At 54.8% G+C, this 69,079-nt stretch overlaps 3 protein-coding genes and 1 non-coding gene across 5 annotated transcripts; 1 reads left to right on the top strand and 3 right to left on the bottom strand.

Annotated features, from left to right (window-relative positions):
- Positions 1-495: 495 nt before the first annotated feature.
- Positions 496-8,371, bottom strand: CEACAM16 (CEA cell adhesion molecule 16, tectorial membrane component). 2 transcript variants are annotated; one of them, XM_008158411.3, is made up of 6 exons: positions 8,320-8,356; positions 6,903-7,247; positions 6,299-6,574; positions 5,069-5,347; positions 2,636-2,962; positions 496-530 (listed from the first exon to the last, which is right to left on the bottom strand). In XM_008158411.3, exons 1-6 carry the CDS (start codon positions 8,354-8,356, stop codon positions 520-522), a joined length of 1,275 nt encoding a protein of 424 aa, XP_008156633.1. In that variant the 3' UTR covers positions 496-519. The 2 variants fall into 2 exon arrangements, with proteins under 2 accessions (XP_008156633.1, XP_054566918.1); XM_054710943.1 differs by lacking the exon at positions 496-530 and adding an exon at positions 659-723 and having other exon boundaries at positions 8,320-8,371.
- A 9,404-nt stretch (positions 8,372-17,775) lies between these two features.
- On the top strand, positions 17,776-17,881 carry LOC114228644 (U6 spliceosomal RNA). The gene has a single exon (XR_003614773.2). It is a non-coding gene; the product is annotated as a U6 spliceosomal RNA (small nuclear RNA).
- Positions 17,882-22,192: 4,311 nt separating this feature from the next.
- CEACAM19 (CEA cell adhesion molecule 19) lies at positions 22,193-41,477 on the bottom strand. Its single transcript, XM_054711134.1, has 7 exons — positions 41,343-41,477; positions 38,493-38,861; positions 30,552-30,702; positions 25,684-25,730; positions 24,409-24,494; positions 23,611-23,652; positions 22,193-22,895 (listed from the first exon to the last, which is right to left on the bottom strand). Exons 1-7 carry the CDS (start codon positions 41,395-41,397, stop codon positions 22,842-22,844), a joined length of 804 nt encoding a protein of 267 aa, XP_054567109.1. The 5' UTR covers positions 41,398-41,477; the 3' UTR covers positions 22,193-22,841.
- Positions 41,478-44,642: 3,165 nt separating this feature from the next.
- IGSF23 (immunoglobulin superfamily member 23) lies at positions 44,643-52,344 on the bottom strand. Its single transcript, XM_054711133.1, has 4 exons — positions 52,056-52,344; positions 49,436-49,586; positions 48,328-48,394; positions 44,643-44,768 (listed from the first exon to the last, which is right to left on the bottom strand). The coding sequence occupies exons 1-4, from the start codon at positions 52,342-52,344 to the stop codon at positions 44,643-44,645; spliced, it is 633 nt and encodes a 210-aa protein (XP_054567108.1).
- Between the last annotated feature and the right edge of the window lie 16,735 nt (positions 52,345-69,079).

The following is a 69,079-nucleotide window of genomic DNA, read 5'->3' as shown; positions in this document are numbered from 1 at the left end:
GCATGGGGGAGGGCGTGTCCTGCAGAGCCCGGCTCTGTTGGTGTCCATGGGAGGGGCAGCCTGGGGCCCACCGGGAGGCAGGACCCTCAGCTAGAACCTGGCAGATGTGGGCAGGGCCCGAGGCCCTGCCATTAAGCATCCATCAGGGACTTGCAGCCCTGTGGTTTGGGCACCCCTGTGCACGCACACACGCACGCACACACGCACGCACACACGCACGCACACACGCATGCACACAGACCGAGAAGAATCTTGGGTGGGAGAGGAAGCCTGTGGGCACCCAGGCAGTGGCAGGGCTGGCGGTGGGGGAAGGAGAGGCCGACACACTGTTCACCAGCACTTTTATGGCCTCTGTGGCTCTCCGACAGCTGGGTGAGGAGTAGGGCCCTGTGGGCTCTGACTCTATAGTGGAAGCAGGAGAACCGAGGACCGAGACCACGGAGATCTTCTGCTCAGGGTGGGAGATGGCGAGGGTGGCATGAGCTCTTCTCTCGGGAGGTCTCCGGGGCGGCGCTGCTGCTACTCCAGGGCTGTGGGGAGGATGGGGCAAAGGGGCAGAGGAGGCCGTCAGGGAGGTAGAGGACCAGGTCCCCCGTGCCCCACCCCTCCTGCTCCCCTGGCCACCCCCAGCCTCCCGGCGGCCCCACCCGCCCCACGCTCAGCCTGTGCCAGGTTCAGGTTCAGGAAGGTGGCGCTGGTCCTCGTGCAAGGGAGGGAGGTTGACTGTGAGAAGAGAGACAGGTGAAAGGGAATTCCGGGGTTCACTGGGGGGTGGCCTGCTGTCACTGGACAACATTGTGCCCCCAACACTGACCCAGAAAACCAGGGCTTGGTGAGTGAGTGGGTGAAAGAGGGGATCCGGGGTGCCTGCCAGGGATTGGGCCCCTGATCCTAGAAGCTTCAAGTCCGAGGGAGGGCGACTCTGTCCCTGACTCAGGGACATGGCTTCTGAGAGTGTCTGGTCTGATGGGGGAGGCAAGACTCCGGCCTGGGGAATGACCTGAGTGTCTGAGAACTCCTGGCCTGATGGGTAAAACACGGCCCTGTTTCTGGAACATGGCCTCTCAGACCTCTGGAGATGCTCAGTCTGTGGGGGAGACATGGTCCCTGACTCTGGGAGCCCCCAGTCTGATGGAGGAGACATGGTCCCTGACTCTGGGAGCTCCCAGTCTGATGGAGGAGACATGGTCCCTGACTCTGGGAGCTCCCAGTCTGATGGAGGAGACATGGTCCCTGACTCTGGGAGCCCCCAGTCTGATGGAGGAGACATGGTCCCTGACTCTGGGAGCCCCCAGTCTGATGGAGGAGACATGGTCCCTGACTCTGGGAGCCCCCAGTCTGATGGAGGAGACATGGTCCCTGACTCTGGGAGCCCCCAGTCTGATGGAGGAGACATGGTCCCTGACTCTGGGAGCTCCCAGTCTGATGGAGGAGACATGGTCCCTGACTCTGGGAGCTCCCAGTCTGATGGAGGAGACATGGTCCCTGACTCTGGGAGCCCCCAGTCTGATGGAGGAGACATGGTCCCTGACTCTGGGAGCCCCCAGTCTGATGGAGGAGACATGGTCTCTGACTCTGGGAGCCCCCAGTCTGATGGAGGAGACATGGTCCCTGACTCTGGGAGCTCCCAGTCTGATGGAGGAGACATGGTCCCTGACTCTGGGAGCCCCCAGTCTGATGGAGGAGACATGGTCCCTGACTCTGGGAGCTCCCAGTCTGATGGAGGAGACATGGTCCCTGACTCTGGGAGCCCCCAGTCTGATGGAGGAGACATGGTCCCTGACTCTGGGAGCCCCCAGTCTGATGGAGGAGACATGGTCCCTGACTCTGGTGAGAAAAACATGGCCCTCAACGTTTGGGAATTCCCAGTCTGGTGGAGAAGATATTGTTCCTGATTTTTGGGAACTCCCAGTGTGATGGGGAGACACGGTCCCCAACACCTGGGAGCTCCCAGTCTGATGGAGGAGACATTGTTCCCAACTTCTGGGCACTCCCAGTCTGGGAGTCGTGGGCTCTAACATCTGGAAATTCCCAGTCTGACAGAGGAGGCACAATGCCCACCACCTAGAAACCTCCATCGTAATGGAGTAGGTTATTCCTATTTCCGTTTGAGAGAGAAATTCCACCCTCCGCTGGGAGAAATTCTGTCCGAATTCCTACTGAAATGCAGAGGATGAGGCATGATCCCCATTGTCTAGGGTGACAGTCTGAAGAGGGAGGCGTGACCCATCCTATACCTCTAGGCTGACAGGGAAGGTCAACTCCCCACATTAGCCAACTTCCCCAGTACGATTGGAGAAGCAATGCCTTCTGTGTTTTAGGGTCCACGCATCTGCGGGGGGAAAGGATGCCCTGCTCTGCTTTCAGTCTGGTGTACCTCCTGTATGAGAGAGAAGGCCTGGGGGCCCCCTCCAGTAGCCCCAGTCTGATAGAGGAGGCCTGTGGACCCCTGCTCTAGGCCATGAGTTTGACAGAAGAGGCAGAAGAGCTCATTTGGGGACCCCCAAGTCAGATGGAGGAGGCCAGGTCCCTTCTTGCAGTCTGGTGGGAAGGCACATCCATGGAAGAGTTAGAGAAGTCCCCTTTCGGGAGCCCCTGTCTGCACGCGTGCCCTCCGGCCCTCCCGCACACTCACGGGCCACCTGCAGCTCCAGCTCCAGCGTCTCCGTCTTGCCCTGCAGCGTGACGGTCTTGAGGGTGTAGCGCCCGGCGTCCGTGAGGTTCACTTTCTGCACCAGCAGCGAGCAGTTGGCGAAGCCCACCTCCCGGCCGGTGTGCGCGGGGCCTGCGATCCAGTTCCCAGACGGCAGTTGGCTGAGCAGCCGGTTGGGCTCGGAGGCAGGCCCGCGGTACCAGGCGTAGACCAGCAGGTCCTTGGGGTAGCCCTGGACGGTCAGCGTCACGTCCTGGCCCTCCGTCGGCTTGGTGGGCACGGGCACGATAGACATGGCCACGACAGCCGCTGGGGAGAGAGGGAGGGCGCGGGCTCAGCTGGGCCCGCAGCGGGCATCGGGCATCGTGCCACCGCCTTCCTGCCCCCAGCTGGCTCAGCTATGCCAACCCCCCGTGGCTGGTGCCCCCCGTGCAGGGTCTGGGAAGGAGACAGAGGAAGGGGTGACCTGTGTGGTCGTGGTGGAGGGTTTCGGGTCCGACAATGCCTGCAGGGGTTCTGTCTTCCTCGGTCAGACTGGGCGGCCCCGGGGGCGGTGGCCATCTCCCCCCATTAGACTAAAAATGTCCAGCCTTTGCGGGGGGGGGTCCTTCTCCCACGAAAGTGCAAGACCCTAGAGAATAGGGTCATGTCTCCTCCATCAGATGACAGCTTCCCAAAACATAGGGGCCACGTCCCCCCTATCTGATCGGAAATTCTAGAATATGGGGGACCGTGTCTCCCCCATTCGATCGGAGATTCTAGAACGTGGGGACCGAGTCTTCCCCATCAGATAGCTGGGAGGTGGGTGCCCCGGGTGGGCTTTCCCGCCAGGCGGAGGGGCCCGACCCTGTGAGGGCTGGCGTTTCCCGTCAGGTCGAAGGATTCCTGAGGGGCAGGGGCCATGTCTCCTCCATCGGGCTGGGGGTGCGCGATTACGGGGTTAGGTCTTTCCAATCAGGCTGGGAACCCCAGGGACTGGATTGGGGCATCGTCCTGGGAATTCCTAGAAAGTGGGAGGGCCTCTACTCCCCCATCAGATTGGGAGTAGCCCCAAGGGGGGAACTGTGTCTCCCCCATCAGACTAGGAATTCTAAGTAAGTAAGTAAATAAATACATAAATGGTCCCTGTCTCCTCAAGGCCATGTCTCCTCCATCAGAATAGAAAATCTCCCCAAGCGTGGACGGGGTCTCCTCCACCTGATTGGAAGCCCATTGAGGGTGGGGCAGGTCTCCCCCGCTGCTGCTTAAAAGTCCATTGCCCTCTCCTCTCTGACTGGCAGCTTCTTGAGTGAGGAGGCCTCGCCTCCCTGTTCCAGGGCCATCTCTTTAAGGGCAGAGGCCATGTCTCCTCCATCAGATCAGCGGCTCCCCGGGGAGGGCAAGGGGGGTGGATGTCTCCTTTTCCTCTGTCTCTTTCCTGGCACCGGCCACCGGGTTGCTGACAGTTCAGAAGGCCGTTCGTGGCCCTGGACCCACCCCCTGCCCGTACCTGCACACCTGGGACACCCCCACCTGAGGTCAACTGGTCCACCCCCCTGTCTCCCGCCAAGGCCAGCTGCCGGGCCGGGCGGGGTGGGGCAGGAGGTACACTTACCTCTGGGGAGGTCATTTCTGCTCTGGGTGAAAGAGGATCCACCCTTGGGATGAGACCCAGCCTGTTCGTAGGAGGGAGGGGGGGAGGAGGAGGGGGGACGGCGGCTCCCACTGTCCCCGGGGGGATGGGGGCCACTTGGGAAGGAACCAAGACGGAATTAATCAGACCCTAAAGTCCAAAGCCGCCACCCCCCAGGGGATGAGGCAGCGTCCCCTGAGGCTCCTGATGGCTCTGAAAACACCAGCTGTGCCTGCGCCCAGCCCCCAGGGCATTTAAGGACAAGGAGAAGACAGGGCCGCCCCAGCTGTGTTTTTCCATTTGCCAACAATTGGCTGTGATTTTCAGAGAGAGAGAGAGAGAGAGAGAGAGAGAGAGAGAGAGAGAGAGAGAGAGAGAGAACCCCAGTGTGTGCCCACACCGTCGTCTGGGCCAGATAACGGGGCCACCCAGAAACGCAGCTGCCTCCCCCAGGGCGTGGGTCAAGCCCCTTAGCAGCTGCGACTGCGTTAAGAGCGGGGCACCCGCATGCAGGGCCCCCTCTCCCCGCTGCCGCCGTGCATCATGGGACCTGTGGCCCGCTCCTCCCGGTGCCACCCCTCAGGGAACACTCAGGTTTGTCGTCTGTTTTCCAGGCGACAGGACGCACTGTCTCCTTTTGCCACCTGGACGGAGAGGGGTCCACCTGGCAGGCCACGGAGCTGCTTGGCCAGCAGACGGATGGAGATGCTCTCCCTTTCCCATCCTCAGTTGGGTAGATGGTGGCCTAACTGCTGGTGGGGCAGCCAAACCTTTGGGGAGCAGGGTCCGTCCGGGCGACTCACCAGTGAGCTTGACCACCACCGAGGCCGATCCGGAGAGCAGGGTCTTGGGGTTCTTAGCAATACACGTGTACGTGCCCTCCTGGGCCGCCGTCATGCTGCTGATGTTGAGGTGGTCTTGGCCATTCTTGAGGGCCCGCCCGTTGAAGGCCCACACATACTCGGGCTCCGGGCAGGACCGGGCCACGCACCACAGGGTGAGGGAGGTGTTGAAGTCCACTTTGATGGTGCAGCCCGTGAGGGTGGTGGAATCCTGGAGGATAGCCACGCGTTCCGGGCCAACTGTGGGGGCAGGAGCGAGAGAAACGGGGCAGTAGAGGGGGAGGGGAGGAGAGGGGGGGGCTCCCCTGGCTCTCTTTCCAACCGGGCTGGCCCTCCCCCCGGGAATGGCTGGGCCCGGTGGAGGGAAAAAGAGCTCTGGCCTTTTCGAATCCCACACGGGGGCTCTAACTTGCTCTAGGAAGGGTCTCGAGTCACTTTCCTCTCTCAGGGGATCTCAGTTTCTCTTCTGGAAAAAAGAGGGTGTTGAGCCAGACTGAATTTCAAGATAATGTTTGAAATCGATGGCTCCATTAAAAAAAAAAAAAAATGTAAGTCTAAGCGATTGGTCTCTGACAAGCCGTCCTAAAAGTCTAGCATGCTAAGGCTCCGCGAGGGATGTTTCAGATGCTGGGATGGTTAAGAGGCTAGAAGTCTAGGTTTCTAAGATTCTAGGGTTGGGTGGCTCTAAGGTTGCAGCATTCGATGCTACGAGTCTAAGAATCTCTGCTTCTAGAGTTACCAGGATCCTCAGAGTCTAGAATTCAGTGCTTCTTCAATCGAGTTCCTTGGTGGTAGCGTCCTAGGTTCTACGATTTTCTACGGCCCCCGAGAACCTCAGTGGTTAATTTTCCTCCGGTTCTGCACCGCGCATCAGCGGCCCCTGGCAACGACTCCCCGCTTTGCTAGTGTTTTTATTTTATCTCCCTTCCCAGCCCGCCTCTTACTTCCCGCCTCCCTTTCAAAAACCAGTGCTGACCCTGCCCTGCGGGAATGGCTTCAAACCGGAGGGTGATTCCATCTCCAAAGGGTCCTTAGTCCTTAGCGGATGGGCCAGACACATTTTCAGAGGGGCCCCTGATGCCTGACCCCAGGACACCTACGGACACGCTGCCTGCCCTGGGGCGCCCTGTCTTGGCCTCAGTTTCCCCAGCTGTGAGGGTTGGTGTCTCTGGCGGGGCCGGGAGGACTCACAGTACACGTTCAGGTTGACGGGCTCGCTGCGGCTCACACTGACCGGGTTCCAGACCTCACACTGGTAGGCCCCGGCCTCCTCCCGGCGGATGCCGTGCCGGGTGAGCACCCGGCCGTCGGGGGACAGGCCCAGGCGGAGGGCGATGGGCAGAGCCTCGCCATTGAAGAACCATCGGACCTCGGCGGGGCTGGGGCTGCTGCACAGCAGGCTCAGGGTGTCTCGGCGCTCCACCAGCTCCGTGCTGTTGGCGATGACCACGGGCGGGGCCAGGATCTCTGTGGGGCAAGAGACAGAGGGGGAGGGCCCCGGGCACCGCCTGCTCCCGGGGCCTCCCCGTTCCCAGGCAGGGGGCATGGCTGGATCCTGGGGGTGCCCCTGGAACCCCAGCCAGAGTGGCAAAGGATGGGGATAAGAGGCAGGTGTAATCCTGGAGGCCACCCTGAAGGAGGCGGGCACGTTCCTGTTGTGTTAGGTCTTTTTATGGCTTTAACATTGTTTAGAGGTTTTTTTCTTTCTTCTTTTTTTTTTTTTTTTTTAGAAGAGGGATTGGAAGGGAGGTGGCAAGGCCTGGCTGGGGAAGAGGCGGGCTGGGGCTTATCTCACCATAGACTCGCAAGTGTCCGTAGCCCACCTCCGTCTGAAGCTGCCTGTTGAGAGTCTGAAGGATGTAGGTGCCCGAGTGCCCAGGCAGGACGCCCTGAATGTCCAGGCTGCCGTCGGGGCGCACAGCTTCCCGGCCCGTGTGGGCCGGGCCAGGGGTCTCGTCGCCTGTGCTTACGATGTAGCTGGACACCAGGTAAGCCAGGCTGAGCGTGGGCCCCGCGTACCAGCTGTAGGCGAGCAGCTCCCCGGAGAGCCCGCGGACGGCCAGCGTGACGTTGTCCCCTTCGGCCGGCTGGTCGGGCTCGGGGGTGATGGAGATCTCCGCCCCCGTGCTCAGGAACGCGGCTGGGGAAGGGGCCAGAGGCGGGGGATGAGGCCGGCGTGGCCGGTCGCCCCGTCGGAGGGAGGAGGAGACGTGGGCTCCTGGCATATGGGCGGCTGGGGTGCCGTAAGTGCTCAGTGCACGTTAGCCAGGCGCAGGGTCAGTCCTGGGGAGGGGGTGCTCTGAGGATTGAATCGGATGGGCTGTGCCGGGATCTAGGCCCACAGCCCACCTGCCGCTCAGGGGACCTTGGATTTCATGGGACGCAGAGAGCCACCAGGCGGAAGCTCACAGGCCGGAGCTGGCTCCTCCGGGCCTTGGCCCTGACTCCCAGGGCAGTGCTCCTCCTTCGCCTCCCCATAACGAAGACACCCTCTCCCTCCCCCCCCGCCTTTTCTTCTCAACCCAACAGCTAGACTCCAGGCCCCACGAGCTGGTCAGCGCTGCTTGGCTGTGCAGTGTGAGTGTTTCCCTGGAACGGGTGGCCATGGCGGGAAAAAGCGCGCACACGCCCGGCCTGCTTTCCGGGACTTTCCAGGCTAGTGGGGCCTGGCGAGGAGGGGGGGGCTCGGGGTGTCCGCCACTTTCTGACTTCACTTCCCTGAGCCCCAGGTTCCTCGTCTATGAAGTGGGGGTCAGGAGTGGGCCTCAGAGCAGCTCCAGGTGCAGGGTATGCCCTGATGTGCTGCTTAAATGACCTGCAAACGACCCTGCGAGTGAGGCCCATTTCACAGGTGAGGAAACTGAGGCCCATGTCACAGGTGAGGAAACTGAGGCCAGTCAGGCTGCTGGTGAGAACTCACCCTGCGTCAGCTTCCACACCTCAGTCAGGGTTTGTCACGTGAACAAAGGAGTAGCAGTGGCTGCCTCACCCAGGCTCATGCACCGGGGTCCACCCTGCCTACCCCACTGCTGGCTGCACGGCCTGCTGGTGCCTCTGGGAAGAGGCCCTGGGCCCGCGCCTGTGTGAGCAGAGCTGCCTCCCTGCCCAGCATGCTGGGTCCTGCTCACACCTTCCCTCTCCCGGCCGCGGCCGGAGCCCTCCCTCCCCGAGGCCATCGGGGCCGAGGTTCTGGGGGCACCATTCTCGCTCACCGCTGAGGAGGAGCCAGCTGCACCCAGCTAGCGCCATCTTTCGCTCCAGATCTGGCTCCTGGAGGCAGCGGCGTCGGCGTCCCGGTGCTCCGAGGCCCTTCCTGGTTGGGGCTTGGCTCCGTCTGGCGCAGGACCTGGGAGGGCTCGGCGATTTGGAGCCGGGGGAGATCACCTGAATTTGGAGGGATCGAGTCACCAAGGATCTGAGGCCCTGTTTGGGTACCAGAGCAGGCGTGGCAGGCACGGGCCAGGGGCCACGACCTGGCCAGGCCTCCTGGGGCACTGCCTAACCTTCTTTGTGCCGAGGGCCTGGGTTTGGTACCGGGAGAAGAACCAGGTCGCCAGGGAGGAGGGGGGTGGCGGGGGAAGATTGTAGGGCAGTTCCTACCCACGGCCCAGGCCCTGGCCTCTCTGTTGGGCTTAGGGGTCAGTGAGGAAGGAGTGAAACCAAGCAACCGAGGCTGCCGTGTCCCAGCCTCACTGCTGTGGGTGACCTTCAGCTGTCGCCTCGGGGGGTGTCCTGTGAGGTGGGCGCTGTCAGAGCCTCCAATCCTTTACAGCTGGGGAAACTGAGGCACCGGGCAGGGGCCCCGACTGGCCTAAGTTCCGGCAGGGGAGGGATTTGAACCCTGCTCGGTTTCAAAGCCACACAGAAGGGCCCGAGGCTGGGTGTCTGCACACTGTCTTTGGGGCTGTGCTTCTTGGCCTCCTGCTCAGGACGGAGAAATGGGGGTGCAGCCCCTCCTCGGGGCTGTGGCGAGCAGTCAGCAAGATGCCGCACGTTAGCCATTCAGCCGGCGCCTGGCAGAGGTGGGCCCCGCGTGTGCGGCCGGTGGCTGTGGCTGCTACTCAAAATGTGGGCCTGGACCGAACGCTACCGTCCTCTACCTCCGGGACCCTGGGCAAGTTATGGAGCCCACCGGGCCTCAGTTTCCTCATCTGTAAAATGGGAATGATGACAGCGCCCCTCTCCTAGGGCTGTGGTGAGCGTTAGATGAGTCAGCATGCGTGGGGGACTTACAACAAAGCCCGGCACAGAGCAGATGCTCAGTGAATCGCTCTTTCACGTACTCGGCGAGTACGGAGGGAGCGGCTCCTCCTGCAGGCTCTGTCCTAGGTGCTGGCAGGTCTAGTCCCTGCCCTCGTGGGCTGACGTTCGTGGGGTAAAGAAATCAAACATAAAATCTATTCCGTGTCGAATGGAGATAAGTGACGTCTAGGAAAAGAGAACCAGGAAGGGGGTTTGCAGTTTTAAACTGGGGGCAAGGGAGGGTGTCCCTGAGAAGGTGATGTTGGGCGGAGGTCACGTGGGAGGGCAGGGACGCGGGTGGGGGGTGGGGGTCCTGGGGGAAGAGCATTCCTGACAGACGTGCGATGATCATGTGTTGGTGGCTGCCGGGTCCTGGCGCGTCCGGGGCCGCAGTGGCCTGCTGTGGGGCAGGGCCCGCCGGCGGCTCACCTGTCCTGGTTTGTTCCTCCAGAGCCCTGTCCTGAGCTGCCCTTGCTGGCGGGGCTCTGATGGGGGAGTGAGAGGTGTGGGTGACCTGGCGCCTCCTGCTCTCCCCACCCCGCCGTGACCTCACCTCACCCCTCTCTGTCCTGGCCCGGCCCCTCCCCTGAGCCCGGGACCGCATCCCAGTGTCATTCAGGATGCCTCCCCGATGTCCCTGGGCACCTCTCACTCACCTCGTCCCAAACTGACCTTGGCATCTGCCCCAGATCTGCTCCTCCTCCCGTCCTCTATCAGGGACGGCGCCACCGTCCACTGTCATTGGGACAGAGACAGGCCGAGCCCCTGACGCCCCGCCCGCCCCCCCTCCCGCCACACACACCATGCCTTATGGCACCTGCCTCCTAAATGATCCTCCCATGAGCTCCTTTCTCTCCCGCCCGGGGGCCCAGGCCCTGGTCTTGTCTGGCTGCCCCTCCCAACTCCCGTGGTCATTGCCCCCCACCCACCATGGTGGGTAGAACCTGCCATGGCTCCCCAGCCTCCTGGGACACCCCTTCCTTGTGGAACTTCCTGCTCCAGTTCTTCTGTCTCACGTGCACTTCCTCCAGCAGCACGTCCCCCCGCTCCCCTCTACTGTCTCCTCACCTGCCTAACAACTCCCCCTCCTCCGGGCAGCCCTCCTGGCTCTCAGGCTGGGGGCCAAGTGTGCCCCGGGACCCCCATCCCAACCCTGACCCCCTGGGTCCTCACTGTCAGGGTGCTGGGTCGGCCTCCCCGACTGGACTGTGAGTCCTGGGAGGGCAGGACCAGGGGTGCTGTGGCCACCACTGTGTCCCCGGCACTGCCCAGCCCAGCCCAGGGTTGGGCACAGGGCGTGTTTGTGGAACGGGACACCAGGTGTGGGTGACTCACAGAGACCGGAGTCTCCAGGGAGGCCCTGGTTTCTGGCGAATTGGCCGAGGAGCACGACAAGGACCTGGCTCCCAGAGGCTTAGGGCGGAACCCGGCTCGTGTCCAGCCTCCGCCATGCTCCCTGCCGCCCACAGCATCCCTCGGACCCTCCTCTGCTGTCTGCTCCGGCCCCGCTCCCTGGCCCTCCTGGTGCTCCTGGACGCGGCAGGAGCCCAGCGCTCGCTCCAGTAACTGCAGTTGGCTGAGCACCTGTGCCAGGCCTGACAGCGGAGCAGGCAGCGCTGGGCAGGGCCCGCGGTCCCTCCGTAGAGTGGGTGGTAGGTGATCAGGACATCGACCTCCCTGGGTGTCCTCTGAGGGTGGCGGAGAGCAGCAGCACATGGAGGGCACGCGTGTGTGGACACGGTTCATTCACCACGCAGCTCACACGTACTGAGGCCGGCGCTGTGCTGGGCGCCGTGCTGGGCGCGGGGTCGCAGCCTCGAGCAGGACGGACCCAGTCCCTGCGCCGTGGGGCTGGGCAAGCTGGAGTGGCCGCGGCTGGTTCAGGGAGGGCAGCGGGAAGGCGTCACGGGAGGTGCCCTTGGAGTAGGCACGTGCGGAGCAAACTCAGTAAGAGTCCAGAGGCTTTGCTGGAAATAAATGATAGAGATTGATTCTAGGGTCTTGGAGTTTGCAAACTGGAAACACAGCCAGGCAAAAACCCAGACGTATCCCGAAGAAGCAAAAGTACATTTTTCTTTTTTTTAAATAATTGATTTCAGAGAGGAAGGGAGAGGGAGAGAGAGAAACATCAATGATGAGAGAGAATCATTGATTGGCTGCCTCCTGCACACCCCCCACTGGGGATGGAGCGGAAACCTGGGCATGTGCCCTGACGGGGAATCGAACTGTGACCTCCTGGTTCACAGGTCGATGCTCAACCACTGAGCCACCGTGGCTGGGCTAAAAGTACACTCTTGAGCATGATCAATCCTGCATTCTTCGCCCTGGGGTTGGTCCAGGCCGGTTATCAGTCAGATTCGGGGAGACTGGGAGATGGGTGCCAGGAGGTCTGGTCACGTTGTGCCAAGGCCTGGATAATGGGTGTCAGGTGGCCTGGATATGTGAGTCCTTCAGGGCACAATTAGAGGGCTACCTGGAGGTCCAGGCACTCATGCGGGACTGGAACGTTCCAGAAAGTTTAAGTTCTCCGGGCTAGTGAGAGCAGGAATGGAGTCTCTCCTCATGCCCGGACCTTCATAACGTTAATACTTTCAGCAGCTTGCTTAAAATAACCCCGTTTTATGTATTCCTTAGGCCCGTGGTCGGCAAACTGCGACTCGCGAGCCACAAGCGGCTCTTTGGCCCCTTGAGTGTGGCTCTTCCACAAAATACCACGGCCTGGGCAAGTCTATTTTGAAGAAGTGGCGTTAGAAGAAGTTCAAGTTTAAAAAACTCGGCTCTCGCCGAAACTGGTGAATAGAGCGTCGGCCTGCTGACTGGAAGGTCCCAGGTTCGATTCCGGTCAAGGGCATATACCTTGGTTGCGGGCACATCCCCAGTAGGGGGTGTGCAGGAGGCAGCTGGTCGATGTTTCTCTCTCATCGACGTTTCTAGCTCTCTATCCCTCTCCCTTCCTCCCTGTAAAAATCAATAAAAAATATATTAAAAAACACCACACACACAAAAAAAAACTTGGCTCTCAAAAGAAATTTCAGTCGTTGTACTGTTGATATTTGGCTCTGTTGACTAAAGAGTTTGCTGACCACTGCCTTAGGCTCAAGAAGGGAACCATGTGATTCTGGGGGAAAAGCATTCCTGGCAGAGGGAACAGCCAGTGCAAAGGCCCCGGGGCAGCAGTGCTTTGGTGCGTGTGAGGCCCTTGAAGCTGGAGCCTGTTTTGCAGACAAGGAAACGGAGGCTCAGGCTCATTGCCTCAAGAAGTTGGAGTGGCCGAAACCGGTTTGGCTCAGTGGATAGAGCGTGGGCCTGCGGACTCAAGGGTCCCAGGTTCACATCCGGTCAAGGGCATGTACCTTGGTTGCGGGCACATCCCCAGTAGGGGGTGTGCAGGAGGCAGCTGATCGATGTTTCTAACTCTCTATCCCTCTCTCTTCCTCTCTGTAAAAAAAAAAAAAAAAAAAAAAAAAAAAATAAAAAAAAAAAAATCAATAAAATATATTAAAAAATAAAAAAAAGAAGTTGGAGTGGATACGTCTCATCTTCTCCACTGGCGGGCGACCAGCTGGGGACAAGGCTCTCTGACCCTGTTTTGTCAGCTCCCTTCCCCCACTCCCAGCCCTCTTATCTCACCAGCCACCTCATTCCTTCCTTAGGGAGCCCACTGGCTGAGGCCCCACCTACCGGGCTTAATCAATGTTTGCTGCGTAGATAAGGTGGGTGGCCTGTCCCCCCTGGGCAGCGACCTTGGAGCTGAGAGGTTGGCTGGCAGGTTTCTGAACCCCCCTCCTCTTATCTCACCAGGGCGAGGCTGAGGCTGCTGCAATATTTACTCACGGATCTGACCTCAGGGAGTGGCTTCCTGGGCCACCTGGCCAGATCCGGGCTTGGTCGTGCCCTTGGGGAGAAGGGACCCCAGGTCCCCTTAACTTAACCTGGGAAGAGCACGCAGACCCCGGTGCACGAGGGGACAGTGGGCGGCAGGAGCCAGCTTCAGGCCTTGGCACGGGCCGTTCCCTGTGCGTGGATACCCCCCTCTCCCCCCTCCCCCCCTCCTTCCCCTCTCGCCTCGTTTACCTGGGGGTTTTCCAAGCTATTCAATCACTGAACAAATATTTATTGAGCGTTGACTCTCTGCCAGGTTGTGTCAAGGATACAGACAACATCCCTTCCCTGTGGGGCTAAGTCCTATTGGAGGGAGATGGGCAATAATCAAACAACTGACACAGCATACCACGTCAGGGAGAGATAAGTGCTATAACAAATAACAGGGCAGGGGGGTAGGGAAGGCTGGGGCTGCTCTGGCGGCCAGGGAGCCAGGGCGGGCCTCTCTGAGGAGGGAGCATCCAGGGAAAGGGGTGGTGGAAGGCGCCGCGCAGGCCCTGAGGCAGGAAGGTGTTGGTGAGTGAGGACAGCTAGGAGGCGGTGTGGCCGGAGCTGAGTGATGGGGGCGGGGTGGGGGGCAGTGGGAGGTGGTTAGAGAGAGAGCATCTGGTTTTCCCTCCCCTCCCCCGCCCTCCCATATTATTTGAAAGCCAATTCCAGCCATTATATAACTTTATTCATAGGTACTTCAGCCTGTATCCCTAAAATGTAAGGGACTCGTTAGAAAAACCATACTCACAGTGTCACTAGTTCACCTAGAAAGTGAAAAGACAGTGAAAACGAGCCATTCCTTAGTATCTATCGTCAAATGCCCAGTCAGTGTTCAGATTGCCTAAGCAATCTCTTTATCAGCTTCACTGGGGCATAGGTCCCATCGCAGAAAATTCACCTCGGGCAGCCGTCACTGAAATCTAGCTCCAGGGCACTTTTATCGCCCTGAAACTTCCTCAGGGCAGAGTTTATTACTATTACTATTACTATTACTATTATTATTATTATTACTATTACTATTACTATTACTATTACTAGAGGCCTGGTGCACAAAATTTGAGCACAGGGGTGGGGAGGGAGGTCCCTCAGCCTGACCTGCACCCTCTCCAATCCAGGAGCCGTCAGGGGACGTCCTACTGACGGCTTAGGCCCACTCCCCATGGTTCTCTGCCCTCTGCGGGGCCTGGGGGCTTCACCGCCAATGCGCGAACCAAGCTGCCACACCCCGCTGCCCGCTCTCAGCGGCGGGGCTGAAAGAACTGGGGGACTCCAGCAGGGCTGAGGGGACTGGGCGCCACCATCTTGTGGCTATGGGCGCCGCCAGCTTTGCGATGGTGTGATGGTCAATTTGCGTAGTTTCTCTTTGTTAGATAGGATTATTTTAATGTGTTATGATTGTTTTTTTCCATTCATTGATTTATCTTTTTTAAAATCATTCTTTATTGTTGAAAGTATTACATATGTCCCCCTCTTTCCCCCATTGACCCCCGAAGATCTTGTATATGCATAACCCACTACACAGACAATAGGGGGCTGGAGGTCTGGGGTGAGGGGAGAGCGGGGGAGGGGGAGGTGGCAGGCTGGAGGGGGTCCAAATGGTTAGCTATTTCGACGTGTTTGCTTCAGCAGTGGCCTCCTGTGGGACCCCTCACTCGAGACTCACCCGCCCCCGGCGCAGGAAAGAGCCCGCACCCCTTCAGTGGCCGCTCCCCCTGCGCCAGCCGACGAGCCGCTGTTTCAGAGGGCAATGCCCTGTGCTCACAAAGGGGCTGGATTCCGAGGAAGGGTTTTCCCCATGAATCATAATCACTCCTGGTCACGGCCCAGCCCACTTCCTTCCCCACACAGCCACTTCCTCATCTGCCAAACGAGGAGCCACAGCCCTGAGAATCTCGGGGCGCCCTGGACTCGGAGGAAGGGATGCTGGTGGCAGGCAGTGACCTCTGGTGGGCAGAGCGTGGGTGGGCAGAGCGAGGGCTCCTAAGCTCCCAGTTCCAGCCTAGGACACTGGTCTCTTCCTAACTGGGCCAAACACGTAACCCCAGGCCTCAAAATCCACCCTCGGCAATAGCCCGGAGGGTAAGCCTCGCGCTCTCCTCCACGCCCTCTTGTGGAAGGCAGGGCCCTCTGCAGGACACACGGACCCCAGCGTGGGCTGCATCTTCTCCCTTTCAGGCTGGAAAAAGAGGAGGATGAAGCTCGGGTGTTAGAAAGATGTTGGTTCCATTCCCAGTTTGTCCACTTACACCCTGACTCAGTTTCCTCATCAGTAAAATAGGGATAATATAGTTCTTCCCTCACAAAACTGTCACAAGGATCTATATATATAAAAGCCTAATATGCTAAGTGTCCGACCGGTCAGTTGACCATTCGCTCAACCAATCGCTATGACGCACACTGACCACCAGGGGGCAGATGCTCCGATCAGTAGGTTAGCTTGCTGCTGGGGTCTGGCCGATCAGGACTGGGCAAGATGGGCTGGACACACCCTGGAGCCCTCCCGTGGTCCCTCTCCAGCCTCTAAAATATTTCTTCTAATTAATTTCCTTTCAATGTGCAGGAATTCGTGCACCAGGCCTCTAGTAAGTAAATAAATGACAGCACTTAGTGCATGGTGTATACCAGTGATGGCGAACCTATGACACGTGTGTCAGCACTGACACGCGTAGCCATTTCTGATGACACGCGGCCGCATGCCGAGGATGAAACATTTGCTGCTCCTGAGGATGAAACATTTGCGACTAGAGTCTTAGAGTTAGTTTTTTCCTCAAAGTGACACACTACCCGAGTTATGCTCAATTTTTTGGCGAAGTTTGACACACCAAGCTCAAAAGGTGGCCCATCACTGGTGTATACAGTACATGCTCAATAAATGTTTATTATTATTATTTGTGAATCCTCACCCAACGATGTTTTTCCCATTGATTTTTAGGGAGAGTGGAAGAGAGAGAGAAAGACAGTGAGAAACTTCAATGTGAGAGAAACACATAGATTGATTGCTTCCTGCATGAGCCCTGACCAGGGCCTGAGCCAGGGATTGTGCCTGCAACCAAGGTACGTGCCCTTGACCAGAATGGAACCCGGGACCCTTTGGTCCACAGACTGACGCTCTATCCACTGAGCCAAGCCGGCTAGAGCAATAAATGTTTATTATTTATTATTACATTGGCCCCAGATTGCCTCCCCCACTAGACTGCAAGCTTGCTGAGAGTAGGAGCTGGTCTGGTTTCTCTTCATGTTCCTGGTGCCCAGGTGAGCTCATTCAACAGAGCTTGGTCTGCAGTAGCTGCTCAATAAACGTTTGTCAGTGAATGACTGGAGACTGCTAGGTACCGAAGAGAAGGATCTGGATTTTGAGAATCTACCCACATTCACTTAGTCCACATCCATTTCTTGAGCCCCTACCCTGTGCCTGCCCCATGCTGGGTGGGGCTGGGACCCATTGGTGACTGGGACAGGCCCTGCCCTCTCAGGGCTCACAGTCCAGCAGGGAGACAAACCTGTCTTCAGACAGCAACAACCCAGGGTGGGCAGGGCTGAGGTGGATGAACTCAGGGGAGACTGAGCCAGCTCGGGGTTCCAGGAGGGCTTCCCGGAGGAAGAGGCGTCTCAACTGAGACCTGGAGGCTGAATGGGGGTAGGGCAGGCCGAGTGGAGTGGTGTGCCTGTGCACATGCTCCAGGCAGTGGGAATAGAATGTGCAAGGGCTTGGAGGAAGTTCACTTCAGTGAACCTGCCTCCTGCATGCCCCCTACTGGGGATCAAGACCACAGGTTGGGGGTGAGGGGCAGGGGGTGCTGAGAGGTGAGACTGAGGGGCCCCCAGGAGCCAGACCTTGTGGGGAGTTGGAGGTTGTGGTGAGAAGTCTGGACTCTTTTAGGGCACTGGGGAGCCATGGATGGTTCTGAGCAGGGAAGGGCAGTGTTGAGTCTGGGCTTTAGAAAGATGCCCTTGGCTTGTCTTGTGGTGGGAGGATGGCAGGGGGCAGGAGACCAGGTAGGAGGCTGGGGAGAGGATGGGGAGGAACAGCCTGGCCTCGGTCTGGGCTGTAGAGACCACGGGTCACCGAATTCAGGAGACCCAGGTGGCAGGTTCCAGTATCTGCCCCAGGGACACTGAGGGAGGGGGGTGCCTGTGTGTTAGGTCTGTGCAGCTGGGCGAACTCTCTGCATACCTAGAAAGGTAAAGAAAGGGGCCGATGCAGTGGGAGTGTGTGGAAGGGGACAGGCGCATGGAGAGCGGGCCTCACACAGCCAGTCTTGTCTGCGGGTCTGCACGGTCCTCTGCTGCCCCCTCCTGGCTCCCACGCTGCCTGCAGGTCTGGCAACAACAACAACAACAAAAAACGGACCCAATAAGCACCAACCCCAACCCCAACCCCGGGTAAAAGATGACGGTGTTTGCAGCCGCACTCACGTTCACTGTCCCGAATCCCGCCCACACCCCGGACCTAGGTCTCCAGCTGCCTTCTCCTGCCAACGCCTCGAACTGAACTCCAACTGGCACCCCAAACCCCGCCCTCTTCTTTCTTTTGCAAAAAACAGTCTTATTGGGTGCGCCGTTAGGCCGCACATATACCACAATCGGAACATACAGAGAAGACTGGCCTGGCCCCTGCGCAAGGATGACAGGCAGATGCGTGCTGTGTTTCATATTTCAAAAACAAGCACAGTTTTATTACGATATAATTCACCTCTCCCATATAATTCACTCATGTTAAGCACACAGTTCAATGTTTTTGGCATACTAGTAGGGCTGTGAAACTATCACCACAATCAATTTTATTTTTATGATTATTATGTTTAAAAATATGTTTTTATTGATTTTAGAGAGAGAGGAAGGGAGGAGAGAGAAGCATCCACCAGCTGCCTCCGGCACGCCCCCTACTGGGGATCAAGCCTGCAACCCCCTCTTGGTGCAGGGGAGGCTGCCCAACCGGCTGAGCCACGCCCGCCAGGGCAGCATAATCAGCTTTAGGGCCTTCCCATCACCCCCACAAGAAACCTTGTACCCATTAGCAGACACTCCCCTCTCGTGGCTCGCAGCCCCTTCGGTCTGCTTTCTGTCTACAGGTTTGCCTATTCTGGACATCGCATGTAAGAACACGTGACCTTTTGTGTCTGCTCCTCCACCTAACGTAACGTTCTCAAGGTTCATCCCTGTTGTAGCATTCCATTCCTTTTTTATGGCTGAGTAATATTTCATGGTCCGGATAGACCACATTATGTTTATCCTTTCATCCCCTGGTGGAAATGTGGGCTATCTCCACCTGTTGGCTGTTATGAGTAACTAGGGGCCCCGTGCACGAATTCGTGCACCTTGAAAGGAACTGTGGGCCGCGAGGCTGCGGTGGGCACAGGGGCAGGTCTCGGCCCATCCTCCGAGTCCCTGCCCGGCCCCTCCCGCCACAGGGGCCCTGTCCCCTGTCTGCTGGCAGCCCCACTCCCACGCGCTGATGGCGCTGGACCCGCTGATGGCACTGAGTGATCGGACCGGCGCTAGCTGTGGGTGTGAGTGGGGCCGGCACTGGCAGTGGGTGTGAGTGGGGGCTCCAGCGCCGGCAGCAGGTGTGAGCAGGGCCAGCGCCAGCAGCAGGTGCAAGTGCTTGGCGGGACTTCGGCGCACGGGAACAAAGAATTTTCAGTAACCACCAGAGCCTCACCCCGATGACAGCAACTGGTGCCCTGCCTTGGTCTGGCGCCCCTGCTCACCTGCTCCACCATCCTGCTGCAGCCAACGCCTGCCATGTTCCACACATGCCCCCTGGTGGTCAGCACACGTCATAGCAACGGGTTGTTCAGTTGTTCGGTTGTTCCGGTTGTTCCTCCGTTCGGTCTATTTGCATATTAGCCCTTTATTATATAGGATGCCGCTGTGAACACTTGTGTACAAGCTTTCTGTGTGGATGTATGTCTTAATTTCTTGCAAACCTGGCCCTTTTGCAGTGTGAACCCCCATCCCCGTCCCCTGTCATCCTGTCAAACAAACCAGATATCTGGGGGTTCCCTGACTCTAGTACCTCCGTTTTCCCAGCACCTGCTTCATTTTCCCTCCCAACACCGGCTCCCCGGGGACAGCACCTGCGACACTCCGTCGTCAGCTCTCCGAGGGCAGGGATCTCTGTGTGTTGGCAGCTGTCTTCTCAGAGCCTAGAACAGCTGCACAGAGCAGGTGGTCAGTAAATGCTGAATGGAGGAGCAGACAAATGATTGGCACACACCCCCCTCCCACATCCCCTAAAGCTAACCCAGGACCAAATTCTATCAATGCTTCATTCTGAATATCTTTTGGCTCTCTGTACCCCTTCCCCCAACACCCTGGCCCAGCTCCTGCCACGGGAATGAATGAGTTATTGGATGAGTACACGGAGGAGGGCAGGCCTGCCTGGGAATTTCCCTCAGGAAAGCATACTAGTTGAGAGTGTGGGCCCTGGCGTGAATCTCAGTGGCGTGTCGATCTCAGTGGTATGTCGATCGAGCTGTTCCTACAGGTGGGGACCCTGACCAGAGGACGCCGGATGTTAAAGGCCCGTGTGCCATACACATGTGCAAAGGCAATGACACGGCAGTTTGACTGCACGCACTGCGCAGGCGCACCTTTATCGTAGGCAACGCTGATGTCACCATTTGGCAAGAAGCCTCTTTTGTCTGAGTTGGTGTAAAATGCGCTGCTGCTGTGTGCGCAGCGGCTGCTGTGTGCGCAATAAAGCGTGCCCCATACACCTCCGGCTACTCGAGTCTTCCTCCATTCCCGGCGTCCACGGAGGTCCAGCCCCTAGCAGAGGAGCTCGGACCCAACAATATGTGTTTCAGTTCTCCTCCTGGGTACCTGGTAGGATTGCACCTGCCCAGCCCTCTTGACAGGAGAGTGGACCACGTGACCTGCTTTGGCCAATGAGATGCAAGTGGGAGTGTAACGTCCGGGTTGGAAGCCAGGGTGTGCTTTGCCGTGGTCCCTCCCTTTCCCTGCGCCGTGGTGGGCTCTGTCCGCTGGCTCCTGGATGAACAGATGTGAACCAGAGCTCTCCTGGTCCCGCTCACACCTCCCTACCTGACACGAACACGTAGCACGAGCAAGAAATAAGTCTTTGATGTTTCAGCCATGGAGATTGTGGGATTGTTTCTCCATCTGCAAAATGGGACTCTGATAGTCCCAGCCTCCCAAGGCAAATCTGAGAATTCGAGACATTCCGACGTGGCCAGGCTTTCTCACTGGAGCCACTGTTATTATTATTTTTATATTTAATTCTGGTTTTATAATAACGAAGGAAAAAAAACACCGTTTGGTAACCCCATTTCCTGGGGCTGTGGTAGGAGGAGCCTGTATTAGTCAGCTATGGCTGCCATACAAAATACCACAGACCTGGTGGTTTAAACCACACATTTTTATTTTCTCACCGTTCTATAGGCTGGAAGTGCACAATCAAGGTGTCAGCAGGTGTGGTTGGTCCTTAGGCCACTCTCCTTGGCTTTCAGACAGCTGCCTCCTCCTCGTCATGTGAAACCAGTCCTGTTGGATTAGGGCCCCACCCTATAACCTCATTTAACTTTTTTCCCCCTTCACATTTGATATATTTTAATGGGCACATTACAGATACAAGGCTCTCCTGTGTACACCTCCACCCCATTTTCCTCTCCAGAGGTGAAACAAGCCAGATTTTGTTTTATCATTCTCATACATGTTTTTACATTTTGGGGTAGGTGTACACACCAGTCTGTGTTTTGCGTGTTCGGAAAGGACAGTCTTGAATCGGGAGGGATAGCTTGGCTGCAGAGGCCTCCTCTGAGAAGCGAGGGGTCCCAGCCCCACACCTCAGGGTTCCAGAGCTGGGAAGACGTCCCTGTAACTTTGGGCTGAAAAAACCAGCAGGGATTGTGGCTGAGTGACACGGAGGCTGCTGGAGACCCGGCAGTTCTTACATGGTCCAGCTGCCTCTGAGCTCCAGTGCTGGGTGGTGGCTTTCAGGGATCCAGAGACACTGGAGAGGAACTGGATTGTCTGGCATCAGGGCAGGAACTTGGGGGTGGTTTTCTCCCAGTTGGGGTGCTGACAGGAGGTCATTGTTTCTGTGCTGGGACCTCCCCAGCAGAGGTGACTGGCAGTCATATCTGAGTTTCCATCAGCATGGCCCACACTGTTTGCTCCACCCTGGTGATTTCCTGAGCCCTCACCCCATCCAATTTGCACCCCCACCCAAGCTATTTGAGCAGCTTTTCCATATGAATGGCCTGTCCCAGCTCAGGATCCAGACTTTTCTAAACTCTCTCAAACAAGCAGTAGCTGATATCAGCGTGCCCCAAACCTATCAATAAGAGGCCCAAGACCCTGAACTAGCACCAGCCTGTCTTGCTTCACAACTGGGTCTTGCCTGGGCACTTCCAAGCCCAATACAAATAGCAGCCATCTGCAGATCTCTCCATAGCTCCTGCCGGGTGGCCCCAGGCAGTGGCTGACTTTGCATCTCCCAGGAGGCTCCAGAGCCAGTGCACCCAGGGGACGGCTTCAGACCATACCAGATTACAACTCCACACATCCACAACTGACACACTTCCGATGACCTATTCTAGTTTTTGTTTTGTTTTGTTTTTACATATCTTTTTATTGATTTCAGAGAGGAATGGAGAGGGAGAGAGAATCATTGATTGGCTGCTTCCTGCACGCCCCCCACTGGGGATCGAACGTGCAACCCCGGGCATATGCCCTTTACTGGAATTGAACCTGGGACCCTTCAGTCCGCAGGCTGATGCTCTATCCACTGAGCCAAACTGGCTAGGGCTACGTTAGTTTCTTAGTTTCCCGACTCTCTCCCCTGTCAGAGCATCCCTCCAGGAGAGCATTTTCTCCCCTTTGTTTGTTGCCAGAGCTGCAGGATCTGGAACTGTGCATGGCCATACAGTCTGTTTATTGCTGAACGAATGAATGAGTGAGTTAAGGGCAGAGACTGGGCTCCCATTTGGCCGTGGGGGTGGAGTGGGGTGGGGTAGAGAAGGGAGTCCTGCCCTGAGGGATTTGGTGAGATCCAAGGTGGGGGCAACAGGCAGACGAGGGTCACGGGTTCTGAGAGACGGGTTAGAGAGGGCTGGGATCTGCCTGCGAGGGCAGGGCTGAGGCAGCCACAGTAACTGACCAGGACTGTCCTCTGTGCCACAGACCTGTGAGGCCAGCCCCCCTGCATGTATGGTGGGGGGTTGCCTTGTCCCCAGGGGAAGGGGCTGGGAGGGCAACCAGGGGTGGAGGGGGGGGAATTGTGGGCTGACAGTTGTGAGTCCCCCCAAGTGGGCGCCTGTGAGGTCTGGCTGGAGGCAGGCCTCAGACCACCCTCCTCACCCCCAAATATCCCAGTGGAGGAGGAGGGGGGGAGGGGAGGAGCCTGCTTTTCCCAGCTCATGGCTTAGGTCAGGCTGCTGGAAGGACCAGATGATGGGCGGGTGGCACACGCAGAGGGTGAGCGAGAGGATGGGCCCTGCAGGGTCTCCTGTCCCCGCTGGGCACCGGCCTGGGGTCTTGCTGTGTCTTCAGCGAGTCCACCCGTCAGCCCCACAGCCCTGCCGGCCTGGTCCTGCTGGGACCCTGGGGAGGCCCGAGGCCTTGTCTCTCCCACCGGCCTGGCTGGGACCCTTCAGGGGGTTGGCACCAGCTGGCAGTAAGGGGCAGGGTCGGGGTTCAGCAGGTCCTGGGGAAAGAGAGAGAGAGAGAGGGATTGTTGTTGGGGTGAGAGTCAGAAGAACCAGCTAGAGACTGGGAGACACAGCGGAAGACACACCCACACAGAGAACGGCAGGCCGAGATGGAAAGAGACTTAGAGACACGGAGGGACAGGGAGAGCCAGAAAAAGGGGCAGACGGGGCGACAGAGATGAAGGAACGGGAGAGGCAGACACAGAGAAGGATGAGAGGAAACAGAGAAACAAGAGGTTGTAAGGAGATAGTTAGGGAGAGAAAGATAAAGGAAGGATGGGGAGAGAGAGAGAGAGAGAGAGAGAGAGAGAAGGGGGGTAGGGAGACATACACAGGGATCTGCAGACAGACTCAGAGGGACAGAGACCCAGGGGCAGACAGGGGTGGGGGGTGGTGGGGGGTCAGAAGGGGTTGAGGCCCAGGTGGAGGGATGGGCCTTGACCTGCTGTGTGCCCCTGGGCGAGGCCCTTCCCTCTCTGGGCCTGGTTTCCTCCGGTGAAACTCACAGCCTTGGACCCTGTGAGGAAGGAGGAAACTGCAGCCTCAGGAGGCTGTGACGGAGGGCTTCCCGGGGCTACAGCCCCCTGAGGCGGGGGGGGGGGGGGGGGGGGGGTGTCTGGTGGTAAGGGCAGCCCCGCCCAGCTGTCTTCCTGACCCTTCCGCACCGGCTCCATGGGGTCCCCGCCACCCGCCTGCCTCCCAGCCTCGCACCTGGTAGTGGTGGTCCTCCAGCGCCGGCTGCAGGGGCGGGGGCTGCAGGGGCGGGGGCTGCAGGGGCGGGGGCTGCAGGGGCGGGGGCTGCAGGGGAAGAACACAGGTGAGCCAGGCCCCGGCCCCTTCCCCCTCCCCCTTCCCCCCTCTGCCCGGTGGAGTCATTCCCCGCCCCCACCGCCCCTCCCTGCGCCTCAGTGTTCTCCTTTGAGAAATGGGTGTGAGGGCACCACCTCGGCGCAGCCTCCCCGCCAGCACGTGGCTCCACGCTTTCAGTCTTAGCTTCTCAGGTTTCTCCTCTTATTTAATTTCATTCTTATTTTCTCAGCCTCCCCCTGAGGGGAAAGGGAATCTGTGCTCCGTGCAGGAAGCAGAGACCAGAGGGAAACGGAGCCCTCGGCCTCGGGGCCCGGACACAGTGGCCTTGGCGCTGCTCCCCTCCAGCCGCCTTTCCTCTGGCCTTTATTCTTTTTTAAAAATATTTTTTTATTGATTTCAAAGAGGAAGGGAGCGGGAGAGATAGAGACATCAATGATGAGGGAGAATCATTGATCGGCTGCCTCCTGCACGCCCCCTACTGGGGATCAAGCCCAGAATCCTGGTATGTGCCCTTAGCCGGAATCGAACCCGGGACCCTTCAGTCCGCAGGCCGACGCTCTATCCACTGAGCCACACCAGCCAGGGCTCCTCTGGCCTTTAAACAAGGAGGATGCTGGGGGGCAGCACAGCGGGAGCCACAGCCACCGGAGGGGAGGCGCCCGGGTGGGCGAGCGGGCTGGGCGGAGAGGTGGGGCTCACCGAGGCAGTGCTCATGGACCCCGGGCCACGGAGCGGGGACGCCGGGAGGACCGGAGGCCGAATCGCCTCATAGATGTTGTCGTCACCTGAAGCAGAGGGCAAGGGGAGGAACAGCTGACAGATGGCCCACAGGCCCACTCCGGCTGCTGTCGGCATCCATTCGTTCATTCAACGAGCAGTTGTGCAAACCCCTCTTCTTGCCCAGCCCTGTGCCAGGGACACAGCAGAGAGGAGGCAGCCCGGGCTCACAGTCCAGTGGGGGGACAGACCTGCCCTGGAGGGGTGTCGGGAGGGCTTCCTGGAAGAGGGGACATCTGAGACTGTGAGAGAAGTGAGAGCTATGCACAGGCTAGAGAAGTGCATGCAGAGGCCCAGCCGTGAGAGACCTGCCATGTTTTTTTTAATCCCCTTCCCTCCCCAGGATATGTTACATTGATTTTAGTTTTATTTTGTTTTTAATTTTTAAAATTGATTTCAGAGAGGAAGGGAGAGGGAGAGAGAGAAACATCAATGATGAGAGAGAATCATTGATTGGCTGCCTCCTGCAAGCCCCACATTGGGGATTGAGCCCACAACCGGGCATGTTACATCGATTTTAAAGAGAGGGAGGGAGGAAGAGAGAAGCATCGATTGATTGCCTCCCGTACGCATCGAACCCAAAACCTAGGTATGTGTCCTGACCGGGAACCGAACCTGCAGCCTTTTGGTGTATAGGACAATGTTCCAACCAACTGAGCCACTGGGTCAGGCCATGTTTGAGGAACTGTAATACATTTGCTCAGTCTGGATGTATATGTATTTGTTTTGTTTTGCTTGTTTGTTTGAGGGTGGGGATGTAACATGTGAGAGATGGAGCCAGGAAAGTCAGTGGGGGCCCGGACTTCATCCTCCGGCACTGGGGAGCCATGGGAGGTCTTTGAGTAGAGTGACATGGTCAGAGAAGGACGCTGCCAGGAGTGAGGGCTGGCGGGAGGCGAGGAGCTGGGTGCGGGGGTGTGGGAGGTGGAGCCGGAGGTGGGTTGTGGCTGCTGGTGGCTGGGGGAGTGTGGTGTCTGGGGACAGGGAGTGGCAGACACTGAGCAGAGGAGAAAAACAGGTTTGGGGTGAGTGCTGATGCCCTCAGAACCTGTGGGGTGAGTCTGGGGACCCCAGAGAGGGCTGGTGGGGCAAATGTTTGGGAGGCCCCAAGTAGGGGAAGACAAGGGGGGTTGTTGCTGGGGGAGAAGAGGAAGGAGGCACGAATGCCCGGGTAGCAGGACGGGGCCCCTGGCTTACCGGTGTTGTGGCTGGGGCCCAGCTCTGGTTTCCCTGCGGTCGCCATCCTGGGGGCGTGGGGAGGGAACCAACGTTAGTACAGCGATGTCAGGGGGAGTGGAGAGAGGCCCAGGGGAGCTGGAAAGCCCACCAGGCCCTAGAGAGCCATGGTCCCTGCTTCCGAGTGAGCCAGGACGAGGCCTGTCCCTGCCCACGTCTCTTCTCCCATAATCCCCTGCCACACAGCCCTTCCTCAGATTCCCCAGTCTCCACCTTATGCCAACGAGCAATGTTCCTCCAAAGTGACCATTTATGCAGACTATCTGAGCAATTCTGCTCCATCCACCTGCTCATGATTTCCTTAATATTTCTCTTTAGGCATTCTCTCTCTCTCTCTCTCTCTCTCTCTCTCTCTCTCTATCTATATATATATATATATATATATCCCCACAAGCTCCAAGAGTCCTTCTTTGGCCTCTGTAATTTGTTTCCTGAGCCCATGCAGCCCAGCTGGCTCACTCTTTCTACCCCTGTGACTTTCTAAATAAACTTTCCCTTGTATTTGAAAAAAAAAATCTTTTTAAATTGGCTCATTTGAATACTCCTATTTAAAAAGTACACTTGGCCTCACTACCACAAATTCGTAAATCCACTGAATAAATATTTATGGGACACCACCCATGAGCTGGGTACTGTTGAAGGCACTGAGGACACAGACCAACAAAGACCCCTGGAGTGGACACACTAGTGTGTGTGTGGGGGGAGAGAGAGAGAGAGACAGCATTGATCAGATGATAGACAGATAGATGATAGATAGAGAATTCAAATAAACCATCAGCAGTAGAGAGAAAAGTATTATGAAGACATTATTAATCAATCCCAGCATCCTTCCCCACTAAACTTAGATGCGCCTCCAACCCCTTTCCGAGGAGCTCTCTAGTACCTGAAACGTGCCTGGCACATAGTAGGCCCTCAACAAATACGTGATGACTGATTTACTGACCAGAATTGAAAAGTAAGACAGGCTAGTAAGCCAGGACAAGCGGAATTGGGAACTGAGACAGATAGTTAGACAGCAGTTTGCAGCCATCCAGTAAATCCTGTCTTCCCTAACCCAGGCACACTCAACACATTGCAGACAGATCACGAGAATTCTCGCTTCATATTACACAGTGTTTTACAAAGTACCATACTTTAAAAAGATATTAGCTTATAAGAACATGTAATAAATAACCTCAAAATGCAATGGGTATTTAATTTTAAAGCGTGCCTTTAACATTTATGTATAACTAGTAGCCCTGCGCATGAATCCGTGCACCAGTAGCTCGCCAGTAGCTCACTGCAGCCCTCCAGTAGCTCTCCGCCCCCTGCCCCTCCCTCTTGTAGCTCCTCCCACCCCCCTCATAGCCTGCTGCCCTGCTCCCTCCTGTAGCTCTCCACCACCCGCTTGTAGCTCACTGCCCCCCCCTCCTGCTGATCCGTGATCCGGTTGTTACGAGGTCAGTCGTTACGCTATTACATCTTTATTATATAGAATGTTTTTTGTACTCATTCAATGGAAACGTATCTGGCCACTGGGTAAAGCGAGCAATAAAACTACTGGTCCGCAATTAAGAGGAGTAAATGGCTCGCACTCCTCTCCCCAACCAGAGGGTAGCTTAAATCACCTGCTCAGGGAGACAGATGGCTGAGCAAACTGACAGCAATTTACAGCAGATCCAGTAGGTCACCTCCCTACAGATAACATCTAGGCCTCAGTTGTATTTCAGCTCCAGACCCAGAAAAGCAGCAGAACCAGGTGGGCCACACCCGGACCAGCTGCCATGACTGACGGCCCCGCCCTGACACTGACCCGTCAGTGGAGACCAGGACCCTGGAGGAGCCCACCTGGAACAGTGATGAATAGTCTGCTGAGACCCTCCCCGAGACCTCCCCGGAAATTCCTGCCTGCCAGAGAGAAATAAAAGCCTCCAGACAAAGGACCCGGCACAGTCTCCTTCCCAGGAGCATGCCGGTGCCTCCTCCTTCTTCCCCCAACAGGCCTGCATCCCCTAAACCCTAAGGGACCCCATGAGGCTTGCAACCAGGGCAGCAATGGGCAGCAGCAGCGCATCCCAGACAACCCCCTGAACCTGCCCCCGAGGCCCCAAGCAGCCCAGCCTAGGCTCATCCCCCAGCCCTTTCTCGTGCCACTGTCCCCGCTTTGATAAACGTCCTCTAAATTCCCCTGACAGGCCGTTTCAAAGAGAGCTCACGGAAAAAAAAAAAAAAAGAAAAAACAAACAAACAAACAAACAAAAAACAAAGAGAGCTCACGGGACCACAACCCGGAGCTCTCAGCCCGGGACCTAAGATGGAAGTTCTCCTCAGGATGTAACAGACACTCCACAGTGCCTTGTTTTCCTGAGGAGATAAGGGTTTAGCTACTCATTTCAATGATTAGTGATGTGGGAACGTAAATAAACGTTTTTCAAGTTTAAAAAATAAAATAAAATTCACCCAGACTCGCGCTGTTAAACTTCTGCAGAAAGTCAAGCTCCCACACCCCCGGCCCCTCTCCCCGCCCCACCGACACCCCCCTCACCCCCCCCCCCCCCGCTGGCCCTAGGCAGACCCGCTCAGGGCCAGGTCCCCTGCCCAGGGACTAAAGCTGTGTTCACCTCAGAATCAAAGGCCAAACAGAGAGGCAACGAGCTCTTCTCTGAGATAAAAAAAGAAGAGCGATTCAGCAAACAACTGGCTCAGGCAGAGATCCAAATACTGTTCTGATTCGGAGGCGAATCTTGAGAAAGGGGCGGGATACAGTGACAACAAGAGAAGGAGGCATTTCCTCGGTGCAGATAAGGGGACACAGTGATGTTAATTCTAAAAAATGCTTGGGGTGGTCAGCCTGGTAGTCACCATCAGCCCGTAGCCATGGTTATAATGCTGCCTCCTTGCTACTTTGCAAACAGTACTTTGGCCACAACGCGGCTTTAATCCCAGCCCAGAGGTTGCCTTGCCCCATTCAATATCCAAAGCTTTGAGGGATGAAATGTTCAAGGCACCTTTCTCCCCCAGCCCCCTCCCCGCTGCCCTCTGACGGCTGCCAGTCTGTCCTCTGTATCTATGAATCTGTTTCTATTTTTTTTTTACATATATTTTATTGATTTTTTACAGAGAGGAAGAGAAAGGGATAGAGAGCCAGAAACATCGATGAGAGAGAAACATCGATCAGCTGCCTCCTGCACACCTCCCACTGGGGACGTGCCCGAAATCAAGGTACATGCCCTTGACCGGAATCGAACCTGGGACCCTTGAGTCCGCAGGCTGAAGCTCTATCCACTGAGCCAAACCGGTTAGGGCTCTGTTTCTATTTTGTTTGTTGCTCTGGCTACATTTTAAGGTGGTTCTGATTATATTATTATTATTTATTTTATTATTTTTAAAAATATATATTTTTATTGATTTCAGAGAGGAAGGGAGAGAGATAGAAACATCAGTGATGAGAGAGAATCACTGATTTGCTGCCTCCTGCATGCCCTCTACTGGCGGGGGGAGGGGGGGCGGGGATTGAGCCCGCAACGTGGGCATGTGCCCTTGGCAGGAATCGAACCCAGGACCCTTCAGTCCGCAGACCGACGCTCTATCCACTGAGCCAAACCAGTTTCAGCAGCTTATATGATTTTTTACAGCTCTTTCCCACCCCCGCATAGAACGTATCAGGAGACAGACAAGTAAAATGATGAAGGTCAAAGCACACTCATGAGGAGGAGCTGCGGGAGAGAGAAGACTGCTACCTTCACTTCCCAGGGGTCGAGAAGCGGCCGGACACGGGGCATCTATCAGCAGCCAGCTCAGAACCAGCTCTGAGGAGGCTGATCTTACGAGAAAGGAATTTTTCATGAACAGACTGTCTCCTGGGGAAACAGGCCCCGCCCCCTCCCTCCCTCTCCCCCGGCCCCATGCAGAGGTAGGCAACATCTGGTGGCTTTGCCTGCCCACCACCCACTCCACTTCTTCGGCAATAGCTTCCGGCTTTCCTTTGGGGAGCCCCTCCCCACGCTCAGTCCGTCTGATCATGTGAAGCTGGGTCTATTTCTCACTCCAGGGCTGCACGAATAGCCCAGGTTCGGCCAATTGGAGCATCGCAGCAGCCGGCCACAGGGCCTGGTCCACGCAAGGACCTGAGACTGAAGGCCGCCGCCCTCTGCCTTTTTTTTTCTTTTTAATATTTCTATTGATTTCAGAGAGGAAGAGAGAGGGAGAGAGAGACAGAAACATCAATGATGAGAGAGAATCATCGATCAGCTGCCTCCTGCATGCCCCCCACTGGGGATCGAGCCCGCAACCCAGGCATGTGCCCTTGACCGGAATCAAACCTGGGACCCCTCAGTCCACAGGCTGACGCTCTATCCACTGAGCCAAACCAGCCAGGGCTGCCCTCTGGCTTTGCTGGGACTATCAGGAGCAAGGCCCAGTCCTTCCTCTGCAGCGGCTGAGCTGGCGGGTATAAACCCGGAGCCACCAGGGCCTTTGTCGTCACGCTACAAGGCAAGAACCTGCCTGGGAATGAAGCGCCACAGAGGAAAGCAGAGTTGGGAGATGTATGGAGGAGGTTCCTGACAAAACTGAGTCCCTGGATCCAGCCATACCTGAAGCTCATGTCGGACCAAAACTCTTTCTAATTCCCCGTAAGCCAGTTGAAGCGTCGGGGTTTAGTCCCCTGCGAAGCAGAATTCTGTCTAATACAGGACAGAAAGGTTCTCTCACCTCAGGAGTGCCAAGCTTTGATGAGATTGTGTGTGAGCCAGATGAAGTGACTTGTGGAGGAATCAGTTAATGGGATGGACTGAGACGGGGTTGGGGAGGAGACAGAAGGGACGCAGAGTGGCCCGGGGCCCCTGTACCTGTGCCTCTGGCCCCTCCAGCCTCTTGTCACCAGGAGATAGGCAATGCTGCCGACGAGGAGGGACGCGGCGGCCAGAGATCCGATGAGGATGGCAGCCACAATCCCAGTGCTCACGGGCAGGTGTGTCACCGGCAGCTCCGTGAACTTTCCTGAGGAGGATGAGAGAGATTATAGAGCACTGAGGTGCCATTGCAACTTCCCACCCCAGGGCTCTCTCCCGCTTTTCAGACCTGAGTTGATTCCACTGCGCAGAAAACCCAACGTATCAGGAAGGTTGTGGGTTCGATTCCCCATCAGGGCACGAATGGAAGGCAACCGATTGATGTTTCTCTCTCACATCGATGTTTCTCTCTTTGGCGGGGACTATAGGGGACTCAACTTGAAGGGTTCCCAAACTCAGCATGCCAGATTTGGGACAAAGCCTACCTGACTTCTAACACCCACCATGAGGGCCCCCAGCCTTTAATCTCAAGTTGGACACTTAGGTCCCAACCCTTCTGGGCAGCTGAGTTCATAGACTATGAGGTCAGAATCCTGGGGTTCTAGTCCCTGCTTCCTACTTGCTATGTTGAACGGGGGCAGATTGCTCAACCTTTCTGTGCCTCAGTTTTCCCACCTGAGAAATGGGGATAATAAGAATACCTCCCTTATAGGTTTGTTGTGAAGATTGAATGAGTTTACACACACACACACACACACACACACACACACACACACCTCAATTCTCCAACAAAGCAGATTCTATGCCGTTGACAGTTGAGGCACAGAGAGGTGAATTGGCCTTCCCGAGGGCTCACGGTACGTGATCACACCGGGGCCGCCTGAACTAACAGCCGCTCTGTGTGGCTTCTAAAAGATGACCGAGTCCTCAGAGCCCTTGAATGGTGGGAACGAGCTATGTCAGGCTCTGAGCAGGTAAAGACTGTTATTTCCAAATGGACTAGAGCAGTGGTCGGCAAACCGAGGCTCGTGAGCCACATGCGGCTCTTTGGCCCCTTGAGTGTGGCTCTTCCACAAAATACCACGTGCGGGCGCGCACATACAGTGCGATTGAAACTTCGTGGCCCTTGCACAGAAGTCGGTTTTCGGCCTGGGCGAGTCTATTTTGAAGAAGTGGCGTTAGAACACTCAAGGGGCCAAAGAGCCGCATGTGGCTCGCGAGCCGCGGTTTGCCGACCACTGGACTAGAGCCTCTCTCTCTCTCTCTCTCTCTCTATATATATAGATATATATATATATATATATATATATATATTCAAATTAATAAATGTTTGCCTATTTCATCCATCTCCCTAAAAGTTCATCTGTTCAAAGTGCTCAAAACCCATTTTAAATTTTATTCTTGTCACCGGGGGAAGGGGATAGCCTGTGTCCAGACTTGCCTGCTATTTGGGCATACTCAGTAGTAGTCTCCATCCCCAGGGAATTGGCTAAGTTAGACCCATTTTGCAGAGGTACAATCCAAGGCCCAGGGGGTCACTTTGGGCAGAGGACCGAAAGCTGTCCCCTTTCCAGAAACTGTCCCAGCAACGTTTGCTCCTTCTAGCTTATCCAATCCCCACAACAGCCGGTAACACTCAGTGGCTTCCCTGAGTGACTCAGGAGGTGGGGCAAGACCGGCCCTGTTCTGGCTCAGGGAACCTCCCGGCGCCTGCCCTTCCCCCTCCTCTCACTAATTGCCCCATCTTCCCACAATATCCAGAGCCCCCTCGGCCAGGACCTGCTTGCTCTGCCGCCTGCTGCCCAGCCCACCCACCCACTCTCATCACCCCCGACTCCCCTCCTCACTCTCTTGGTTGTCCAGCCTTTGCCCATGCTGTTCCCTCTGCCTGGCATGCTCTTCCCAATGTGCCGTAACCCCTCATTTCCCCATTCCCAGCTCTTCCGGAAGCTGTCTCTGATAACCCAGGCCAAGGAGAGTCCTGACACACCTTTCCTTCATGGCTTGCTTACTTAGCTATGCAACGAGTGCCTTCAGGCTGGTAGAATGGGCATGTGGGTCTCTCGCCAGGACCTCTCCCACACCACCATTGTGGACAGGAGAATCACAAGGTCATAACACAGAAGAGCATACGGTGCAATCAACTTTGGGAAAAATAGTGCTTCACAGGCTTTTCGGAGGGATTGACCCCAATCCCAGTTCTGCCTCGGGCCTCATTAACAGATTCCAATCAGTAGAGACCCACCCCTTGTCACAGTTGATTGGATCAGGATGGGCAGCAATCCAGATGTAAGCCAATCAGAACGCTTCCCTCACTTGGCCTAAGCGATTGGTTCAGGCTGATCCCACCAGAGTGAGGCGAAGGGCTGTGGTGAGAGTCTGGGAAAAGGACTTTCCTTGTTCTGGAAGTCCTGGAGGTGTGAGGCCCGTGAGCCAGAGTCCTTTTGCTCCCAGGAAGGCATTCTCCAGGCCTCCTTCTTCCCCGGAAAGAGAACCTTGAGTTTTCGCTGGGCAGAAGCCTGCCCCCAACAAAGGCATTTTTCCAGCCTCATGCGTGAACAGCGTATGCCTTAAAGCACCGTGTCGAGCAAACAACACGCCACATTGCTTCTGACATAGAAACCCCGGGCAATTGCACATACAGATGTCTGTGTCCACAATTCCCCGCTTCATAAGGACACCCGTCACATTGGATCAGAGCCCACCCTACTGGCCTCAGGATAACTTGATCACCTCTGTGAAGACCCTGTTTCCAAAGAAGGCCCCATTCTGAGGGCTGCGGGTTAGGACAATTGTTTTTTTTAAAATATGCATTTAATTGATTTTTTTTTTAGAGAGGAAGGGAGAGGGATAGAGTTAGAAACATCGATGAGAGAGAAACATCGATCAGCCGCCTCCCGCACACCCCCTACTGAGGATGTGCCCGCAACCAAGGTACATGCCCCTGACCGGAATCGAACCTGGGACCTTTCAGTCCGCAGGCCGACGCTCTGTCCACTGAGCCAAACCCGTTAGGGCTGGACAACATACCTGTCTGAGGGGACCTAATTCCACACACAACACCGCCCCAGCCTGGCTGCCTGTCACCCTGCAGAGTCCTTGAGCTTCTCTGGATTCTCCATCTGCTCCTTTGCTGCTTAAATCAGCCGGAAGCACTTTCCGCTGCTGCAGCAAAAACCCTGCCCGGTTTGCATGATTAGGCGTCCTCTTTTTAGAACGCGCTGTATTTGCTGCCTTTTATTATAGACAGCGAGCGTGTAAGCAGGGGGCCTGCTGATAGATCCTCCCTTTCCCCAACCGATGGACGGAGTGTGACGTAAACTCCACCTGCAGCCTGGACATTCCTGAGCACCCAACCAGGCACCTCATATGGACTGCACATTGAACCACCCATCAGCACCTGCCAAATACCCTAAGCCCCCCGATTCCTAAGTCCCTAATTATGTGCCTTATATGAAACCACCAATCAGCGTGTGCTGAGTACCCTAAGCCCCAGCCCTTCCCTCTCCTCCCCTCAAAAGGCGTCTCCACCCCTGCACAGGTGCTCTTTCTCCTTGGAAGGTAGCCCGGCAGGGTCCTTCTCCTCAATAAAGCCTGGGTCCTGGTCTCCTGGTCTCCGGCCCTCGGCCTCATCTTTCACCTTCGAGTCGCTGTATTTTCCAAAGTTGATTGCGACGGGACGCGCTTCTGCGATCCGGCCTTGCTCTTCTCCTCTCCAGCGGGAGGCGCTGACACCCCCGGCCTGAATCCGGGCCGACCTGGGTGACTCCCTTGCAATCAAAAGGATGAATGCAGCGAAGCCCTGGCCGGCTGGCTCGCTTGGTTGGAGGGTCGTCCTGAACCCCCAAAAGGTTGCGGCTTCCATTCCTGGTCAGGGCACATCCCTAGGTTGTGGGTTCCGTCCCCAGGTGGGGTGTGTATAAGAGGCAGCCCGTTGATGTTTCTCTCTCAGATCCATGTTTCTCTCTCTCCCCACCTCTTTCTCTAAAATCAGTAAACATATCCTCAAGTGAGGATAAAAAAAAAAAGAAAAGAAAAAAGAATGCCGTGCAGGTGGCACTGTGTGACTTCCAAGGCCAGGTCAGAGCCCTCCGTTTCGGCCTCGTCTTTTGGAATACTCACTCTCCACGTGCTCTCTCTCCCTCAGGACCCGCTGCCATGCTGTTTTCTGGCCGCCCTGGGCCTGCGAACCCTTCGCCTCGGACTCCTTCCAGAAACTCCCTTTCTCAGCTTCCTGTTCAACCCTGCACGGTCATGTGACCCAGGCTTAGATGTACCCACGTGAGACTCGGCTTTAGAAGCTAGAGGCACAGGCAGGGACCCCAGGCCAGGCCTTTGATGGTGAGGACGAGGTCGATGTGCCCACTGATGTACAAACGCCACAGGGGCAGAGATCTCCGTCCTGTTCCTTCCGTGAACTCAGTGCCTCTCACACAGCAGGTGGGCAATGGATGTTTGCTGAATGAATGAATGAATGAATGAATGATCGAATGCAGCTTTCCAGTGCCCCGCAGGCAGGCAGGCAGGCGCAGTTTTGCTGAGGAATTGCTGGTTCCTGGTTCCCAGCCTGGAGGCCCCATGAGCACCCAGGACTCTATTAAGCCCCTTTCTGCACAGGCCCGCTGAGGGGGGCTTCCCTTACAGCCAGATCCCCTCATGATTAGGAGAGATAAAGCCTGGGCTCACACACTATTTAGTGTCCTGATGGGAATCCCAGGTCACGGAGAGAAGGGAGCCCCTGAGCAGAGATGAGAGCAGCGATGGCGCCCTCTGGAGGAGGAGGGAGCACTTGCCTTCCTGACAACTCACTTCCCACCAAGCCCTGTGGGCCACACCCATTCATTCAACAGGGTGTCCTGCCCTGCTCTAGGCTCCAGGGGGACAGCTGTGAACCCAGGCCTCCTGGCACTCACATCCCAGGGGCTACCTCTGGGGCTTTACAAGATCGCCCCCCTTGGCGCCGGCTGGAGAGAGCCTCTGTCCTTACAATCTCAGCCTGGATGCAAATACATCCTCAGGAGGCTCTCCTTGCCTCCTGCCTCAGCCATGCTGGTCTCCCGTCAGCTCAGGTTCCTCCCGGATAAAACAGAAATCCAGCCCGCACTGGCCCCACGGATGGGCTACACTGTGACTCCGATCACCCCCCTTTTTAAACCTGGTATGGCTTCTTGTCAACCTCCCCACGGCCGACAAGCCTGTTCCCTGTGCGCCTCTCGGGCCTCGCCTAGAACACCCCACCTGCTCACCACCGTGTAGCCGTGGTGTCGTGCGGTCTGTGCGCCGAACACACCAAACTAGTCTCGCCTCAGGGCCTTCGCACTTGCTGTTCCCTCTGACAGGAACTCTGTCCCCAGAAATCTGCCAGGCTTCCTGCCTCCCTGGCCTTCTTGTCATCTCTGCTCCATGTCCCGTCTCCAGGGAGGCCTCCCTGATGACCTCCCATCCCGGATCACATCATTCTGTTTAATTTTTTTACTGAGCAAGTGGTAACCTCTCTGTACCTCAGTTCCCCATCCGTAAAATGGAGACCATGATGGCACCTGCCTTGTGGGAGTTTTTTATTTTATTTTATTTATTTTTAAAATATATATATACATATGTATGTGTGTATATATATATATATATGTATATATATATATATAAAATTGATGTCAGAGAGGAAGGGAGAGGGAGAGAGAGAGAGAAATATCCATGATGAGAGAGAATCATGGATCTGCTGCCTCCTGCACGCCCCACACTAGGGATCGAGCCTGCAACCCAGGCATGTGCCCTTGACTGGAATCGAACCCGGGACCTTTCAGTCCGCAGGCTGACGCTCTATCCACTGAGCCAAACCGGCCAGGGCGGAGTTTTGTTTTTTTTTAAAAAATATATTTTATTGATTTTTTACAGAGAGGAAGAGAGAGGGATAGAGAGTTAGAAACATCGATGAGAGAGAAACATCGACCAGCTGCCTCTTGCACACCCACTACTGGGGATGTGCCCGCAACCAAGGTACATGCCCTTGACCGGAATCGAACCTGGGACCCTTCAGTCCGCAGGCTGACGCTCTATCCACTGAGCCAAACCAGTTTCGGCTTTTTTTTTTTAAATTAAAGTTTTCATTCATTTATTTATTTAGTCAACAAACATTAACTGAGAACCTACACTGAGTGGCCAGATTATTATGATCTCTGAACACATAATAATCTGGCCACTCAGTGTATATCCTATATAATAAAAGGCTAATATGCAAATTGTCCCCTCGACCAGGAGTTTGACCAGCAGGCAGGCCCCACCCATGCACGAATTCATGCACCTGGCCTCTATATATATATATATACTGAGTGGCCAGAATATTATGCCTTCAGAGATCATAATAACCTGGCCACTCAGTGTATTATGTTCCACACACAGTGGTAGATGTTGGGTGATAAAAGGATGAGTACGTTCTATTTCTCTCATTTTGAAGACTTACTCTCCTAGTGAGACCAACATGTGAACTGATAAATTAGAATTCATTATGAAATTCGCAAAGGTAACTTTGGGGACATAAATGATGAGTGATCCAGTCTGCTTATTATTGGCCACCCCCCCCCCAGCTTCTTTGAAATATAATTGACATATAACATTTTTTAAAAATATATTTTTATTGATTTCAGAGAGGAAGGGAGAGAAAGAGAGAGAGATAGAAACATCAATGATGAGAGAGAATCATTAATCGGCTGCCTCCTGCACACCGCCTACTGGGGATCGAGCCCGCAACCCGGGCATGTGCCCTTGACCGGAATCGAACCCAGGACCCTTCAGTCTGCAGGCTGACGCTCCATCCACTGAGCCAAACAGGCTGGGGCGACTATAACATGCCATGGAGTTTTTTACAGGTAAAAAATGAGTTCCCCTAGGGCAGTGGTTCTCCACTGGGGTGACTTTGCCCCTGGGGGACATCTGGCAACGTCTGGAGACATGTTTGGTTGCCACGACTGGAAGGGGGCTCCTGGCGTCTGGTGGGGAGAGGCCAGCGATGGTGCTCAGTGGCCCACAGGGCACAGGGGAGCCCCTGCGGTAAAGAACTAACCGGTTCAAAATGTCCACAGCGCCCTGGTTGAGAAGCTATGCTCTAGGCTAGGGTGGGGGCCCTTTTTTCTTCCAAGGGCCATTTGGATATTTATAACATCATTTGTGGCCACACGAAATCATCAACTGAAAAATTAGCGCCCAGCCGGCTTGGCTCAGTGGTTTGAGCATCGACCTATGAACCAGGTGGTCACCGTTCAATTCCCAGTCAGGGCCCATGCCTGGGTTTTGGGTTCGACTCCCAGTAGGGGGCGTGTAGGAGGAAGCTGATCAATGATTCTCTCTCATCATTGATGCTTTCTCTCTCTCTCTCTCTCTCTCTCTCTCTCTCTCTCTCTCTCATCTCCTCTCTGAAATCAATAAAAATATATTGAATAAAAAGATCCACCCATTAAAAAAATAGCCTGCTGTATTTTGTCAAACATTTAATTAACTCATCCCTAGTGCCTTGGCAGGGCCAGACCAAATGATTTCACAGGCCTTACACAGCCCTCGGGCCATACATGCTCCACCCCTGCCCTAGGGCGTGTATACAACAGTACCTGGCCCGTAACAAGTGCCCAAGAAATGGTCCACTACCCTGTCTCTTGTGTTTTGTCCAGAGTGGATTAATGAAAAAACACTTGATGTATGAACATGAAGACTGAGTGACATGGTGTATCCCTCTGGACCAGGCACACACTAGGTGCTCCATAAGTGTTTTGTTCATGAGTGCATGTGAGGAGTAAGTGAGAGGGTCCCCTCGCCAGGTCTGTCTCTGTGTTTGTCATTCAATAGATATTTTATCAGCTGATGCATGTGGGGAGTAAATACCTTCAGAGCCTGGCCCATAGGAAGTGCTCGATCCAGGTGTGTTAAATAGAGAAAGTGTTTGCACCAGGCCCAGCACGTGGTAGCTGCGCGTGAGCCTTCCCACTTCCTCCCCCGGCCCCCAACACTCACCGGGCACCTGGACCTCGGTCTTGGCCCGCATGGTCCACGAAGGGTTGATGTGGACCTCCACGTGGTAGGTGCCGCTGTCTTTGGGCTGGGCGTCACGCAGCAGCATGGAGCCATTGGGGAAGCCCACGATGTCACGTTGCTCCATGGCGCTGCCGTCTCTCTGGGGCCGCGGTAGGTCAGGGATGTAGGTGAACAGCCTTGTGCCTCCGTCTGTCTCCTCCCCCCGGTACCAGATGAAGTCTTGGAAGGTGTCTGGGATGCCCTGGACAGACAGGAGGACGTCCTGGTTCTCTTGAGGTCGCTCTGGAATCTTCTGGATGCGGAGGGCCGCCCAGGAGCCTTGGGGGACCCAGAGGGCCAGGACTGAGGCTGTGGGGAGTTATAAGGAGGCCTGAGATCAGAGATGTGTTGGGCAGGAACCATAGCATTCTCTGCCCTGTAAGTCCTCATCTGAGGGGAAGCGCTCTCTCTGAGTGTTGTTCTTTGGGAACAGTGCTGGAATTGATTAGTAATGTCTGCCCTGGGTTCAGGAGTGGAGACCTGGGTGTGGATGCCACAGATTTGCCATTCCATGGGTCCAGAAGGTTTTCTGCCCTGAGATGCTGTGTGGCCTGCTTCTAAGCACTGGGAGTCTCTGAATTCATTACTTCATTCATCTAACCCAAGCATGTCAAACTCACGGCCCATGGGCCGCATGCGGCCCACAATGAATATTTTTGCCGCCCAGCCAATATAACAGTATGTAAGAAATGTTTTAATAAAAATTTCATAACTTAATTTTAACAATATCCTGTTATACATAATCTATCTATATAAAAGGCTAATATGCTAAGTGTCCTTCCCACCTTCCGACTGGTTGCTATGACGCGCACTGACCACCAGGGGGCAGGTGCTCAATGCAGGAGCTGCTGTGATGCGCACAGAGAAATGGCGCCGTGGACCTGGCACCCACAAAGCAACACTCGGCTTTCCCCAAGTGGGACACAGGCCCCACCACCACCCTGGAGCAACAACCCAATCACAGCCAATGCTGCCGAGACCCCATGGCACAAAATGCAGCCCATACATAGCCCAGCCTGGAAACAGTCGCTGTGGGTGCAGGGTAATGACATCACTTAGCAACACCCGGCTTCCTCTCCCTAGCGACTAGCCTCCTTGGAGTTCCAGGAACACAGGAGAAAACATTTTACACTTCAACCAAATGTCTGTGAAGCGTTTTCCCGTGCCTCATCTCATTTGATCCTCACGGAAGTCCTGGAGTAGGTAGATAGGAGACTCAGTGGAATCCTATTTTCTTTTCATTAGCCGAAAAACTGAGATTTAGAAAGCTTAGAAACTTGACCCAACTGAAAAGAAGTAAGAAATGGTGGACCTTGAAAATGACTTCAGGTTTTCTCACTGCGCAGAATATAGTCAAACACTGCTGCAGTGAAATATTTCACCCTTTGTTCTCCCTGCGTGATCTACAATAATAACCTGCTTCATGTTGATATTTACTGCTGTGTTGCTGACAATCACCTGAAAGAGAAGTTGGGGTGCTTCACTGGGCTGGAAAAAGTTTAGCTACATCAGACAGCAGGTCTAATTAAGCAAGTTTGTTCTATACACATAAAAGGCTAAGTTGACTCGCACATTCGCGATACATATAAAGCTCTTGCTGGCGCCAATCCCACGCATGTGTTTCGATCTGTCATTATCGATCATGAATTTGGTTGACACTTCTATTATAGAGAAAGGGTGAATAGCGATATTAAAATATTTCTTCTAATTAATTTCCTTTCAATGTGCACAAATTCGTGCACCGGGCCACTAGTTATTAATAACGAACTACAACGTCCGCTAATGACTGATTACTATAATTGTGTTGCATTCATTTCCCTTACACACCTTACGCGCAGGCGCACCATTTCTCTCCACTAATACTAGCAGCGAATATTTTAGCAGCCGATGGCCACGTCATTAGTCTTAGACTGACTTGTTTGGTGTGCGCAACAGGAAATATTTCGCTTTTGGAGAACAAGAAAAATAGGTTTATTTGCGTTACGCTTGTTAATTTGTGCAGTTATTCAGTGTCTGGTAAGTTCATGTTCAAGAAAAGATATTAATTTTCATTAAAATATTCCATTATTTTATGTTAACAATTACTCATTTATTTCAGCCCTTTGTATTCAGCATGTCTCAGTCAAAATAAACCTACGTTTCTATGAAAATTGAAGCTTTTGTTTTTTTGCGGCCCACACAAACTTAAATCTTGTTTATTTGGCCCCGTGTTAGCCTTTGAGTTTGACATGCTTGATCTAACCCAGTGGTCGGCAAACCGCAGCTCGCGAGCCACATGCGGCTCTTTGGCCCCTTGAGTGTGGCTCTTCCACAAAATACCACGTGCGGGCGCGCACGTCCAGTGCGATTGAAACGTCGTGGCCCACGCGCAGAAGTCGGTTTTCGGCCTGGGCGAGTCTATTTTGAAGAAGTGGCGTTAGAACACTCAAGGGGCCAAAGGGCCGCAGGTGGCTCGCGAGCCGCGGTTTGCCGACCACTGATCTAACCAATACTCATAAGCACATACATTATTTATGCTAAAATGCCAATTATACATGGTATGTCTAAAATTCCCTTGATATCTGGGCACTGGGGATGCAGCCGGGAACGGAATACACAGACAAATTCCTGCCCTCCTGGTCCCAATATTCCAGAAAATTCCATAGATAAGATGGTGATGGGGCTGTGGCTCTGCTCCTCCCCCTTTTCATCCTTCTCTAAGACGTTCATCCTCCCTGACAAGGGGAAACCCCACCGCCTGGGCTGAGCCTCAGCTGCTCGCCTGGCGTTGGGGGCGCGTCTCCTCCTTACCTGAGAGCAGGAGGCCCTTGGAGAAGGGGCACGGGGTCCCCGTGGGCATCTCCATCTTGGCCTCCCGTGGAGATGCCACCTGCTGGGCACCGAGGGGTCCGGAGGGCCGGCCCGGGCCGTCTGCAGCGGGCCAGCTCAGCGAGGACCCCGGGGGAGCCTGCGAGACACGGTGCGGCCGCCGAGCCCGGCACCCTGTCCTCCCTCAGGCTCCGGAGCCTGCCCTGTGCTCCCTGGGATGAATGTGCAGACACCGGTTGGACCTGTTCCCCAGCGACTGGGGAACTGGCTGGGGTTTCCCAGCACCCCTCCCTTGACCCCTTCCATCTTTTCCCCACTCCGCCTGACTGTCAGGAGCAACAGCCTCATTGTAAGGACAGTGACAGTGGCCTCTGGTTGAGCAATGCCCCCCCCCCCCCCCCCCCCCAGGCCTGACACGCACTGCTGCCTCATTCAACATCCGCCATGAGTGACTTTTCCCACGTTAGAGATGAGAAACCGAGGATAAGGAGAGTGGCAGGTCTCCCGGAAGCGGGAGATGGGATTGGACTTGGGGCTGGCTCATGCTAACGCTCTTAGCATGGCTTTTCAAAAGCATTCATTCGTTCGTTCATTCGTTCATTCATTCATTCCAACACACACTCCCTGTGCCAGCTCCACGCTGGGTGGTGCCGGGGACAGTGATGATGAAGACAACTCCTGCCCTGCTCTCAGCCCACATGTCTGTGTGTGTGCGGGGGAGGGGGGGACAGACCCACCTCCAGATAAGGATGGTGCGGAATGATCAGCACTGGGATGGAGGAGCCCGGGGGCTGGGAGAACCCAAGGGGATGCTTCACTCAGCTTGAGGGGCACGGGGGGGCTTCCTGGAGGAGGGGACAGCTGAGATCTGGAGTAGGAGAAGGGATGAGGCAGAGTGGGGTGGGTGGGGCGGGGTGAGGTGAGTGTAAACAGCACAAGCGAGCAAAGGCTCGGTGCTTTTTTTAAAAAATATATTTTATTGATTTTTTACAGAGAGGAAGGGAGAGGGATAGAGAGTTAGAAACATCGATCAGCTGCCTCCTGCACACCCCCTACTGGGGATGTGCCTGCAACCAAGTTACATGCCCTTGACCGGAATCGAACCTGGGACCTTCCAGCCCGCAGGCCGACGCTCTATCCACTGAGCCACACCGGTTTCAGGAAAGGCTTGGTGCTTTGAGGAAGCTACTAAATCCTGGATAAGCTGGGGCCCCAGTGGGAGAGGGCAGCCCCGTGGGAGGGGGCTTGTGGCTGGAGAAGTGGGAGGGGTCAATCTGTTGGGACAGAGTCCGGGTGACGGAGAGTCCAGGGTTGTGCTAATACCATAGGGCTGTTGTAATATAAATTTAGCCCTGGAACGTGTGGCTAGGTGGTTAGAGAACCGGCTCATATACCAAAGGGTTCGGGTTCCATTCCCTGTCAAGGGCTCACACCTGTGTTGCAGGTTCGATCCTGGCCCTGGTTGGAGTTTGTGTGGGAGGCAACCAACCGATGTGTCTCTTTCAGAGTGATGTTTCTCTCTTTCTCTCCCCCTCCCTCCCTTCCTTCCACTCTCTCTAAAAATCAATGGGAAAAATATCCTCAGGTGAGAATTAACAACAACAAGACAAAACTATATATAATATATAATATTTATAATATATATATAGTTTTTAAAATTCGATGCCTTCAAAAACTTAGTTCCCCCAAACCAGCCACTTTCAGGTGCTCAATAGCCCCACGTGACTCGTGGCTATGACATTATCCAGAGAAGATATAGAACATTTCCATCATTGTCGTAGAAGTTCTATCAAACAGCGTTTGCCTAGATTGAGGGGAGGAAAGGGGGGATGGGGAGGGGAGGGCATTTCTGTGTTGCAGGAAGAAGGTGAGATTTCTGGGTTGCAGGAAGAAGGAACACTAAATGGGGGTGTGTGTGTGTGTGTGTCCTTGACACACATCAGACAGTAGGAGACCGCAGCACTTTCCCTCACCCCCAGGCTGGAGTGAGAGAGAAATCTCGACTTGGAACCACCTGGAGGGGCGGTGTGGCGCAGGGTGTCCAGGTGTCCGAACTAACACAGACCCCAATGCGGCCCTATTGCCATTGTAAGCAGGGCCCGGCTGTGCATAAAGCCAGCTTTTCTGAATTTTCAGTTGCTGAATCTTCTCTCTCTGTCCCAAGAATGACTTTGGTTCCATTTCCAATTTTTAAAGAAGAATAGGTTTATTATAGAAACTTAGACTCAAAAAGAAGAGGGTAAAAGTCATCCATCTTCCCATTAACCAGAGAGAGAGTCACTGCTAATATTCGGGGCTTCCCTCTCCTGTCCTGCAGCCTTCATCCCCTTCTCTCCCCATCTCCTGATTGGTCCAAGCCTCTCCCTTCCACTTTCTCTAAAAATAATAATAAAAATCAATGGTAAAATATCCCGGGACTCCAGGGGACAAACCCTTCCCTTGCCAGCTTCTAGAGGCCGCCTGCGTCCCTTGGCTGCAGCCCACGTGGCATAGCCCTTGCTCCTTCGACTTTCTCTTTCCCTTTCTGAGCGAGAAGAGACAGTGACAATTCGATGTATTCTTCTGTAAAATGGAGCTACATATAAGAGTGTCCACTTCCCGGAGTTTGGGGAAATAAACGGAATTGATGCAGTATGGGTCTTTTGCAAAACATCTGATACCTATCTCCTTCTGGAGACACGATTGCTCTTGTTATTAACCATCTTAGCAGGTTTGCAGGAAAGTGGACTCCTCCCCCGGGAAGCCCTCCGGAGTCCCCAGGCTGGTATATGAGACCTTGAACCAGGGGTGACATGTCTTGGTCCCCACCCCTCAGGGAGCAGAGAGGGCACGGCACCTTGTGGCAGAGCAGGGAAGCAAACGTGGGACTCACCACCTACCACTCTCCGCCCCGAGCTCTCAGCAGTCATCGGTCATCGATGCAGGGGCTCCTTCCCCAATAGCGGAACCTGTATGTGTCACACACTATGTGTCCGTAAAGGTTTGCTAATGAGCCTGGGTTGAGTTACTCCAGTTAAACTCCAGCTTGGAGAGGGGTTTGCACACGAATCAATGGTTCCATTTCTGAGCTTTTGAGTTTTCCTAGTTGTGTGACTACTTTCTCGCTCATTCACTCATTCATTCATTCATTCATCCAATAAACATTTATTTTTTATTTTAAGTTTATATGCTGGAGTAGAGTAAGCCCTTGAGTATACATAAGGAAAATCAAGCAGGAAAGAACACGCACTTTATAGGAAGGGGTAGGACGTCTGGTGCTGTGGATGCACCAACGTCAGCTCGTCACCCGGCACTGAAGGCCTGGCAGGGCTGGCACACGTTGCTGAGCTGGTGCCGGGTATCCTGGGGGAGGCCCTGGCCCTGGCCCCAGGGCTGCTGTGAGAACGGGGTCTGGTGTTCTCTCTCGATCTGGAGCCAGAGCGGGATCACAGCTGGTGCCGAGCCCTGGGCAGCTCCAGAGCAGGCGCTGGTGCTCTGCCGGGGTGGCTTAGCTCTGGAGCTGAGGCTGATGACAGAACTGGCTGCAGCCAGCCCGGGCCAGAGCAGCTTTCCGTGGTGGTTCCAGCTCCGGAGAGGGGGTGAGGAGAGCCATTGTTTGAACCTTGTGTGGATCTGGAGTGGGAGCCTGCACAGGCGGCTGTTCTAGCTCTTGAACTTGGCCTGCCCTGGCCGCGAAGCTGACGCCGGTGTGGGGGCGCTCCTAGCTCCCCAGCTGGAATGAGAGCTGCGGCTGGAGCCTGCTCTGGCCCTGGCCCTGGAGCCTGAGCGAGCGCGGTGGCTGCAGCATCCTCTGGCTCTGAGCTTTTGCAGGCAGTCGACTTGGGCCGGCACCAGCTCTCGAGGTGGTTTAGAGTTTTCTCTGGAGCTGGTGCCTCCGTCTCCGGCTCAGGATGCTCCAGCTGTGAGAGGAGGGGGCCCGGCACTCCAGGCCTGAGCCTGGAATCAACAAACATGTATCGAGCTCACATTGTATGACCCGTGTGGGTCCTGCTGGCATGGAGCTGACAGCCTCATGGATGAGATAACTGTTCAATAATTACACCCATAAATACATAAGGACGCCATGCAGTGGGTGCTACCAAGCAGAAAGTGCTAGGACAGAGCTTAACCACGGGACTGATGTAGAAGAGGGCGGTCAGCAGGCTTCTCGGAGGAACTCTGCCCAGCTTATTTCTGGAGGGGAGGAAGCTCATGATGCTCAGCTGTTCCCGAGGGCACGGGTGCTGCTGCGTCCTGGGCCAGGGGACGGCGGCTGCTGGCTCCAGTGTCACCTCTGACACACAGCCAGCCTGGGAGCAGCAGGAGCATCTCCCTGAGGGCCCCCCCCCCCAAAGGCAGGAAATGTAGTTCTTCCACAACAGTGAGGTAAGAGGGAAGGGGTTCGGAAGGACGCCTAGGTGGGAAAGGTGCTGGTTAGATAGTAGGGGCTTCCAAGCACAGCTGCATCTTTGGACAGAACAGGGCCAGGACCCAGAACAGCCACACAGCCAGTGGTCTGCACGGAGGGCTGCTGGGCGATTTATTTATTTATTTATTTATTTATTTATTTTTAACAATAAGGAGTCAGAGTTGCACCATCTGATTCCACAGCCCACCGCCCCAGGTGGTATAATAAATTAAAACTCAAATTAATTGAAGGTAAATACAATATAAAATTCACTTCCTCAGTTACTCTATCCACATTTACAGAGCTCAGTAGCCACATGTATTGGGCAATGCAGATATACACTGAGTGGCTAGGTTATTATGATCTCTGAACACATAATAATCTGGCCACTCAGTGTATATCCTATATAATAAAAGGCTAATATGCAAATTGTCCCCTCAACCAGGAGTTCTACCAGCAGGCAGGCCAGCCAACCACCCATGTCCCCTCCCCCTGGCCAGGCTGGCCAGACCCCAGCCATGCACGAATTCATGCACCGGGCCTCTAATATATATATATACATACACACACACACACACTGAGTGGCCAGATTATTATGCGTTCAGAGATCATAATAATCTGGCCACTCAGTGTATACTTATCCCTAACCGCATTGAATTCTATGGGACAGCGCTGGTCTGTGATACAGGCTTTGGGCGCACTTGAGTTGGCATCGCGGGTAGCTGTGTGACCTTGGACAAGTCACTTGCCCTCTCTGAGCCTCCCTTTTACCCTCTGTCCATGTGCACAATGATATTTATCTGGCATAAGAGGTGGGGGGACCCCAGAGAAATGGGATAGGGGCTTGGCCTCAGGGAGGGAGCAACAGGGGAGTGGGGTGATTGGAAACAGAAATTCCAGGCAGCCTGCCCCGGAGACCAGCCCCACCATGTGCGACCCGTGTGGACGATAGACGACACGAATCACAGGAGGTACAGAGTGTGGCGGCTGGCACACGGACGCCTGTTCGGGTCTGCTACTGTTATTATTAATCATAATGACACGGTAAGTGGCTTTCTGCTGAGTGTTCCTCAAATGTCAGGTATTTCCACATGGGAGTTTCATCCATTCTCATCTCCCCCTTGCCTGCCGGCTGCCAGGATCCTCCAGCAGCTCAGAAGCCCGTGGTCAATCCTGTGTGATGGTTGGGGGTGGTGAACACCGCCCCACTCCCCTGCCGTTGGAAGTCTTCTTTTGTAGCGGACACAGTTTGGGGTACCTGCCCAGCAAGGCCAAGCTCCCCCACTTTCTGAGCACTGAGCCCCCACACGTAGCGCTGAGCTCCCAAGGCTTTGATTGTACCTGCCCCTCCCCAGCCACAGTGGTGGGACCAAGGTTAACACCTGACCCCAGGGAGCCCATCAGATGCCTTTCCCACTGTTTCAGAAACACGGCAAAGGGGTTCTGGCTAAAAGTTGGGCTGTTCCCTGAAACAGACGTGAAAACTGGGGGATGGTGTCTTTCTCCATTGAAGCACTGAGCAGCCATCTGTGGAAAGAGACAGAGAACTGTGAATCCATGTTCCTGGAGGAGAGGACTACAAAGGGAGGGGTGCGAGGCAGAGAGGGGCAACCGCCCTGGTCCGAGCACTGATGGCCACCGAGTTCTTCCCCTCTCATTAACAGGCAGAGTCCCATTTCCCCCGCCTCTTGAATCTGGGCTGGTCATGTGACTTGCTCTGGCCAATAGGATGTGGCGGAAGTGGTGATGTGTCAATCCCTAACCTTGTCCCTTCTGCTCTCACTCTTGGAATCCTGCCTCTGTCATGTGAACAAGCTTGGGTCGGCCTGCTGGGGTATGAGAGATGATGCAGAGAGAGGCTGGTCTTCCCAGGTGAGGTTATCCTATGCCAGGCACCCCTTAGGCAGTCTGCCAACTGACCATGATGCATGAGTGAGCCCAACAGAGACCAGAAGAATGGCCCAGCTAACCCCAGCTCAAACTGATAACCCACAGAATTGGAAGCTAGATAAATGGCTGTGGTTTCAAGGCTTAAGTATGGGAAGGTATAGTTTGTTACACAGCAAGTGCTAACTGATACACCCTTGGATTCCTGAAAATCTTCTTGGATCCTAATATTAACCTCTTCCTTATATTTTTTATTGAGCCACTACAGTGAGTTTCTTTTGCTGGCATCCCATGAGTTTTATGAAATATACGCTGCTTGTGAAGGTGGTTCCCAGGAGTTTGGTGAGATGGGCAGATGGGGTGTCTTGTACAATCAATCGGTCCCCAGGGCTCTCAACAAAGGGGGAACATCCCACAAACGAACGATCAGGAAACCAGGAGGGAGGAGATCTCCAATGGAGCCCCCAGGAACGTCATCTCATCCCGGAACATAGGATTCTCTTCCCGCCCTTCGTGGCATCAGCTCCCAGGCGGACAGGCACGTACTCACACTTCAGCAGCATCTTCGTATCCTTCGCCGGTCACTCCTGCAATGAAATAAAGAGAAATTCATCACAGTCAAAATTGTCATCACAGTCGCTATAATAACAAATACATTTATTGAAGGCTGACCATACACCAGGCCCTCTTTACAGCGCTTTCCTCCCACTGTCTTAGGTACTCGCACACCCACACTTTGAGGTAAGTGTTGCCGCTATCCCTGTTTTAGATGGGGCACAGAGCATTAAAGGACTCACCGAAAGTCACACATAAGCTAGCACATGGCAGAGCTGGGGTGAACCTAAGCAGCCTCATTTGGGGTCCACGGCCTTAACTGCAAACATCAGGGGCGGGAGCCCCACACTCATCGACCACACCCCCCAAGGGCCAGCAGAGACCCCTGTCGTTTGCTCAATTGCTCCTCCTCCCCACACTCCCTGTCCCCCGCCCGGCCTTATTCCTCTCCTTAGCACTCATCATCCCTCAACATACGGCCTGTAGTTCCCTGGGTCGTCACAGAATTGTTGGTATCTGCCTAGAATGAAAGTTCACGGGGGCAGGGACTTCGCACTATTAATTCCCACCGTATCCTCAGCGCCTGGCTCATCGAGGCGCTCAACAGACATGTGCAGAAGGAATGACTACGATGCTTACCGTATCCCAGACACTGTTGTAAACGCTTTAGAAATATTCGCTTGTTTAATCCTCACAGCAGTCCTGTGAGGCAGGTATTATTAGTACCATCCGCATTTTGCAGATAGGCAAACGGAGGCAAAAAAAAAAAAAAAAAAAAGTTTGGCTCAGTGGATAGAGCGTCGGTCTGCGGACTGGAGGGTCCCGGGTTCGATTCCGGTCAAGGGCATGTACACTGGTTGCGGGCACATCCCCCGGTGGGGGGTGTGCAGGAGGCAGCTGGTCGATGTCTCTCTCTCATCGATGTCTCTAGTTCTCTATCCCTCTCCCTTCCTCTCTGTGGAAAATCAATAAAATATAAAAAAAAAAAAAAAAGGGGGACGTGACTTGCCAATGGCTTCACTGCGGGTAAGTAATGGAACTGGAATTTGCACCAGACAGACCGGCATCACAACCCTCTTCTGACCCTTGCGGTCACTGTGGGAACGGAGGAGGCAGATGGCCACATCCGGGGTCAATGCCATCCTCTCTGAATGAGCCCAAAGCTCCTTGGGCTGAGGTGTTTTGTTTTGTTTTGCTGCTGGGTGGGGAGGTCAGACCATGCACACGCGTCGGGGACAGACGGTACCTTTGGATCTGAGCGATGGCGGAGCCAATTCCTAACATCACTACCACCAACCCCGCACTTCCGGCCACGAGGAGGGCGATGGCAGATCCTCCTGACACCTTGAGAATGGGGTCCAGGTCGGTGGGCTCATCCGTGGGATCCATGTTGACTTCTGCAAACCGAGAATGGGTGAGACTGGAGCCACCATCCTCCCTCCACAACCCCCACTCCCACCACCCCAGCTCCTCAATGTCGCTTCAACCCCTCCCTTCCTCCCCATCCTCTAGGTCTCTGCCCCAGGCCTCCTCCCTGCTCTCCTGCCCCAGCCTCTCCCCACCCATCGCCCCACCATACGGAAGTCAGTGTCCTCTCTGCAGCTCAAACTTTTTTAAAATTTTTTATTGATTTTTTACAGAGAGGAAGGGAGAGGGATAGACAGCTAGAAACATCGATGAGAGAGAATCATCAACCAGCTGCCTCCTGCACACCCCCTACCAGGGATGTGCCCGCAGCCAAGGTACATGCCCTTGACCGGAATCGAACCCGGGACCCTTCAGTCCGCAGACCGACGCTCTATCCACTGAGCCAAACCGGTTTTGGCTGCAGCTCAAACATGATCCCGTGCCTCCTCTGCTCCAAAGCTTGCCGTGACTCCCCGGCACCTGGGGAGGAAGCACCCCTCACCGTGGCCTCCAAGGCTCTGCCACCTGGCCAGCCTCGTCTCTCCTCACCCCACGTTGTGAGCCACCCCCACTGGACTCTACTAAATTAGCTAAGCTCATCACTCTCTCTCTCCTACGTCCGGGCCTTTGTTTGTGGCCCCGGGATCCCTTGTATGCCATGTCTCTCCCTGTGGCCTGGGTCATTGCTATGTGTTCTAGTGCCCACTCAGAGGTCCTCCCTCCAGGAAGCCCCCCCTCACCCCCATGCTGGGTCAGGCATCCCCGTGGGTCCCACAGCACTCTAGGCTCCCCCACCCCAGCCTGCCCTCGCCCCCACTCCCGTACTTCGTGGGTGCCCAATGAACGTCTCCTGAATAGTTGATGAACGAGTCAAGGGGGTCTTGGAAGTATTGTCATTCTCAGTGAACATCTCAGGGTCACCAGGTGCTACAAGTTTTACATTCCCCCCCCCCCCAGTGAATCATCTCAAATCCAAATCCTGAACCACCCCTTCCCCAAGCCCCCCTGGACTCCAGCCCTCTGGGACCCAGCCAAGCCAGGCTTTCTATCACCCTCGCCTCTCCACGCTCTGGATCTGTTCGCATGTGTTCTCTGCTGCCCAGACACCTCCCCCAGTTCTCTGCTGGCCAGCTCCTTCGCGTCCGTCCAGCCCACTCCAAGCCACTTGTCCTCCGTGAATAAAAGCAGGAAAAATAATATTCATGCCCATTGCTGCTATTTAAAGCACCATTCTGTCGCCGTCATACATGGCGTTACTTCAGTTCCTTATGACAATCCGTATACACGGGAGGAAAGTGAGACTCAGAGAATGGGAGTCTCCTGTCCTGAGTCACTGTGGGAACTCAGGAGGCAGACGGAGAATGAGCCCAAAGCCGGCCAGGAAGGCACGGGGCAGGAATGGAAACCGGCTTCAACAAGCTCCCAAACCCCTTTTCTTATCCCAACAACCGGCTGCTCTTGTTATTGCTGCCCAGGATTCCATGCACCACCCTGCCTATGGAAATTGTCACAAAATCCTATCTAATAAAAGGCTAACATGCAAATCGACCGAACGGCAGAACAACCAGTTGCTATAATGCGCACTGACCACCAGGGAGCAGACGCTCAATGCAGGAGCTGCACCCCGGTGGTCAGTGTGCTCCCACAGGGGGAGCGCCGCTCAGCCAGAAGCCGAGCTCAAGGCTGGTGGGCTAAGCGGCGGTGGCGGGACCCTCTCCCGTCTCTGCAGCAGCGCTAAGGATGTCCGACGGACGGCTTAGGCCCGCTCTCCATGAAGAGCAGGCCTAAGCCGTCCGTCGGACATCCCCCTAGGGCTCCCAGACTGTGAGAGGGTGCAGGCCAGGCCGAGGGACCCCTCCCCCACAGTGCGCAAATTTCCTGCACTGGGCCTCTAGTTAATAATATTGATAATGCTAATTGTAGCAATGATACTACCTAGTGCGTATCGAATACTCACTAGTGTTCAGTAGTATGAGGCACTGCTATTTTAAGCTGCTCACCTGCTTATCTCATTGAATGCTCACCACTATACTTTGGGTGGGCACTCTTATTTTTCCAGTTTTACACGTGGGGAAACTGAGGCACAGAGATGGCCCAAAGTCACATGGCCAGGAAGTGGGGCCAGAATTCAAACTCCATGCCCAGGCTCAGAACCACGTGTTACGTTAGCACCTGCACTTTCCCACTGTCACATGCTGAGGCTCAGAGAGGCAAGTGGTGGGAGCCGGGACCCAGGCAGCCGGCTCCAGACCATGAGCTGAGCTTCCGTTAGAGCTGAGCCACAGCCTGCCGTCTGTAAAAGGGGCCAATCACGCCCCATGTGCCATGTGCCGTGCTGACCACTTGGCTACAAAGCGTCTCAGAGGAGACTGCTCATAGAAGGGGGTTCAGTGGAACCAGGAAAACTGGCCACCGGCCAGCTAGGGTGCAGGGGGTTGGGGTAGGGCTGGGGGACTTACCCGGCAGGGAGACGTCTACAGACTTGGAGGAATACTGTTCCTGGTTGTTCTTGGTCATGCACATGTAGGTACCCAAGTCCTCCCTGGACAACTGCCGGATGATCAGCTTGTCCCCTGTCCCTCGGGGCTGCCCGTTGAAGGTCCAGTAAATCACGGGTGTGGGTGTGGTCACAGCCAGACACCCCAGGATCACCGAGTAGTTGAGTTCACTCCGGACGACACCCAGGGAAGTCTCCGGGAACGTGTGTAGCAGGACCTCGCCGGCTGTGTGAACAGGGAGGTAGGCCATGTGGGTGGAGAGGACTTGGAGAGACGAGCAAATCCAGTGCCTTTCAAGCTTTTTCAATCATGACCCACAGTAAGACATGCATTTCAAATACGACCCAGCATGTTCATATAGACACACACACCACAAGTAACTGAAAGACAAATGTCATGAAATAGCAATCATTGCTATGAGTAATGCATTCTGCCATTTTGTATTATGTTTCATTGGAGTTTTAAGTGAAACAATCTACTAAATGGTTTCCCCCAAGCCTGGGTCTCCCTCGCAGTATAACAAACTGGGAGTTAACATGCGTGTAGAACGAATGGTGTTTGGCTCATATAAGAACCCAGTCTAGGCGTCTGTTACATTGATTCTTGTTTCTACGCCTGGTGAGCTCTTTCTCCTCCTGCAAGGCTCAGCTCAGGCATCACCTGCTCCAGGAAGCTTCTGTGAGCTCTCTGGCATTGCACTGAAATCTTAAATGAGCCGCATGTGGAGGTTCCCAGCATTCACCGTGGCATCACACTCCCCAGGTTCAAATCCCAGCTGTGTTCTCTCTGACCCTTAGACCTGACCCTAAGAAACCCAAACCTCACAGTCTTTCAGCTATAAAATAAAGTAAAATAAAATAGGAATTGGACGAGGGGGAGAATTGTGTGTGTCCATCTGTAAAGAGCATCCCCCAGGAGCCAGAGGCTCAAGCCCCAAGCCTCAGAGGCCTCCTTGACTCCTCTCTTTCTCTCCGCACCCACATCGAATCCTTCAGCAAATCCTGGGGGCTCTGCCTTCAAAATCATCCAGAATGCAACCACTCCCCCAGCTCCTCGCCTCGCCCTGGGCCAGCTGGGGCGGTGGGGCTGGGATATTTATTGACTCCCACTAGGGGACCGGTACACAAAATTCGTGCACGGGGGGGTGGGGGGGGGGGGGGTGTGTGTGTCCCTCAGCCCGACCTGCACCCTCTCCAATCTGGGAGCCCTCAGGGGATGTCCTACTGACGGCTTAGGCCTGCTCCCTGTGGTTCTCTGCTCTCTGCGGACCTGCCTGCTTGACCCCCCTGCAGGCCCTGGTGTCTGCTCTCTGTGGGGACCTGCTTTCTCCTTGCTGCCACAGCCAGGGGCAAGCATGGCCCTGCTGTCTGCTCGCTCGCTGCGGGGGACGTTCCCGCCCCACCCCCAGCTGCTCCGTGCCTGCGCGTGTAGGCTCAGAGTGGTGGGGGGCAGGTGGGGAGTAGGGAAGTGGCGGGGGGGGGGGGGGGTCGTTTCGGGACCCCAGCCACTCCGGGCCTACGCACAGGCCTACAGGCTCCGAGCGGCCCGGCTCCTGAGGACGCCTGTCCCTGGGACGCAGGCCGCTTGGTCCTGGTGCAAGCATCTGGTGTGGAAGGGCAGGTCCCAGCTGACCTCTGGGTCCTGGGTAGGACATGGGCCTCTGGGCCCCCATGCACTCCCCTCAGCTCGAGCCACGGTGCCCGAGTCCCCACACAGAGATGCGGTGAGCGCATCCGGATGCCGCGGGCCAGGGCACAGCGGGGCCTCTGGGCTTCCTAGTGGAACCACACAGAAGCCAGGCGGGCAGCACGCTCTCTGCCGGCTGGCCTCCCAGACTGGCTCCTGCACGAACCTACCGGGAGCCTGACCAGCTCCTCTGGTCCCAGCTGCAGCCCGGCTCACCCGGAGGAGGCTGCGCAGGTGCTGGGCAGGCTCCTCACGGGCACCCAGCACCTGAGTGGGGGGGGGGGAGGGGGTGGGCGGGAGGGAGCTCCCAGCAAATGAGCCCTGGCGTTCCAGGGAAGAGTAGCAGGGGGTGTGAGAGTGAGCTCGGCAGACACCCCGCATTCTTACCGCACCTCCGTCCCCGTCACCCCTGCCCCCAGGTAGCCAGTGAGAGGTTGCAGGGCGTCGCCAACGCCCGCCACGTTCCGTACCGCCCTCTGGTGGTCAGCACATCTCATAGCGAGTGGTCAAACTCCCAGTCTCCTGGTGGAATGACCACCAGAGGGGACAATTTGCATTTTAGGCCTTTATTATATAGGATAGCCATTCTGACAGGCGTGAGGTAATATCTCATTGTGATTTTAACTTGCATTTCTCTAGTGCAGTGATGGCGAACCTATGACACGCGTGTCAGCGCTGACACGCGTAGCCATTTCTGATGACACGTGGCCGCTGAGGCGGCCGCATGCCGAGGATGAAACATTTGCTGCTCCTGAGGATGAAACATTTGCGAAATAATGTTTTTTCCTCAAAGTGACACACTACCCGAGTTATGCTCAGCTTTTTGGCGAAGTTTGACACACCAAGCTCAAAAGGTTGCCCATCACTGCCTAGTGACTAGTGATTTTGAATATCTTTTCATATGTCTATTGGCCATCTGTATGTTCTCTTTGTAGAAGTGTCTATTCAGGTCCTATGCTCATTTTTAAATTGGATTGTTTCTCTCTTTTTTTTGTCTTTTAATTTTTATTATGTTTTCTTTTTTTTGTGTGGCTTGTTGTTGTTGTTAACCCTCATCCGAGGATATTTTTCCATTGATTTTTAGAGAGAGTGGAAGGGAGGGGGAGAGACAGAGAGAGAGAAACATAGATGTAAGAGAGACACATTGATTGGTCGCCTCCCACATGCACCCCAAGGAGGGTTGGGGGATTGAGCCTGCATCTGAGGTACCCTTGACTGGAATAGAACCTGAGTTTCGCAGGCCAATGCTCTATCCACTGAGCCAAACTGGTTAGGGCTGGTGTTGTGTTTTAAAAGATTTTTTTATAGAGAGAGAGGAAGGGAGAAAAACATTGATATGAGAGTGAAACATTGATAAGCAGCCTCTTCCATGTCCCCAATTGGAGATTGAACCCGTAACCCGGGCATGGACCCTGAATGGGAATCGAACCAGCAACCTTTCAGTGTATAGAATGATGGCCTACCAACTGAGCCTTACCAGCCAGGGCTGGTGCTGAGTTTTGTAAGTTCTTTATAAATTTTGGATATTAACCCCTTATCAGATGTATCATTAGAGAGTATGTTGTCCCATTCAGTGGGTTGTCTTTCATTTTGTTGATGGTTTCCTTTGCTGTGCAAAATTTTTTTAGTTGAATGTATTCCCATTTATTTTTTCTTTTGTTTCCCTTGCCCATGGAGATATAGCAGAAAAAAAATATTGCTACTAGAAATGTCCAAGATTTTACTGTCTATATTTTCTTCTAGGATTGTTATGGTTTCCGGTCTAACATTTAAGTCTTTAAACTATTTTGAGTTTATTCTTCTTTTTTTTTTTAACTTTTTAAAAAATATATTTCTTTATTGATTTCAGAGAGGAAGGGAAAAGGAGAGAGAGAAACATCAATGATGAGAGAGAATCATTGATCGGCTGCCTCCTGCACACCCCCTACTGGGGATCGAGCCCACAACCCAGGCATGTGCCCCTGGTCAGAATCGAACCTGGGACCCTTCAGTCTGTAGGCTGACGCTCTATCCACTGAGTCAAGCCAGCTAGGGTTGAGTTTATTCTTGTGTATAAGTAAGAAGTTGGTCTAGTTTCATTTTTTTGCACATATTATAAGACACTGAATAAAGAAATTGTGTGATTTTTATCCTTTGGTTTGTTTATGTGGTGTATCAGATTTATTAATATGCAGATATTCTACCAACCACGCATCCCCAGAATAAATCCTTCTTGATCATGGTGCATAATCTTTTTAATGCATTGCTGGATCCGGTTTGCTAGTATTTTGTTGAGGACATTAGCATCAATGTTCATCAGGGATATTGGCCTATAATTCTCTTTCTTTGTAGTGTCTTTATTTTGTTTTGGAATTAGGATAATGCTGGCCTCATAAAACAAGCTTGGGAGTCTTCCCTCCTCTTGAATTTTTTTTGGAATAGTTTGCAAAGGATAGGTGTACGTTCTTCAAATGTTTGGTAAAATTAACCTGTGAAGCCATCCAGTCCAGGACTTTTTTTTGTTGGTAGTTTTTGTTATTACTGCTTCAATTTCATTAGTGATATACTGTCTATTCAGATTTTCGAATTCTTCCTGATTCAGGTTTGGACAGTTGTGTGTTTCTAGGACTTAATTCATTTTGTATGAATTGTCCAATTTGTTGGCATTCAGTTGTTCATAATATTTTCTTAAAATCCTTTGTATTTCTTTGGTATCAATTGTTACTTCTCCTCTTTCATTCCTCCTCCTCCGCCCCCCCTCCTCCTCCTCCTCCTCCTCCTCCTCCTCCTCCTCCGTGTTTTAGTTGCTTGTTTATTTTTCGTTATTGCGATAGGCTCACAGGAAAGGTCTGAACACGGAACCCAGAGCAGTACCTTCGAGCTGGCAGCAACCCCAGGATGCACAAACACCACCCACCCTACCTCGGGAGGGCTGTAGGCCAGCTCCGGGGGGTCTCATCCAGGGAGGAGAGGAGGGAGGACACGCCCGGGAAAGAAAGGAGGATTCTAGGTCCCCTATTGACCGCAGGCGGTTCCTGTACTCTGGGCGGGGTCAGTGCCTGGGAGGAGGACTGCGGTGCCCGCCTGCTCTGTGCCCACCCCCTACCCCCCAGGCCTCTAGCCCGCTGGCTACTGGGCCGCAGAGCGCGCCTGGGTCCTCAGCGTTCTCTCCTTTCACCAGCAGGCGGCGCAGGGGCACTCCCAGGGTCCTCCGGCCTCGAGCACTAGCTCCAGGACACAGGGAGCCGTGCAGACTGGAGGCAGGGGTCCTCCCTCAACTCCTTTTCGGGCAGGACTGCTGTCTCTCCGAGCGGCAGGAGGCGGCCAAGCCGAGGAGCAGCTCTCCTTGGGGGGCTTCTTGGCTCCGGGCAGGAGCCTCGCGGCCGTGGACGCCCGCTTCTGGTGTCGCCACTTGGCCCGGCGGGTCTTGAACCGAACCTCCACGCGCTCCTCCTCGCGCAGGCGGATGCGGCCGGCCAGGCGCTCCCGCGTGCCCACCTCGGGGTACAGGTTCCTCACCAAGAGCGCCTCCAGCCCTGCAGCCGCTCCTGGCTGAAGATGCTGCGGTGGCCTCGCGTGCTCCGCTGTGGGCAGTGCCCCGGAGCTTGCCAGTCCCACGGCCAAGGGCAAGGGCGCCGAGGGCCCCAGCCCTTGCTGGTTCAGGTACAAAAGTCCAAGTTCAGAGCTGCATAGCTCGTCAGAACAGAGGTGAGTGTGAAGGCGGCCACCAGAGACCTCTGCCCTTCCCTAAGTGACGCGGAACAACTGCTTGATGACTCTCAGTTGGAAAGTGTGACAGATGACAAAAAGTGGTCACAACCCTGTGCAACCGCTTTCTTTGAGCGGTGAAGTCTGCCCCCCACCCCCCTCCTACCCCGTGGAGGCTGGGCCAGTGGTGTGACTTGCTTTGTCCAATAAAAGACGGTGGAAGCGATGGCATGCCAGTTCTGTGCCAGGGCCGCGCCAGGCCTTGCAGCTTCCGCTCCTGTTCTCGTCCCATGGCTGAGAGAACAGGCCTGGAGGCCAGCCCGCTGGAGGGTGGGAGGCCAAGGGGCCCATTTACCACGACTGCCCCAGCTGCCACCAGGCCACTGCCCCGCATAGGGACGCGGCCACCCTGGACCCGTCAGGGCCCTGGCGCTCCCTGGCTGACCACAGACACACGCGTGAGACCAGGACTGTCCAGAGGAATCATGGGCTAAAGAAATGGTTACCATTTTAAGGTTTTGTTGGAGGGGGCTTGTTGGGGAGCAACTGACTGCTGGCACAGAAGGGGTTCTGACGGGCCCAGCTTTGGGGCCCCACTCACCCTTGGCGCGTATCTGCTCTGTCACACTCCTGCGTCCCCTCCTGGTGCCTTGGGCACCTGGCATCTCCAGGCCAGGGTGGCCGGGCCCCGGGAGACCCTCACGGGAGAAGACCGTGCTTTCTTGCTGGGCCTCGTGCCCTCGGGACCGAGACGTGGAGAGAATGCCATCGCGGTTCCTGGGGACGGGAAGGTGAGCACCGGCTCCTTCTGTCACGACGATGTCTGGAGGCGCAGAGGAGGGCAGCTCCGAGGAGGCCGGGCAGATGCAGGACACGAGCAGGGTGCCTGGAGGAGGTGGGGGCGGGGAGGAGAGGAGAGAAGAGGGGAGCAAGTGGGACCCAAGGTGAGATGCCGCCCCCAGCAGCCCTTCCGGCGCCGGGGAGAATGAGCCTGGCACAGGGAGAGTTGGCGTTGACAACAGGGATCATGATAAAAATATTGTAGAACGGGAAGGGAACATTCAGTGGGAACCTCCTGTCAGCCAGACATGGTTCTAAGCACCGCACATGTGTTATCGCACGTCTCCCTTATACATCGGCCCCACAAAGCACACGTTACACTGGGCGGTCGGCTGCCCTCTGACCTCTGCTCTGCGGTGTCCTGCAAGGCTGGCCTCTCGGAGCTCCCTGGGTGGTGTCCCCGTGCCCTTTGCTTCTGACCGCGGGAGTGACCTTGCGGTTATGGTCCCACAGCTCCCTGCCTGCTCCATCAGCACCGGCGGGCTGCGTCCCTCTACTAGAGCTCCTACTGGGCGGCCATCTATCTCGCCCTCTTGCACTGCTGCTACCCCTGGGCACTGCACGATCCCAGGTCGCTTCACCAATACCCTGCCTTCACCTCTGCAAATGGTCCCTCTGTCAAACCCTGCTCATTGCTCCCTCTGAGTTCACCATCTCTATCTGGCCCCCACTTTGACTGATCCGACTATTCCACCCCATGTGAGGCGAAGAAACACAGGTGCAGAGGGTTCAAGATGGGATAGGTGGTAAGCAGCACCTACAGAGTCGAAATTCTCAACCACTAAAGTACATTGTGGAGTGAGTGAGTCCCCGGCCCTCAGTTTCTCTCACTTCCTCTCATTAAATTTCCGCGTGGCTTAGAGCTTGAAGCCGAGCCCTTGGAGTCTGTCTCCAGACCTCTGCTCTTGCCCACCCCACTCGGTGACCTCTCCCTGGAATGGTGACGGGTGCAGTAAGAACACAAGCTCCTTCCATAAAAGACTGAAAAGTTTGCCCTAGCCGGTTTGGCTCAGTGGATAGAGCGTCAGCCCACGGACTGAAGGGTCCCGGGTTCGATTCTGGTCAAGGGCACGTACCTTGACTGGGATGCAGGAGGCAACCAATCCATGTGTCTCTCTCACATCCATGTTTCTCTACGTCTTTCCCTCTCCCTTCCACTCCTTCTAAAAATCAACAGAAAAATATCCCAGGATGAGGATTAACAACAACAACAAAAAAGACGGAAAAGTTTGACAAAAATAAAAAGAAACTTCTACAAAAGTTAAAAAAAAAACAAAAAAACCCACCATCCACAAAGTCAACATAACAATGACCTACCAGGGAAAAGCGTTTTCAACTGATATCACAGACAACGCGCTCACTTCACTAATATGTAAAGTGCTCCTAGAAATCAGGAAGAAAAATATCAACCGCCTAACAGGGAAATATACAGAAGAGATGGGTAGGTGATTCCTAGAAAAGAAAATTCAACGTCTCTTGACATAGGGACAAGGTTCACCTGCACTCACAGCAAGATAAGTGGAGATGAAAACAAACGGAGGTAACACGGAATGCGTTGCACCTAGCAGATTGGCCAACGTCCAAAAGTCTGATGTTGTGTCAGTGAGACTGAGGGCACAGGGAGCTCACGCCCGCTGGTACAACCCCATGCAGAGGGCAGACTGGCAAAGTCTTTCAAGACTGAAAATTCCCAAATCCAATGCGTGTCAAGTGCTTACAATGGTGTGCTAACAAGGTGACCGCCAGATGGCGCTTGACATTAGAACTGTAACTTTCATCATTATTATTATTCTTGCCCCCACAATGACAAGTACTGGGTGTACTGGAAATATGCCTTTTAAAGATATAAAGTCATAAAATAGGTGGTTACATGTTAAGGATCAGAAATGCCCGCTTATAGAACAAAGGCTGAAACATCAGCTCTCTCCTGGGAAAGTGGGTGAGAAGCAGAGGCTGGGGGTGACTCCCGCGGCAGGCAGCATCAGCACAGACAACCGTGCGGCGCCCTGGAAGGGGTGAGAGAGGTCGCAGGGGCAGCTCCAGGTGGTCTGACACCAGATGCTGGCTGAGTGCCAGGGACTGTGCCACCTTCTCCCAACCAGCACCTCCCTGAGCCCCTCAACCACTGAGGTTGGTTCTAGTCCAGTGGTTCCCTACATTTTTTGACCATGCCCCACCTAAGCATCTCTAAAATCCTGATGCCCCCCCCCACCCCTGTGACATATAATTCTTACTAGAGGCCCGGCGCATGAAATTGGTGTGCAGGTACGGTCCCTAGGCCTGGCCTACGATATCAGGGCTGTCTTCCCTGGCTGCCTGCAGCTGGCCCCACCCCCTGCCACCACCCACCCCCGGTTCTTCATTTGCCATCGGGCGATCAGAGCCTGCCTACTGGCGGGGGGCGGGGGGGGGGAGGGAACGAGAAGTTGGCCGTTCCCACCTGCTTGCCGGCCCCACCTCCGCCACAGGTCGCCCTCTGTGTGTGGGGCGAATGGTGGGGCGGGGACCTTGGCTTGGTGCCGCCCACGTCCCCCCACCTCACCCCCTGTTCCCCATTCGCCATTAGGCAATCAGGGCCTGCCAGCCGGGGAAAGGGACGGAGAGGTGGTCAGTGCGCCTCATAGTGACTGGTCAGGTGGTCGTTCTGGTCGTTCCGCCTTTAGGGTCAATTTGCATATTACCCTTTTATTATATAGGGTTATTCAAAAAGTGAACTCCTGTTGGTCTAAACAAGAGTTGTGAACTTAAGTTGGCAAAAACACCCGCATGTGGCCCGCGGGCCGTAGTTTGAGGACGCCTGCTGTATACTATACATTTAAGTAAATAAATAAATAAAACAGTAGGTAAATATTTAGGTATGTCAGAGGAAGGGTGGCATCTCGGCGCTGAGCCATGGACATGGTTCTTTTATTTCATCTCTGACCTTTGAGTCGGGGGCTCTCCCTGACCCACCAGACACAGCCCAGGGAAGGCAGTCAGGGATATTGTAAGAACTGTGTGCGGGGCCAGGTGGGGACTGGAAATATCGGGGGACACTGGTCAAGTATCCGATTGCCTAACCACTGAGCTGTACACCTGGAACTAACACAGAATAACATCAACAAGGAAAGAGCTCACGGAGAGAAGGGGCGCAGAGCTGAGAATGGGGAGAGGGGGAGAGTTGAGAATGAACTTGAATCCTTCCCAGGGGTGAGGGCTGCCCCCCAACCCCCGCCAGGCCAGGGGAGGGTGCTCCTAGGGGCCCCTCAGAGAGACAGGGAAGGTCCCGGAGAAGTGGGAACTAGCCCTCCAAGCCTCCGGGGAGGAGTGGCCTGTGGGCGGAGGAAGTAGAGGGCCGGGTGGACATGGCCACCTGCAACAACTGAGGGAACAACAAAGGTGTCCCCGCGTTTCCCACGAGCCAGGGCGGAGCCTGCGCAGAGGGCCAGCTGCAGGCTGTCCTTCAGAGACCCTCACGGGGCAGGGCTTGCTGGCCTGTGACCCTGCGACCGTGGCAGAAAGAGGCTGGAGGGGGCCAGGAGGCCTGCATGGAAGCCTTAGAAACACACTCTCCGGGACCTAGTGTCCCCAAAGTACCCTCCCCCAGAAAGTGCCCCTCCCCAGAAAGTGCCCCTCCCCAGAAAGTGCCCCTCCCCCAAAGTACCCCTCCCCCAGAAAGCTCCAGTCACAAACAGCGCCTCAGCCACACAGACCGCCCTCCCCCACCCTCTTACATCTGTGATCATCGAACAGAAACCTTCCCACTTCCTTTCCCCTTTGCCTATGGCCCGGGAGGGAGGAGAGGTAGGGACGGGGGGGGGGGGGGGGGGGACACACACACACAGACTACAGCTCTGGGCTGGGAGAAAGGCCGTGAGACAGGCCCACCATGCCCCGTGCTGTCCCCACTACCGTCTGACACAGGCCGGGCTGGGGGCAAACAGAAGCATTAAACCGGGTGAAGTTTGGGGTTTTGAAATGACACAGAACCGGACTTGACAAGACCTGGGGAAGCAGGCACATCCCTTATTGTCTGAGCGGTGGATGAGTGAGGATCTCCACGTGGGTCAAATCCCCCCTTCTGCACTTCCCAGCTGTGTGGCCCATGGAGGGTACATTACCTCCCGTGCCTCAGTTTCCCCTCTGTGGAACGCGATCCAAGCCCTGCGCCATGGGGTTAAGAATGAAATGTTGCTCAGTGAAAGCACCCGAGCCGGCTGGCTGGTACTCAGTCACAACGACCTCTTTGTACCGGGATTGCTGTTATTTTACGATGGACACTATCGCTACTTAAAAAATTATGATTAGAGGAGGAGAGCTGGGTACGACAGGGTGCGCTGGTGGAAAGGGGCTGGGGTGGGGTCCTAGGTTCTGGTTCCGTCCTTGCCAGCCCTGTGATCTCGTGCAGGGGCCCCGGGCCTGCCTGAGCCTCCGTTTCCTCCTTTATAAGAGGGGTCCATAGCACAGGTGCCCTGCCCCATGGGCACTGCCCAGAGTGGCAGCTCTGAGGGGGGCGACTCTAACTGGGATAGAAACTCTCCGAGGGGCGTCTCTTCCTGGTCCCTAAGCCGAGGGGGAGCCGCGGTCTCGCACGCACCTGTTAGCAGCAGTCTGTTCCAGGCAGGGCCGTGGGCAGAGCCGGCGTTCAGGGGGCGCCTCATGCCGACTTCTGCTCAGGGGCACAGCGGGGGAGGTCGCCCTGTCAGGAGTGGGGTTTCCTGGACAGCACAGTCAAGTACTCTGCCCTGGCCCTGCCCCTGTCCTGGCCACACCCCCACTCCCCCTCTACTCCACCCCACCCCAGTCCCAGCCTCCAGCTTCAGACTGGGAAGCCACCTCCAGGCCCGAATTCTTCTCAGCAGGGGTTCGGTGGGAGTGGTGGGTGGGGAGCAGACTGGGGAGCAGGGCTCCTGGAAAAGGGGCTCTGAGGTTTTGCTCCCCTGCCTCTCTGCACACCCTTCCCCTCCACGCGCTGGGAGAATGATAAAGGCAGAGGGTGGGGCAGAATGATCACCCCAAGTCAGAGGTGAGTAATGGCCAAAGGTCATCAGGTGGGGGTGCGGGGAGGCCTCGCTGCTTCCTGGCTTTGCTCCAGACTCGGGGATATCAGCTCTGAGCCTCAGTGTCCCTCCTCTGTTGAATGGGGGTGTTGTTCCTAGTGCCCACCCCAGAGTCAGGGGTCCCACGGACACCAGGTACCCAGCAGAGTGCCTGCCGGGCGGTAGGTGCTCAGAGAACGGTGGCAGCTATGACAGCAGCACTGGTTCTTACTGCTGGTCTCCAGGATGGCCTGAGGCTGCTCCGAAGCCCAATTTCAGGGCCTTGCTCACACTGTACCTTGCATTTTGGATTCTGGAAGGATAAGCCACGGAAGCACCTTTCTCTCATCCTTGGATTCCCCAAGTCCATGCTTTCCTCCTCAAATTAGCAATTGCATTGCCCGAATAGCTGATGGTCGCGGAGCCCAGCACCCACCGCAGGCCAGGCACAGCGCGAGCTCTTACAGTCTTTGTCTAATTCAGGCGTCCTCACACTACGGCCCGCGGGCCACATGCGGGTGTTTTTGCCGTTTCGTTTTTTTTGTTTGTTTGTTTGTTTTTAAATATATTTTTATTGATTTCAGAGAGGAAGGAAGAGGGAGAGAGAGATAGAAACATCAATGATGAGAGAGTCATTGATTGGCTGCCTCCTGCACAACCCTACTGGGGATCAAGCCCACAACCCAGGCATGTGCCCTTGACCGGAATCGAACCTGGGACCCTTCAGTCCACAGGCTGATGCTCTATCCACTGAGCCAAACCCGGTAGGGCTGCCGTTTCGTTTTTTTTACTTCAACATAAGATATGTGCAGTGTGCATAGGAATTTGTTCATAGTTGTTTTTTTTTTACTATAGTCCGGCCCTCCAATGGTCTGAGGGACAGTGAACTGGCCCCCTGTTTAAAAAGTTTGAGGACCCCTGGAAACCTCAGAGCAACTTGAGGGGTCGGTGTGATCTTCCTCTTGCCCCGTGGTGCACAGAGACCGAGTAACTCACCATCACGCAGCCACTCACAGCGGCGTCTGTCCGTTCCTGGAGGAGCGCCTCGGTGCCTTAGCACGTGCTTGCGGCTCCCTCTCCTGAGAGCTGTACACAAAGCATCTCATGGCGGACACAGTCCAGTCTCAAATCAAACATCAACGCCTCGAAAAGGCCTTCCCCAAGGCTGGCTGCAAGGCCGGCCCCCAGCTCCTTGCTAGTGTTAACGTAAAAAAGCATTCAAACCTGTGAAGGATTTTTGTGAGTTTATTTGAGCCAAACTGTCGACAATCGCCAGGAAGCAAAACCTCAACGAACTGAGATAATGCTCCGGAGAATGGCGGGTTACATCTGTATTTATACATTGCAAGCAAAGGAAGGGACGTAGGTGGGTTACATGAAATCCATTGGTGATAGACTAGAGGGGCGGGAGAAAGGAAAGCGGAGAAACCTCTGGGATTGGATAAAAAGTAAAATGATAGACACACACTTAGGTGGGTGCAGGAACCATTAACATGTTAACCATGAAGGGATTTGTGGTATCTGTCCTGGCGCCCAGGCACATTAGGTTGGGTCTCAAGGGGTCCGGAAAAGGGGAAGTTACAAGTTACCCAGACATTTCAAGGGCATGTTATCCTAGACGCAAAACGACAGAGAGGCTCGCCCTAGCCAGCTTGGCTCAGTGGATAGAGCGTCAGCCTTCGGCCTGAAGGGTCCCAGGTTCGCGGGCTCGATCCCCAGTGGGGGGCGTGCAGGAGGCAGCCAGTCAATGATTCCTTCTCATCATTGATGTTTCTATCTCTCTCTCCTTCTCCCTTCCTCTCTGAAATCAATAAAGAAATATATTTAAAAAAAAATAAAAAAAGACAGATAGGCTCAGTTAAGGTAAAGGTCGACCTTGTCAGTGAAGATACCGGCCTAGAATGTAATTGCCCACCATAACTGCTTTTAGTTAAAGTTTAATTTCAGACCATCCTTTGTGGTGACTTTAGGCCTCTGAGTTTGCAAGACCGCCGTGCAGGCCTCCCCTGAGCTTGTCAGGTCAGCATGTGGCCCCTTTCATCCACACTAGCTAGACACACTGTTTTATTTTATTTTTTTCACAGCATTTACTACTACCTGAAATTACTTCTTTATCCTGTTCTTAATGATCTCTCTCCCTCCCCCACGTCCACCTCAGATCCAGGAAGGTAGGGATTCTGTCTGTCACAGCGGTGTCCCCAGCGTCTAGAACTGTAAGTACCTGGCACGCCGTTAGTGCCATATAAATACCTTCCTAGTGAGTTAATAAGCGAGTGTGGATAATGAGCGCATTGAGGATTGAATGCAGATCTGACTCAGAAGCTCCTGCTTTCCCCAGAGAGGTCCAAGTTCCACCCTGGGGCAAGGTTCCACCCACGGGTCTCTAAAAGGGTCCATGTCAAGGGACTTGGTTATGTCTCTATTGGCATCAGCAGCCGTGCCTCCTTGATGAGGTTGCCTCTGCTGGGGCGACTAGTCAGGCCAGGGGACCACTGATGGGTGGTAAGCAAATAATTACAACACATTTAATAACCATCCGTCATGGGGATGAGGACTCTGTGGGTTCTGCTCACCCAGCATTCATCTCTTTTATTTAGCTAACAGCCCCTGTGGCTTCCTTGGCGAAACCAACCTCCTCCGTGGGTCCAGAGAAGCGAGGCACCCAAGCCCGACCAATCAGAGCACGTCATCCTCCAACCACAGTGATTGGGTGAAGATTAGACATGTGACCCAAGCCTGGCCAATCAGAGCCATTCCATCCCATCCTTCAGTGGTTGCTTGAGAGCTGGGCACACCACCCAAAGCACACCAAGGAAGAGCATTCTGAGGACTTTTATTAGACTTCTGGGGATTAAAGCCGTTTCCTTCTGCTGGGTTTGCTAAGGGATCTAAGCGTGGAGCTGCGGAGGCCCTCTTTCCACCAGGAGTAGAGAGATTTCCTAAGAATGAGACCAACGCATGAGAAAGGTAGCCAGCTGATGGACAGAGATGTCTGATGACATCGTTTAAACACCTAGATCCAGCTGTGCCTGAAGCTGGCTAGGAGAGCCTAGATAGTCCCACTGAGCTTCCCAGAACAGTTTGACTTGGGATGCAGTTACTTGCCTCCAAAATAACTTTTATAGAAAGGACAGGTGGAAAACAGAGTTTGGAGAGCATCTGACTTGGCATCCAGCCAAGACTGAAGATGGGAAAGGGACGCCGCCCCCCTGGGGGAGGAGACAGTTAAACTGACCCTGAGAGAAGAGAAGGGTTTAGCATGTTGGTGCTTCCAAACCTCAGTCTTTCTCACACCACATCATAATCCCTCCCGTACGCACACTCCACCTCCACTTTTACATATTTACTTAATATTTTTTAATACAATTCATCTAAAATAAGCTGAAATCAGTTTTTTTAATTGACTTCAGAGAGGAAGGGAGAGAGATAGAAACATCACTGATGAGAGAGAATCATTGATTGACTGCCTCCTGCCCACCTCACACTGGGGATCAAGCCCGCAACCCAGGCATGTGCCCTTGGCCGGAATCGAACCCGAGGCCCTTCAATCTGCAGGCCAACGCTCTATCCACTGAGCAAAACCGGCTAGGGCCTGAAATCAGTTTTTATTACTTTATTTTATTTTAAGGACTTTAAAAAAAATGTATCTTTATTGATTTCAGAGAGGAAGGGAGAGGGAGATAGAAACATTAATGATGAGAGAGAATCATTGATCGGCTGCCTCCTGCACACCCCCTACTGGGGATCGAGCCTGCCACTGGGGCATGTGCCCTTGGCCGGAATCGAACCTGGGACCCTTCAGTCCGCAGCCTGACGCTCTATCCACTGAGCCAAACCGGCTAGGGCTGAAAGCAATTTCTAAACAATAACATCCACAAAATGATGTGTTAACCTGCTAATTACATACCAAGCAAAATAGAGACAGGCTCATAGAAAGACAGCAGGAAGACAGCTCGGGTGGTGGTGTATGTGTTTGGGAGGCGTGGAGCAATTCAGCAAAAAAGGAAAAAGTGAGAGTGCGCGAACTCATGGACGTGGACAACAGTGTGTGACTGTGGAATGAAGGCGGGGTGGAGGGCAGAGAGGGGACAAGTGGTGATGGAAAAGAGAAAATAAACTAGGTCTGCTAATTACATTCATGCAGATAAAAACAAAAACATCATGATAGAAACGCAATAGCTCTGTCTACATCAGGGGTCCTCAAACTTTTTAAACAGGGGGCCAGTTCACTGTCCCTCAGACCATTGGAGGGCCAGACTATAGTTAAAAAAAAAAACTATGAACAAATCCCTATGCACACTGCACACATCTTATTTTGAAGTAAAAAAAAACAAAACGGCAAAAACACCCGCATGTGGCCCGCGGGCCGTAGTTTGAGGACGCCTGGTCTACATAATGAATGGTGCAAGGTTTTTTGGTGAGTCACCAAAAGAAGAGGAGCCGCAGTCGGCTGCACAACAATATGAAGATCCTTAACACCGCCGGCTGTTCCTTCAAAATCACTTAAGGTGGTACATTTGGTTTCTTTTCATCACCATTAAATGTGTCAACAATTGGCTCCTAAGTGCTCTTGGTTAGGGAAGATAAGACCTTGTGATTCACTGGCTGGATGTCAATTGCTCAAATTGTTTGGCCTCGTTTAATTATTCTGTCTCAGTTGCCCTTATTCCCCTCGTCCAGGAATTTCCCAAGCTTTCTGCTATCCCGCCTCATTATTACTGTTTTAATTTTTACTGCCGTTTATCCACCTTTCCCCCCAACAGGTAGCACCAGTCCTTTTCCACGGATACTCGGGCGGAACCGAGCCATGCCCCGGCCCTTGGCAAATGGGCATCACCACAGCCTGACGCCGCGCCGTCCGGTGGAAATACAATCCCGTAGTGATGGCCTCACCTGCGGAGTGTGGGAAAGACGGGACGAGTGATGAGACCCAGCCTGTGCTTTTAGGAACTAGTGCTCTCCGCCTGGGCCTGCCTGGTGGGCTGGGGGTACCAATGAGAGGGCGCAGCCATGCCTGTGCCCCCGCTGTTCCCTTTGCCTGGAGCACCTTTCACCCCTTCTCCGGCATCTAAAGGACCCAGGGGTGTCTGCTCTCAGCCCCCAACCCCTCCTCCCTAGAGAGCTGGTCAGAACGCTAACAAATGTGGCCAAGGACTAGACCCGTGATGGGCAACCTTTTGAGCTTGGTGTGTCAAACTTGGCCAAAAAACTGAGCATAACTCGGGTAGTGTGTCACTTGGAGGAAAAAACTAACTCCAAGACTCTAGTCGCAAATGTTTCATCCTCGGGAGCAGCAAATGTTTCATCCTCGGCATGCGGCCGCGTGTCATCAGAAATGGCTACGCGTGTCAGTGCTGACACGCGTGTCATAGGTTCGCCATCACTGGCCTAGGCAGTTCTGATAGTTGAGGATGTGCTGCCGGGTCCAGGCCCCCTCTGCTCCTTCCCCAGCGGCGCAGAGGCCTCCACCTGGTCTCCCCATCCCGCCACCCTTAGTCCATCCTCCACTTGCCCCCAAACTCTTCTTGTGGCTTGGCCATGGCCCTGTCCTTTGGGCTGTAACAGTACCAAGCTATTGTTATCACAGATGACCCTCAAACAATACAACGGGACTTTGAACCCTGTGGGTCCCCTTATACTTGGCTTTTTTTGGGGGGGGAGGAAGGAGGGGAAATACCTATGGTACCGTAACGTATCTTCTCTTCCTTATGATTTCCTCAATGACATTTTCTCCTCTTTAGCTTACTTTATTGT

This window comes from Eptesicus fuscus, chromosome 21 (assembly GCF_027574615.1).
Source record: "Eptesicus fuscus isolate TK198812 chromosome 21, DD_ASM_mEF_20220401, whole genome shotgun sequence".
NCBI lineage: Eukaryota > Metazoa > Chordata > Mammalia > Chiroptera > Vespertilionidae > Eptesicus > Eptesicus fuscus.
Note: the sequence above shows the minus strand (reverse complement) of the source record. Positions and strands in the feature narration are given on the sequence as shown.

Coding starts and splice junctions, on each gene's coding strand:
- CEACAM19 (XM_054711134.1), bottom strand. CDS start 41,397: ATGGAGATGCCCACGGGGACCCCGTGCCCCTTCTCCAAGGGCCTCCTG. Junction 38,862..41,342: donor CAAGGGCCTCCTGCTCTCAG/GTAAGGAGGAGA, acceptor AACTCCCCACAG/CCTCAGTCCTGGCCCTCTGG. Junction 24,495..25,683: donor GGGCCCCAGCCACAACACCG/GTAAGCCAGGGG, acceptor CCTCTGCTTCAG/GTGACGACAACATCTATGAG.
- IGSF23 (XM_054711133.1), bottom strand. CDS start 52,344: ATGGCCTACCTCCCTGTTCACACAGCCGGCGAGGTCCTGCTACACACG. Junction 48,395..49,435: donor GCCATCGCTCAGATCCAAAG/GTACCGTCTGTC, acceptor CATCTAAAACAG/GGATAGCGGCAACACTTACC. Junction 44,769..48,327: donor GACAGTGGGAGGAAAGCGCT/GTAAAGAGGGCC, acceptor CTCTGGCTCCAG/ATCGAGAGAGAACACCAGAC.
- CEACAM16 (XM_054710943.1), bottom strand. CDS start 8,356: ATGGCGCTAGCTGGGTGCAGCTGGCTCCTCCTCAGCG. Junction 7,248..8,319: donor CAGCTGGCTCCTCCTCAGCG/GTGAGCGAGAAT, acceptor CCCCTTCCCCAG/CCGCGTTCCTGAGCACGGGG. Junction 6,575..6,902: donor CGGACACTTGCGAGTCTATG/GTGAGATAAGCC, acceptor CTTGCCCCACAG/AGATCCTGGCCCCGCCCGTG.